Source organism: Daktulosphaira vitifoliae, unplaced genomic scaffold, assembly GCF_025091365.1.
Source record: "Daktulosphaira vitifoliae isolate Bord-2020 unplaced genomic scaffold, ASM2509136v1 Scaffold_2, whole genome shotgun sequence".
Classification (NCBI taxonomy): domain Eukaryota; kingdom Metazoa; phylum Arthropoda; class Insecta; order Hemiptera; family Phylloxeridae; genus Daktulosphaira; species Daktulosphaira vitifoliae.
This window is the reverse complement of record NW_026099573.1, coordinates 44,091,587-44,155,259: the sequence shown is the minus strand read 5'-3', so window position 1 is coordinate 44,155,259 and position 63,673 is coordinate 44,091,587. Positions and strand designations below refer to the sequence as shown.

The following is a 63,673-nucleotide window of genomic DNA, read 5'->3' as shown; positions in this document are numbered from 1 at the left end:
ACAGACACAAAAAAAAAAAAAAAAAAAAAAAAACACAAAAAAAAAAAAAAAATAATAAAAAAAAAAACACATCATAGTAAAATTAATACCTTCTCAGCTTCGCATCGAAGCTAAAAAAATTCATAATTACTTATAGCCTGCGAGTAATTGAGTGATTTATAATACACAGTAATTCTATAAAGAATGTTGTGCAAGTAAGGAAACGGGATTCTATTGTTCTAATTGTTTTAATCAATTTACCTGTTTCCTTACTTACTGAATACTCAGTTGTTTAAAATAGATACTAATCAGTGACGCTGAAGTCAAAAATATTTTGTAGGACAAACATTTTTTTTAATTTTAATATCGTTACCCACTCCTCAAGAATAGCAAGATTTTATTTTTTTTTCACATGTGAATATAATAATTCTTCCACAGTTAATAACGTCTTATGGTCGAATGGCGAATGCGTGTTCTCGTGATGCATATAGATTCCGGGATCAAACATAACACAAGAGATAGTGAGTTTTTTCCATTTTTTACCTAATTATTTTCCTAATTTTTTTCACGGTTATCTCTTTGAATTATTAATTTTATGTAATAATTGCTATTTTTTTTTACATTTTATGCATCTACAAAAATCTTTCAAAAATCTCTATCATTTAAAAATTTATATACTTTTACCGGGTTAATATTGAAATAAGTTATATTTATGTGCATAAAATATTATTTTATCACTAAAAAATCGATAATTTTTACCATCAAATGTGTTTTGAATGTAGATAAAACTATATCGTATTATAAACTATATATATTACGTAAAATTAATAATTCATAGAGAAAACCATGAAAAAAATTCACTAGGATCACGAATCATTGATTCGCGACGCCAACACGTTATTGTCAGTGGAAGAAAAATGACCCTATTTAAGTTTATTAAAAATTTTTAAAGTCAATTTTCTCGATTTAGGGAGGCATTGACAAAAAATTCAAAATACTTCTTATTTTGAATTTAATATAGATTAAATTTATATAAATTTTATGAAAATCGGTACCCCATCACTGGAGGTCACAGTCAATATATAAATTTGAGAAAGAATTTATGCACTTATTATTTTCTTTCACTTATTGAAAAATAATTATCACAAGTGAAAAAAAAATAAAATCTTGTTAGTAATTTATGACTTTCCAAATTAATTTGATAGTATGAACCATAGATTAACTACACATAGATAGGCCACGGCATTCAGACAATTGGCAACCGATTTTTTGTTAATTTATACCCGTAGAGATAGCGCTATATATCCTCTCGGAAATATTAAATATTTAATAATAACTGTCCAGTTTGCTGATATTCAAATAATAGTCACGATTATTGATGTACGGCTAACATCGTTAGCGCAAATTAAGATAAGAACCAGTTAATACTAAAAGGCGATTGCTTATTTGATTTAAATGAAACTTTTCGTTTTAAATACAAATTCGATAAAACATGTGTTTTTTATTTTGATAATATTGATTTAAATTTGACTATTATTTATTTTTTTAAATTTTCTCTTAGTGTTGAAAATCTTAACTTATTACATAATTTCTCGCTACCGATTTTTNTGTTGAAAATCTTAACTTATTACATAACAATTTCTCGCTACCGATTTGTCCACTGTCAAGATTTTTATATTATTTGGTGTTTAATTTCTTAACTTACCAGTAATCAAGTCTAATAAAGATATTTATTAATAATTACACATATTATAAGGTTTTCATGTATAAAATTAGTAATTTATTTTTTCAAATATACAATAAAATATTAAAAAAAAACAAATTTTAATAATATATAAATTGAAATATAAAATATAGTTTAAAATATAAAAATTTTAAAAACAAATATTTTAGAAAAAAATCTATCATTAAAGTAAAAAGGACCCATACTAATTATATAACTGGAATTATATCTCTAGCTATATACAGGTGTTCAGTATACATACATACATCATATATACACCCTGTATATATGATCTTATAGTAATTAAGAAAATGTTTTTATTGGAAGTTGTATAACATAAATCAAAGATAATTATGCAATCATACCGATTTTAAACACATCAGAAAAAGATGTTTCAATTTCTATAAATAATATTAAATTTTATTTTTTATCACAAGATTTCGTGCTCATAAATAATATGTAAATACTATCAATTGTAATTATGTTAATGCTAATAATAATAATAATAGATTAACTCTTTTAAATCAAAACCTTAAATTAAATCATTTAAACGGCAAAGAAAAGTCGTCTATTAATAATCTATACAATCAATTTAATGATATATTAATTTTATCCGATGATAAATTATCTTATACTAATCAAATTGTACATAAAATAATTACTCCTAATGCTCATCCAATTAATATAAAACAATTGATACCCTATGTGTCATAACGAGGAAGTTGATAAACAATTAAAAAATCTTTTAAAGCAAGGTAGCATTGAAAAGTCAAATAGTCCATGGAACTCGTCTAGAATTCTAAATTTTATAAAGGAATATATATATTATGTTTTGTCTGTTAATAAATATTTTTTTGATTTGTTTTATACTCTTTTTGTATTTTCATAAAAATTATAAATTAATTGTTCAAAAAAAGAGTTATATAAAAGATTAAATAATCTGAATTATTTTTACCATGTCAGAAATATTTATTAACGATATTTTTTAAAAAGGCACTAGTATAGAATTTACTCAATACCTACAAAAAAGAATGAACCAATAAGTTAATACTTATTTGAGTCATTATGATATCTTAACTATATGCTATGTTAAGTGGAAAAAATGATACATAATAAATGTATTCGTAAAAAATTATAAAGTTATGTTTATGAATAAAATGAAATTACACCTTTCAGAAAAGCTAGATACAAAAATAGTGCTTATTATTTAAAAAAAAAATGTATAAACATGCAAAATCATGTTTGAGTATCGTATTACTGGCTTGTTAAATTAATTAGATTAGAAACATAATTTTAAGTAAAAATTAAATTAAAAGCAAAGTATCAGATATCTTATTTTAACAAATTTTAAAATTTTATATTTTTCATAATTTCTGAATGTTTAGAATTTATAATACATGATTTCAAAATAGGTTATTTTATGTATTTATGTTATTATTTATATATTAATATATTTTATTATTGTGGACTATTAGATGTGATTATTATATATCTTGATATAGTAATACAAATACAAAATAAGTATAATATAAAAGCTTTGTGATATTGGGGCACAGCTCACATGATGATTTTTATCATAAAGATTTTTCAACTCATCCTAATTACAAAGTAATTTATCTGCCACTGCTTTCTGTTTAAAATAATTTATAAAAATATTTAGAGACCAACAGTTTAGTCTTGTACTGTAATACCACATTTTATATCAAAGTCCTGTTAAGGATTCTTAGTATAGTATTAAAATAAAAAATTAAATAAAATTTCAATGAAAAATAATTACAAAGAGTTAAAATCATAAATAACCTTACATTATGTCATAAAATGCAATTAACGTGCATAACAATAACAGTTTAATTATGTGCATCATACATTCATGTAATAATTATTAAAGATATAAAATACCACGTATATTTCAACCAATAGAAGCACTCAAAATTTACGCTATCTATCAGCATAATCGCCTGCGTCCAGTGCATCGTTACCCTGCGTCCATTCATGATAAAAATTGGACTGCCAAAATTGTGTACGGCGTGGTCTATCTATGTGTATTTAATCTATGGTATGAACAAATATGGCAGTATTTAATTGACTAGTTCAGTCCACTATCAAGAGTCAACTTATTTTGGTTATAACATGTTTTAACCCTTTCAGTCCTGACACCAGAAAAATGTATATACTCCATTTTGTTTTTCACAGGCTATTTAATTATGAAGCAAATAAGTAAAATTAAATTAAAATAAAATTTTTTTTTAAACCCTATTTCCCCCACTTTTTGACCGGAACTTATTTGTCTCGTTTACATTTTTATTTGAAATACTTATTGCAAGTGGGCCTTAGATGTCCCAAACGGACGGTTGATACGATAATAGTAACCATTCAATTTATATATGCAATTTTCTCAATTTTTAGCAAATTTCAGGACGGGCGGGACTCAGACGTCCAGAAACGGTTAAGAAACTGACTATTTTCACATAGGCTAATATTGTGGTAAAATTGTAGATAAGACTTATCTACAATTTTACATTGATTCGACTTACGCATGAGTTCCTGATTTGTATCTAAACGTGTTAGATCTACATAAACATAATTTTTAGGTAGAAATATTAACAACGTCCACACTTAATAACATAATATTTTCTTGAAGTCGTAAGTTATTATAGCGGTAACCAAATAGTTACCGCATTTTTATATTGATAAGAAATTGCTAGCTAGAAATTACTCACTTCACACTCATCACATGAGTTCCTGATTTGTATTTAGAGGTGCTAGGTCTACATAAACATAATTTTTTTAGGTAAAAATCTTAGATCTGAAAAAATTGGGTAGAATTTTGGTGGAATTAATCACAATGAACGATAGTAAATCCGATGATTCTGAAAATATATTTCAAGATTTGGATGTTGATAAGTTAGAAGTCAATGTAGTAGAAAGTCTATGTTTCGAATGCGGTAAAAATGTAAATTATCTTATTTGTTCTAAATTGTTAAATACTATTATGAATTAAGTCAAGCATTTGTTACAGGGAACTACACGACTTTTGCTGACACGTATACCATTCTACAAAGAATTAGTGATATCTTCATTTGAATGTCCTCATTGTGATTACAAAAATAACCAACTAGATCCAGCTATAGAAATAAAACCTCAAGGTGTGCATTTAAACTTAAATATTGAGCAAAAAGTTGATTTGGACAGGTATGTAATTACAACAGATTATACTTGTATACGCATACCAGAGTTGGATTTTGAAATACCTCCTCAATCACAAAGAGCACAAGTTACTACAGTAGAAGGTATAATAGATAAAATTGTAGAAAATTTAAGTCTTTCAAAGGAGCAGTTGATGGAAACACATGCTGAACTTTCCTCAAAAATAAATGTAGTAATTGATAGCATAAATAACATTAAAACACTTAATAAACCAACTTTAATGGTTAGTATAATTTTATGTCTCTCAAGTTATATTGAATATTTAATTAATGTTTTTATATTTTTACTTGAAGATTTTTGAAGATGCAACAGGTAACATATTTATTTCTAATCCAATTGCTCCTCAAGCTGATCCTAGAATGCATTCCAATTTCTTTATACGTAGTAAAGATCAAAATATCATGATAGGATTATCTACAGAAGATAGCCAAGAATCAATGATTAAACCTTTAGGTAGTTTCAATGATGCTTCTGTTGCGAACATAACTGATGAAATTGTACAATTTAATGTACCATGCCCAAATTGTAATAAAAGCTGTGATACAAATATGAAGGTGACTGGTATCCTTTTTTAAATAATATTATTGTTTTAAACGAAAAGTTGGCACATACAGAGTGGCCCACCACTCACTGACAACTTAAATAACTTTTGATCCAGTTAATATTTTTAGTTGATTTTTTTTTTAAATAATAGTTATACGTTAGGTCTATAGCTATATCTCAATAATTAATTTTTTTACATTTTATTAAAAATATTAATTATTTTTAAATTTTAAATAAAATGTAAAAAAAAAATCTAAGATAGCTATTTTGTAGAGTAGAATTTAAGAAAAATTTTAGTAAAAAAATATCTTATTAATATTCAGTAGTAAATATTCTGTAGCGTTTTGAAGTTTGTGAAAATTTGAATTTTTATGTACTATTTTACGGTATTAAACATTGAAATACGTATTGAGAAAAGGACAGAAGAAAACGCTATCTTTTCAATATACTTTTGAATGAGAGTGATAAGTAATAATTGCCTTATCTAATTTCTTATCATGGTATTTATGCCAAGTTTGTAATGTATACACACTATCATCATATGTATACACAGTAATCATGAAAAGATAGCGTTTTCTTCTGTCCTTTTCTCAATACGTATTTCAATGTTTAATACCGTAAAATAGTACATGAAAATTCAAATTTTCACAAACTTCAAAACGCTACAGAATATTTACTACTGAATATTAATAAGATATTTTTTTACTAAAATTTTTCTTAAATTCTACTCTACAAAATAGCTATCTTAGATTTTTTTTTTACATTTTATTTAAAATTTAAAAATAATTAATATTTTTAATAAAATGTAAAAAAATTAATTATTGAGATATAGCTATAGACCTAATGTATAACTATTATTTAAAAAAAAAATCAACTAAAAATATTAACTGGATCAAAAGTTATTTAAGTTGTCAGTAAGTGGTGGGCCACTCTGTATATGTAGATATAAAATATGATGAAAAAAATTACAATAGTTTTAATATAAATACATGCTCTATGTTAAAAATTTAATTTCTTATGAAAATTTGGCAAAAATAATTTGAATAATTAATTTATAATTTTAGTACCTTAAAACATTTAAAGAAATTGATAAAAGAGAAAAAAAATTTACAAACTTCGGGTTCTTAAACACTTAACCTTTTGCTAAAATAGTATTGTAAAGTTAAACTTTTGTAAGTAAACTTGACTGAAAAGTAGTATTATCATATTTTTAAAATTAATACAGAAACTGAGAAAAAATGTGTACAATTATCATTTTTATTCATAGAATTACATTTTAGAATAAATTAACTACAAGGGTTTTTCTTAACATAGGTTATTACTCTTTAAGTCATTACTTACAACTCTAAGAATTCTTTTCTGACTAAATTTTGCTTTATATCTTCTCTAATCTTAATTTTTCAGATGTATTTTACTTGATTTAAGTAATTGATTGAAAATAAAATAAATAGGAGATTTGAGAAAAGTGTGATAATTTAAACATTCAATTTTGTGGATATAGTTTATTTTCCCATATAGTAACTTTAGATATTCCCTACTTTAAACAAGTGGTTATAATGGCAACAACATGTGATGAATGTGGTTATAGAACTAATGAAGTTAAACCAGGTGGTGGAATCGAAGACCAAGGAACTTTAATTACAGTAAAAGTTTCAACTCCTGAAGATTTAAACAGAGATATATTAAAAGTGATTATTTTTTTAGTTAATAAATATATAAAAAAGCTAATTGTTATTTTTTAGTCTGAAACTTGTGAACTTCTTATTCCTGAATTGGAGTTTGAAGCTGGAGCCCTTTCACTGAGTGGTCGTTTTACTACAATTGAAGGCTTATTGACTTCATTACAAGAACAATTGAGTAATACTGCTTCAACTTTTTATAAGGGTGATAGTCAAACTGGAGAAGTAGCTACTAAAACTGAACATTTCTTAAATGAATTAGAAAAAGTTAAAAAATGCCAACGATCAATAGAAATTGTATTAAGAGATCCTGCTGGAAATAGTTATGTTCAAGTTAGTATTTTTAAGACTCATCATTTTTACATTTTACATAATTATTATTAGTAATTTTTTATTTTTTAGAGTTTAACTCCTCCAATGTTAGACTCGAAATTGACTATAAAAAAATTTGACCGAACTGAAGAACAGAATGAAGAGCTTGGACTTAATGATATGAAAGTAGATGGTTATGAAGATAAATCATAAAATTTACATAAAAATAAAAATTTATTATTAAATACTATTTGTTAAGATTTTGTTTGAATAAAAATTTTCAATGATTATTTTGTTATTTTTTAATACAAATTACTTATTTTTTATATTATATAAAGTGTTACCTAAGTTATGCATAATCTATTTTTAGTAACAATTTACCTATATCTATACATATTAAACATCTTATACACTCATGTGTTTTTATTAAATTTTTTAAACAACTTTATTTAATAAAACTAATTAAAAGACAAATCGCATGTGAAAATTAAATTTTTACATTACACAAATGATGTAATAAATGTCCTCGTTATCCTTTAAATTTTTAACAAAGAAAAATATATAAGAATTGACATAAATATTGCACTTTATTTTAATAGACAATTATAAATTTACATAGGTAATAAAAAAATATTTTATCTTAATTTGTGTAATTCATTGATTATGTTTAAATCTGAAAAATCTATAGTTAAATTCGGGATTTATAACAAAATCATGTTGGGTAATGTTTTATTATATTGTTTGTCAATTACAAGTAATACATTTTTTAACAATGTTATTACTAAGTTCCTAACTTTAATGCAATTCCATATTTTTAATGAGTAAAGTTATTTCATGGTAATAAAAATTATAGACTATTTCATAATTAGCTTAATTATTAGATAACGATATAATTAAGAAAATGACTACTCGAAAATCACTTTTGGACCATTATTCAAACCTCGATTAAGGGAAGGCTCTTGAGCTTAATGGATAATATCGAATTTACTAGTCTAGTCATAATTAGTGAAGGAGTTTATCTGTTTTTATTTTTTGATCTCAATCGGGCTCTCTCATTATTTCGAAAGTTATTCGGAGTATGGCCGGAAATATCTAGTTATAAAAATAGTAGAACTAACTCTTCACTTCCACTAATTACTTTAAATTGTTAATAACTTCTGAAATAGTTATCCAAAAGTTATTATCGACTAGTAATTTTCTCAATTAGATTATTATCAAATAAATAAGCTAATTAATTATATGTGTTGTTAGTTGAGAAATTTAAGTTGACACTCTTATAAGGTACAAGGGATGAACATAAAAAATACTTTATGGTTGATAAATTGAGAGAAACATTGAACTAAAAGATTCCAATAAAAAAATAATCAATATTATTCTTATTTTTCAATTAATTTTAAGTGGTTTTTAATCACTCTGTGTTTTAATAATTACCACTGTTGTTATAACAGTAGATCATAGATCCTATGCAGCAGTACACAAGCACGTTTTAATTTGAAATATCCATGATAAGCCATTTATCTTAATTAAAAATAAATAGAAAAAATTCAATTAAATTGTTTACATTTTATTATAATACAATAAACAATAAAATAAATATAGGCCACATTAATCACTGGGATGTGAACCAGTATTGGGCAATCGAGTTTCACATCGTTAATATAACTTATATTATTATTAAATATAATTTTGATTTTTGAATAAAATATACGATTTAATAACCTCACTTTTAAAATATTATAGTACAAGAATATTCATTGCTCTTAAGATATTGTTATTAGGGGAAGTCTGAGCAAAACGGATAGCTAAGTTAAGAACAAAAAAAGATTATGTAATATCAATGTCAGATATCTTATAATAAGTTACAACATTGTAAAGTTATTTAAAATTTAAAATTTTACTTTTGGAGTTAATTTTATATTAAACAATAATAGGTTATTAACTTGCTATAACTAAAAAAAAAAAATTATTACATAGTCCTTTTACTTAAATAATTTGTAATATGAATATTGTAACCAATTTAAATTGAAAAAAAATTTACTACAACCCTCATTTTTAGAAATGATAAAAAATATCAAATTTTAATAATAAATTTTATATTTTATTCATCTGATTGTGATAGCCTAACCATAAGTAAACTTTTAATATACTAAGTCTACCATATTTCTGTATTATAAAATTTAATATTGTAAATCAAAAAAAGACTTTCTCATTTGTTTAAGTAACATAATAAATATCTATGGTTATTAATTAATAATAATTATAATTTATTTTATTTTACTTATTAATTTTTTTCCTTGGTAAAGTTTTAATAAATAAGATTTTTATCATTCAAATTTTCATTGCCAAATTAAAAATTGAGTATAAATTACATATAATATAGGATTTAAGTTACTTTTTGATGTTTTTTTTGTTTCTAATTTAAAAAAAAACCCACCCAGCACAGGGGGGTCGCGGCACAGTGGTGAAGTAGCATAGTTGGATCAAGTATAATGATATCTGACAGTGATTAAAAGCACTATAAAAAAAAAACGCTTCGATGCAAATCTTTAGATAGTGTTTAATTTTAAAAAATTAGTGGATTATTCCAAAAGCTACATGATCTGCTATTTTCTTATTTATATTCTGATTAAGACAAAGTATGTCGAATGAACAAGGGATATAAATACTATTTCTCATAAAAAAATTGTGTTGATTCATACATTTTTTAAAAAGTTATAGCATTATAAAGTTAAAAATGTAAAAAATAAAATCGAGAATTTTCACACAAAAATAGTATTCGGTAGCCATCTTGTGACGTATTATTGAAAGAAATCGGTTCGGTGAGAGCTGTGAAAAAGTGGTAACAGACAAAAAAAAACACATCATAGTAAAACCAACACCTTCTCAGCTTCGCATTAAAGCTAATATTTGGAGTTGGGTCTATTATAGAGATTTATTAATAGAGATTAAAATTTAATGAGTGAGGGGACGCTTTTACCATTAATGTGCAACTCAATAAATGTTTAATAAAACAATTATTATGAATGTTAACATGTATGCATTCTTTTAGAAAAAAAGGATTTCGAATGTGAATACATTTGTTTTTTAGATAAATGTCCAAACCCTGATTTTAATTAAATTGAAGAAAGAAGTAATAGTATTTTATTCATATTATTTTATTTTATCAATGTAGTTATTTTTATTTAACGGAGTGATTTTTTTTTAGGTCATCAAATAAAGGCTATTGTTAAAATATTGGACCAGGAAATGGAAGTCATAGACTTTAGATGGCGATCATGAAGTATAGTTTAATGGTTTTCCGAATTAAAGCGCTCTCTGGTGCTCGTGACCCAACTGTTATTACCCTAGTTTACATAGCATAAAATGCAAAGGATTGGACAACAGATTTTTCATAATAGACTTGTTGTTATTTTTCACGAACAAATTATAATTTCCATCTAACTATAAATGGTATGAATCAATTAATTGCAGAAAAGTATTCTCTTTATTTTATTTTCTAAACTCATGGTATTAGCATAAACTACAATTAAGTCTTGGATTGTTTTATGAAGTTAATTTTATGTAGTAATATATATAATAAACTCGATATTGACGCAAAACATTTAAGTATTTCAAACAATTTTGTAATTGTTTACACATGTGTTCAAATACGAAGTTTAATGAAAAATATTCATATCGTGTATTGTACAAGAACAAAATGGATATTAATATGTCAGTTAGTTGGCAGGATTCATTGCCATAATAATATACACTAAAACAATACACACTCTAACACGCATGCATTAGTATTGTTAATCATAGTTAGATTGCTATTTAAAATTGTCATATTATGTATTATTGCTTTTTTAAAAAATATATGAATTAATAATTCCACAAAATTATACTGTCATTTTTCATTTACACTACTGTTGCTACTGAGATAATGATTTTTTTTGACATACCTACCTTAGTTTTATTATTATTATAAAAGGGTCACACCCAAATAAAGGCTAGTGAAAAGGTCATAGTTTGACAGCTCACTCCCTCCTTGTTCTTTACATCAAAAGAATAGAGAATAGTAACATAAATATTATTATACACCGCATATTGTACTGATATTCATAATTTTTTTCAAAGCCATAGACTATGCCCTTATTATTGTGTGTTAAAATTTCCTAATTCAACGCTGGGATTATTTTACCTAGTTGTTTATTCTTATAGTCAAATATCGAGACAATACGCAATTTTTTTAAAAATACTAATGGGAAATAGGGATAAAAATTAAAAAAAAAAAAAGAAAACTTCATTAGTAGTGGCATAGATAGGATTTTTTATCTCGACATATATGAGTAAATTTTTTTTTTTAAATCAAATCTGGTTTATACTATTAAGAACGGTAATAATAATCTAGATAAGATTTAGATGTGTTATCTTATAACTTTTTTTTTAAATTATAGTTACATTAATTGAAAATATACTTTAAACATAGAAAAAATTCATCAAAAACGTAATGTAACTCCTGTTCAAGGAAATGTCAAAATGTCCTGTCACCCTTCTTAAATACAATACAAATTTAAAGCAAATGTTAATTAAAAAAAAAAATACATAAAATTTATTCTTTCACTAAATTAATAAATTCAAATATCCAATTAGTTGTTCGTCTATTAGCATAATGTATTATTTACAGCAGCTGTATTCCAAGGTTTATATTAGGACACTGATTCCTGATTGGGGTAAGCGTGTCGTGTTGGCGAGTTGATGTTGTTCACTCGGCGAGCGGCGTGACGTGTCCCTATATTTTACAGTCGGTTTTATTATTCATTCATTTGCTGCTGCCACCAATGCGATAACGTCGGTTACGGGGTATTTTTCTGTGATTATATGTCAAGAGTTTTTTTATCACATACTGAATTCGTTTGGTTTATCAATTTTAATAACAAAAAATTAATTACAATTATTTAACATAACTTTTTAAAATTAATATTACATTATTTAGTGTTCATATGTGCCTAAGATATTTTATTTTAAATTCTCAATAAATTATAACACATTTATATAAAAGTGATTAATTTATTAGACAATTTTCGAAGACAGCCAACAATTTTCGTATGAGTTTTCATAAATCAATCTATTGATTCTTCAAATTAATCATATCTTTTCCTGATCAGTTGGATTAATTTTATGCTTTGAATATTGTTAATTGTTCAAGGATACATTTATTTTATTGAAATCTGCCAGTATTTTTACGAAACAACTACAAAGTTTTTTTGAACATTCGGAAAATTGAAAATGTCACAACGAAAAAAAATAATCAGAAGTTAAACCTTAGGTAATTTTATTTATAAAATAATTTGAATAATTGTATTTTTGCATGTAAACTTTATGTAACAGAGTATTAATATACATTATTATTAAATTTATTAATTGAATTTGAAAGAATAAGATTAAAGAAATGTGAACTAATGGATTTTGATTTATAAATGAGTAGCTTTTGTTTAAAATATACTGTAATGGCACACAAAGAGAGAAAATTGTATTTTTTTTTAAATTGGTTTTATGAATTGATTATTATAAAATTTAATGAGCCGATATTATAAAGGGATGGGGATGTTTTTCCTTCAAATTTTAAACTTCTATCAAGACAGTATATCTATCTAAAAAAATCTATTAATTCAATCAATATAATTATATTATAATTATAATATATGACTATGAAATGTGTTATTTATATCTCTTTAATAACTTCAAAAATAGCAGATATGCCATATATCAACATAGATTAGGACTTTATACTTTGCTCTCAAAGCTTAAAATATATTTTCCTTGACGTTATATTCAAATTTTGATAAAGGACTATATATCTTAACTGCAATTTAATCTTATGATTAAATCATAAAATATTTGTAATACCTAAAATATTATGTAGCTTAAAAAAAGCCAGATTATTTGTAATTCCAGCAAACTGTTATAAATTTTACATTAGTGCATTGGTTATTCCTCTAAAACACAGTTATTTATAATTTATGATAGTTAAAAATATCAAAAAAAGTTTTTATTAATAAGATTATATATTTTTAATTAAGAATAAGATTTTGCTTTCTTTTATACAATTAATTAAAATTCTCTGTAATGAATTTTATAAAACGCATCTATTCAAAGATTAAAAATAAAAGTCTGAAAGTTTTCTTTGTCTACATTTTTTGTTATTCTCATTATATTATTTAAAATTAATTATATGAAAAGAAGTTCTTATCCAATAATACTCCTTTCTCCCAATTTGCAATTAAAAATTTTATTTTATAAATTCACAAAATTTGATAAGAAAATTATTTTAGTACTATATCAAATAACTAATTTAAATTATTTATTATTGCAGAGTAAGTTACATGGTTAGTATGATTATAAAAGTAAGCTTTAAAGTTATTTCCATATCTGAAAATATTGATTGATTATTCTAGTTAAACGTAACTTTAATGTAATTTCATATTTATAGTTTATTTAAACTAGTTAGTGTTATAATAATATATTGATTAAATTACCTTAAATATGAGTATATGATAAGACAATTAGATTGGTAATTTAAAGATTAGGTTTATACATATATTCCTCTTAGAATAACCTTGGTTGAATCATTAATCATACTTAATGTTATAATTGAATTATATTCTTAAATTAACATTTAATTAATATACCATTTTTCTGTGTCTTGATATTAAATAAAAGAAAAGGATGAATGGAGGTAAATTTTATTTAAATTATATTATTATCACAAAACTCTTTAACTTTTAATTATTTAGGCTTTAATCATTTTAATATGTAAGGAAAAATCTTAATAAGTACTGTATAATTATATATAAACAATATTAATATTTACTTTTTTCATATATGGTTCATATTTTGTTATATAAGGTTTTTTAAATATATATTAAATTAAAGCTTATGATACATACTAAAAATTGAAAAAAAAAATTTGTCCCGACACCGACCTTTTATGTGCAAATGGCTATCAAAGTTGAATAAATTTATTAAGTATTTATTCATATATTATACTTATATATCATAAAACTTGTAATCAGAGGATATAAATAAGGAAATAGAAGTTCATTTTGCTTTTGGTTTAAAGCACCAAATTTTTAAAATTAAACATCTACAAATTTGGATTGAAGCGTTTCTTATGATAGTGATTTTAATCATTGTCAGATATCATCTATACTTGTCCCAACTATGCCATATCTATTCTGTGCTGCAGCTCTTGTGCTACCGTTTTTTTCTGGTTTTTATACATTAAAATACATTTTTTCTTTACTATTTGGCCTGCCATATAAACTAATTGTCTACCCCTGGTATAGAGTGTCTAATAATGCTGGTTAACATATTTTTATATGATACATGAAAATATCAGCCTTAACATTAGCCTTTATTGAGATATATAATTTAAAAATTATGTAAGTAGGGGGATTTTTTAAAAGGTGAGAGGGTGGCAAGTATTTTTTAGTTCCTAATATAATAAAACCTAAGATATTAATACTAGTATATTTCCATACCAATAGCTAGGTAGGTTGCCTGGCCAACCTTTTCTACTTTGCACATTCAGTAACACATTGTACTTCGCCTTGTAGGTATCAGGATTCGATTCCGTTGTGCTGAGGTTTTAACAAAAGATATTAAACATGACAAAAAAAATTTAATATGTTGTAAGAATTATATAGATTAAAGTTAAAGCATAATAATATAGAAAAATTAAAGTCAATTCAAATTATTTATAAAACTTTATTATTAGACAATTGTTAATAATATTTTTTTTTTTTCAAAAATCAAATGCTAATTTATCAAAAAATTTATTAAATTTATTTTACAGCATGGAAAACTTCACATCAAATATCAAGTCAAAATTCTATATATCAATCTGTCAATATGGAACCAGTTGTAGAAGAAGTGAGAGATATTACAATGCGAAAAATAACAAGATGGTGTTGTTCAACAATTATGATTTTTGGCGGAGTAGTTCCATATATTCCCCAGTATAGGGAAATATATATTAAACAAGATGCTGAAGGTTTCTCTATGTATGTTTGTTTAGCTCTTTTGGTTGCCAACACCCTTCGAATTCTCTTTTGGTAAATATTTGTTTTAATATTATGTTCTTTAATTTTAAACTAATTATTTAGTTATTACTCATCAATAACTTATTTAAAATAAATATGTTCTTAGGTTTGGTAAACGTTATGAACTTCCATTACTATTTCAAAGTATAGTAATGAATATTATGATGCTATTAATGATACATTTATGTGTGAAAGTTCGTAATAAAACTCAAATAATTAGAGGCCCAGATCGATATTTTACAGGTATGGTTTAATTATAATTAATGTTATCTGGTATTTTGCTAATAACCATAATTCAATGTAAGAATTATATTTTTTATTTATAGATTTTGATTGGCATTATTTTTGGCAATGGACAGATTTTCAATCATACTTAGATTTTTTAATTGCAATGAGCATTTGCTTGTCTATTGTAACATTTATATTTTTACATAATGTTGTATTTGTTGAAATAATTGGATTTTTGGCTTTATTAACTGAAGCTATGTTGGGTGTACCTCAGTTAGTAAAAAATTTAAGAAATAAGTCTACTGAAGGAATGAGGTAAATCATTTATCTATCTTTAATTTGTTATTGTTTAATAACTATAAAAAAAAATAGTATTTTAAAATGTGTAATTTAATAGTGTTAAATTATTCTTAAGTTGAAAAGGGGAGTATGATTTAATTAGAGAAATAAAATATTCATTTAGTTAGATATAAATAAATTTTCCAATTGCCAGGAAAAAAATGTACTATGAGGATTTATTTTTCTTAATTCTATATAGTAGTTGACTAGGTGACAAAATCAGCCTGAAAAAGTGATACTCCATGTGACTCTTATTACTATACAGAGTAATTTGTTTATTATGAACCACTTATCCATCGAAAAATAAGAATAATAATTATGATTTTTGTTTTGGTTTTTTTTAGTTACATTTTTTTCTCAACTTATCAATCATAAAGTATTTTTTATGTTCAAAGAATAAATACCATTGAAAAAAATATTGTTGCCTTCTGTATTATGAAAGTTAGTAATATTAAAAAAATAATGATCAGTTTTACATTTTTCTATTTCCCAAACTTAACATACTACAGAGGGTAGTCGCCCTCTCTCACATGTTAGGAAGTCAAAGACTTGATTCTTATAAAGTTCTTGATTAAGCGAATGATGGATGGGACAAGTATTATGGCCGGCTTGTATCAGACACCTCCAATGAAAAAATCACAAGAAAAATCTCGTTGGCACCCTGCGGATTGAACCCGGTACTTTGTGCCCCGAAACATACGTTTCTACCCACTAGACCAGACCACTTTTTTATTATTAAAAAAAATAATAAAGATGTATTCTCAAATATTTTGCTGAATATTTGTATGGGATTATCTGTTGATTCAGTAATTTTGAAATATGAGAGGTATTTCGTAACTTATAATTAACATGTACTGATTTTTTACTATTTACCTTGATCTTCCAACATTTCATCCATATAGAAATGTTATTGGTGGTTATTTTAATTTAATCAGTAGCTATCCGTTGTCTTTGTGAGTAGTAAGTATTTCAGTATCATCTGAAAGCATATTTGTGTTTAACACCAAACTGATGAGCCGGTATAAGTTTTTCACCTGTAAAAGATTTTAGATGCTTTAAAAAAAGCTTTTCCAAAAGTTTAGCATATTCGCATGGAGTGATATTGACTTATAAGATGGAGTTTGCTCTGGAAGATTTCCATGCTTTAACAACATTCAAGTATAATCCTGAACGAGTTCTGAATCAATATCGCTCTTGAAAAACACGTTTTAAGTGAAGTGTATATACTTCTGATTTGTCTGTATGACTACGCCCCCATATACCGCCTTCTTGCGAATTAGATATAAAAATTGTTTTCATTTTTCTTGTAGTTTTTCATAAAGAGTAATCACTAGTATCTGTTTTTAATTATCTTCTAAGTATGAATTAAACGTTAAATTTTTAACCTTTGTGATTTTGTCACGAAGTAATTTGCATAAACAATTCAATTTTTTTGTTAAATGACGCATTGCGTGTCAATTTTTTCTAGCTCTGCGTTTATGTAGAATAAGTTTTTTATCTCTGTCAGATAGGTTATATCATAAGATAATCTATTTGTCTTCTTGAATTTTTGATGTAGTTGAATTTGCCGCTTTAATAACATTTTTAGTTATTTAATATACTACTTTTTCAATGTCAGTTGCTGTTTTCAACCATATAGAAATAGCAATGAATTTCTAGCGTCATTCTAAAAAGATCCCAGTCGTCTATTTATTTGTGAGAAAAGCTTTCGTAATTTTAATATGACATTGAACTTATTGTTAACAACACAGGAATGATAGATATATCAGCGCTTCAGCTTGAACATAATTAGAAGATACCTTTAATTACGAAAAAGTCTAGAAGATCAGGAATTTAATTTGAGTCACTTGGCCCGTAAGTTGTTTTTTTAATAGAAATAAATTCAGCTTTATTATAATTAGCTACTTTTTATAGTTCATTTCCTTTAGGGATTTTTAGTCTTGATCACCAAAAAGTCTGTTTGGCGTTATAGTCACCGCCAACAATAAAATAGTTGTCCAATGTTTGAATGGAAAAACTTATTCAATTTTTTGAAGCCTGCGCCACTTTGAGGTGGACAATAAATTTCTGTAACATAGAAATTATTATTTTTATCAATGACCCCAATATTTGTTGATTGTATGTGCACTGTTGAATACTTTACTAACTTATAATGCTTAATAGATTATTTTATAATAACTGCTGTACCATCCTGTGTTCTACTATTCGGGTATAAAGTAATGTAAATGTTTTAATCTTTTATACTCATGAAAGTATACAGGAAAAATTTATTTCTCAAATAAGGGCTATGTCAATGCTCTCATTAATTAAGAACTTCTCAAATTCTTGTTTTTGCTATTTTAGCCCGTTGGCGTCCTAGCTATCATTCGCAATGTACAATTTATTTCTTCTTTTTGTTATTATTTTTAGACTTATAATGATCACTTTCTAGCTCACCAATTCTATTTTTCAGGTTTATTTAGAATTTTGTTATATTTTATTTTTATAGAAACTATACTCTATTTTTGCATATAAAACAATTAATGTTACAGTTTTCATCCGTTTCTTCTGAAAACGTTGTAACGCAGATGTGTTCTTATTTGTGCTCATTTATAGACTAAACAGCCTTTCCAATTTGCTGTGTGGGCTTCTCCACTATTGGCACATTTCGATCTTTAGCAATCTTCAGTTTTATGAAGATCTTTACCATATTTTATACAGATAGTTTTTATAACAATAGTTTTGAGTGTGTCTAAAAGACTGACTATTTTTACACTGAGGCACACTTTTTTTTTTTCGGAGTTCTATTTTTATTTTATGATAACATAAATTATTTATGTCGTACATATATTTATTATCATGTTGTACAAGGTCTAAAAAAAATAAGGGTAATTTTATTCTTTTTGTTTTCACTATTTTTATCATTAGGATTTAATTTTTTCCTTATTTAAATGTTAATTACAGTAAAGTCTTGCTAATCTGGTCATCGCTTATCCGGACAATATATATTTCGTACTTAAGTACTCCTTTATAATGTATCTATACATACACATAAATATTATTTATATCAATGTTGATTGTATAGCATAATTGTAGATACATATATGTAGGTACCTCTACGAAATATTCGGTAAGATATGATAGTTTCGATTACATATTGTGATATTGTTTCGTTTAGTGGTGATTGTGTACTCGTGTCGACCGTTACGTTTATTTTTTCCTCCGCTTATTTTAAAAACGGTGTAAAATGACAACTTAGGTTAAACGTAAGAGAGTGATAGTAGCCATGGAACAAAAACTCTTAGCTTTATTTCGTATTGATGCTGGTAAATTACTAACAACAATTTTACAAGAGTTAGGAGTAGGTAAACAAACCGTTTCTGATTGGAAGAAAAATCGAGTAGAAATTGAACATTTTTGTGCCAAAATGGTGAGCGTGGACAGTTTAGGTAACAGACGCACGTGAAGAAAACCAAACAACGAACTTTTAGACGAGGCTTTTTATATTTGGTTTTGTCAACAACGTGAACAGGACCTTCCGTTGTCGGGTGTAACGTTACAAGTTATCGCGATAAAATTTAATCAAAAATTGAAAGGAGATCTTACATTTACTGCTAGTGTAGGATGGTTGTCACGATGGAAAAATTGACATGGCATTCGTGAACTTGGTGTTATTGGTGAAATTTTATCAAGTGATAATGTTGCAAGTGAAGAATTCAAAAACAAATTTGTTAAGTTTGTTAGCGATCAAAACCTAACGCCTTGTCAAATATTTAATGCTGACGAAACTGGGTTAAACTACAAAATGCTCCCAAAAAAAAACATAAGCCTCAAATCTTGATTCTGTAGCCAGAGGACACAAAGTGAAAAAAGAACGAATAACTTTACTTCCTTGCTTTAACGCTTCTGGTGATTTAAAATTTCCACTTTTGGTGATCGGAAAATCAACTAAGCCTAGAGCTTTCAAAAACGTTAATATGAGTGCACTTCCAGCTCAATACACTTCACAAAAATCTGCTTGGATGAACGGAAACATTTTTAAAAATTGTTTTTTTTAGAAATTTGTGCCTACAACAAGGGAATTTTTGAAACAGAAAAAACTCCCAGAAAAAGCTGTATTGCTTACAGACAACGCTCCGTGTCACCCTAGTGAAAATGAATTACGAGATGGTGAAATTTTGGTGATATTTTTGTTGCCTAACGTGACGTCATTATATAACCAATGGATCAAGGTGTGATTGAAACGACAAAACGGCTTTACAAAAAAAAGTTGATCATGTTTCTTTTAGAGCAACAATTAGCGAACCCGTTAGTTAACTTTCTGGATCTTTTAAAAAATGTAACAATAAAAACTATTCTTTATTTAGTCGCAAAAGCGTGGGAAGAAATTAAGCCAGAAACACTTCAAAAAAGTTGGGAAAAAATGTGGCCTAATATTCCTCCAGAAAACTATGGACAAGATGAAACAACTTCTAATGAGGACATTGATTTCATTCAAGTTTTTAAAGAGTTGAAAGGTTGTGTCGACGTGGAAGAAAATGATATTTCTGAATGGATAAACAGTGACACCGATGTTAGTCATCAGGTTCTTAGTGAAGATGACATCGTAAATACATGTATTGAAAACACAAAAATTGACAGTTCAGAAAATGAAGATAATGGTATAGATCAATCAACAGGCACGATACATGGTGAAGCCAGTGCAATGCTGGAGCAGTTGATGACTTACTTCGAGAAACAAAGTGAAACATCTTCTGCTGTGCTACTGACTTTAAGGCGTCTAAGTCATCGCACAGTGAAATTACTTTATTCTTCATTAATACAAAAAAATATCACGGATTTTCTCAAGTGAGTCTTATTTTCTTCTAAAATTAAATTCTAAAAGTTTTCAATAAATTTGTATTGTCATATAACCATATAATAATAATAAAATTATGTAATGTAAAATTGTAAATAAAATTAATTTTGAATTTGTATAAAGACATAAGGTGTTTTTTGTAAATATATATATTAGTAGGTTAAAAAAACGTTCTTCCGTTTAATCCGGATTTTCGATAATCCGGCTAGAGTTCGGTCTCATTTAATCCGGATTGGCGAGATTCTACTGTACATAATTTTCATAATGATGTTTTTCTGCTAAGTCTTTTAATTTCGCACATTACAGCAATTAATTAATAAATAATAAAGTAATTAGAGCATATATATAATGCTCTAATTACAACACTACAATTTTTTTCTGTTTTAAACTGATATTTATGATACTCGATTTTTAGCTTCGTTGTAAAGCTGAGAAGGTATCAATTTTACAATAATGTTTTTTTTTTTGTGTCTGTTACCAATTTTTCTCAGCTCTCACCGAACCGATTTCTTTCAATGATACGTTAAAAGATCACAAATCGTATTTTGTTGAAGACATTACCCTCAAAATTTGAACATTTTTCCCTCGTTCTCCATAAATGGTGGAAATCCCCCTAAAAATTACGATTTTTAAAATCAGTAAATTTCGATATTTTTTTCGCTTGGTGTACGAAGTTTGAACCCTCAAATAGGAAAGAATTTTATTGCTATATAAAAAATTAAAAAAAAAAAATGAATTTTTATAATTAATAATAATCAATACGCTCAATTGAGTAGATCTTTTTAATAACTTTTTGATTAGGTTTTGGTTAAAGTAAATCATTAAAATTAAATAAATTCTGAATATTTCAATTGTAGAATCAGATTTGCATCGAAGCGTGTTTCTTATGATAGTAATTTTAATCACTGTCCATACTTTGCCGCGACCTCTCTGTGCTACTTTTTAATTTTTTTTCAAGTACTTTTAAAGTACGTTTGTACTGGTGCTCGTCACCTGTCATAATTTTAATATCGTCGTTAGAAATAGTTTTTAATTACTGCTTATGATCTATGACATCTTCGAGAGTTAAATTAGAAATTAGATCGTTGGTATTTTTTACATCACAGACAGTTATTTGAAAATTTTTGGGGCCACTTTGAATACATTTTATTTCTTTCATCTGTCTATTTTTTTGTGAACTAAATGAAGCATCTGTGCTACAGTCGATTTATCGTTAATAATATTTTCATAATTAATTATGTACGCTGCTTGCATGCTAATTTACTTGTTGAGTACTCAACTGTTCAATGGTTTAAAGCTCTATTACCATTTTTCTTAATGATTCCTTTACTCTTTGTAATTAAACCAAAATATTTTGATTGATTAAAATTTGGTTAGGCTGAATAATTATATTTTCAAACAAGTCCAACTGACGAAAAACAGCGGCACCAACAGTTTCAGGTAACTTGACCTAGTTAATTATTTTAATACCCTTAACACTTTTGTAGTAAGCAAAATCATTATTCGTTACACAATATGTTGACACAATACGCGAAAATTTAACACATTACAGCAGAATATACGTGTTGGTCGTTCGACAATTAAATTGAAACTACGTAATACACAATCATTAAATTTATGTAATTAATTTTATTCAATGAATGATTAAATGTGATAAAAAGTCATAAGTAGAAATACATGTCTAAATGGCCCAAAAAGGGGGTTTAAAAGAGTTTAGACAACAGAATAGATAATATCTTATCTTTTTTGTACTTAGACCATCAAATATTAAAATTATTTCCTCCTTATAATGAGGAAAATTTGTATTGTTGTTTTAAAAATATTTTTAGAAGGGGAAAATTTGTTAAATATTCCTCCCAAATTAATGTTCTATTTACTCTAACGCATATCTAATATGTATATACAAGCAAAATGTATCCTGGGCGATTTCATCTTTAATTGAACAGATAAAATTTTTTCTGTTATAAAACTTCTAACATCAACTTATTAGTCATATTAGATTATTTTTTAATTAAAAACATAGTAGTGTTGTAACCCTATTACAATAAGTTTCAAATTATGCACTAAAAATTTTAAAATTTAGATTAATCGTTGTCTGAATTTTTTATGTTTGTGTAAAATTAGTATACAAATGCAAGAAGTTCTCTGCCCTAATGCGGAATTTCTATTTTAAATCCAAATTGTTAAACAATTTAATAACGCAAACAGTTGATTAGATAAAAAAAAATTTAAGAACAAAATTGTCAAAAAAAATTTTTTCCACTATATCATCAAACTACAAATAAAGGTTCCTATTAATGAAAACTGAAGTTTAGATTTTTTAACACTGAAGGGTTGAAAAAAATCAGCACAGTAGGCATGTGGTATATTTGGGTATAGTATAGATAATATCTGACAGTGATTAAAATCACTATCATAAAAAACGCTTCGATGCAAATCTGTAGATAGTGTTTAATTTTAAGAAATTGGTTGATTATTTCAAGAGCTACATGATCTCCTATTTCCTTATTTATATCCTGATTATAAGTTTTATGATTTATAAGTGTAATATATTTATAATATATAAATATACAATTAATTAACTACATTATACATTGTCACTCTTAATTTGAATTTACATTTTGAAATTGAAGGGCTTGGTACGACAATGGTTAAATGATTTTTCTAATTTAAATATCTCTACAAATAATAGGAATATAGTACTCGTTTTTGTACTGAATTAGTTATCATGTTTATTTAAAATAAAAAAAAAAATTTCGAAAAAGTTGGACTTATCTGGTTGTTGCACTGAGCCCTTCAGTTCTTGTGAAATATAAAAATTTTAAATAACATTTCAATTTTTTTAAGTAATAGTTATTTTTTGTTAGTGTAACAATGGTATTACTTTGGACTACTGGAGATGCTTTCAAAACTTGTTATTTTGTCAGTCGTAAAGCTCCACTACAGTTTTGGATGTGTGGTACACTTCAAGTCATCATAGATATAACTATACTTAGTCAAGTAGTATGGTATAGAAATGACCTAATCTCAAAAAATCCTCGAATAGACTGATGATTTAATAAAATTAGAAATAATTGAGTTTACAAACTTGTTACTATCTTCATTATTTAGATATTATAGTATCGCAATAGACTTTTATTTTAAGTCGTTGTGGATGATTATCTAGTGATATTATATACATTTTTACCATTTGCATCTAGCTATTATTCTATAACAAGTTCATAATTATTAAAAATAATATTGAATCTTACACCCTTTTATATAATTCTATTTTATTTAGTTACTTTTATAGACTGTTAAAAAATAAGAAATTAGAATTAGTATTCCTTACAGTCTTATCAAATTAAATTTATTCAATTTCAAACTTAAAATTGCACAAAATTTTAATTAAAAATTATACATTTAATATATATTGTTAATTACTGCTATTGTAAAGTTAAAATGCATCTTTTATCTGCTTAACTATAAGTTATTTCTTTTTTATTCTCTAAAATATTATTTCAGCTAAAACTTTTATTATTTGTAGTGTAATAAACCTATATTACAGTGAACACTAGATTTATAATGCTGAATTGTGTATTTTTAAAAAATTATTTTATAATGCGAATTAGGGGCCATGACTCTTTGATATGATATATTAAATATTTAGTATTTACTTATAGAATTATTTTTAAAAAAGAATTGACTTAGCTAATGTACATATTTTTTTTTCATTATTATATCTTAATGAAACTGTTTTAATACACAGTTTGACAGAATTATTTGTTCCTGTGTATGTACCTCTGCACTAATTTCTTTATTATTATTATTATTATAATTAAACTTCTCCGCCGATCATTTTATAATATTCATTTTTCATACTAATTTATATATTATTTATACACTTCCATTTATTAGTCTTCCGAAATGTAAAATGTGTGTAATTATTTTAGTATAACATTGAGTATTTTATGTGAATTTTTTTTTTTAGTATATTAAAAAATTTATTTTCTTAAAATTATTAATTGTAATGTTTTATAGTTTCTATACAAGCAATTAATTTTATAATAATTATTATTTATGATGTGAGTGAAAAAGCTTATTTAAACACTGAATATTTGTCATAAGTATAAATGTTTGTGTTGAGTTTTAAAAACTTTATCCTTTTATCTAGTTTTCAGTTAATTGAAGTAACAAAGTCATTGAAAGATATTTGCTTAATTAAGAATAAGAACTTATATACAACATCTTGTAATTCATACATTTTTTTTTTAATAATTAGTATAATTTTTGACCATTACTACCTAATTATAAAAGTCTAATGCACATAATTAACATAACTTTTTTGCCGAAATATTTTTTTAATTATTTGAAATTTATTTCTTTATTAATATTATGAGACTGTCTTAAAATGTATTTTGAATCTCTATTTTTTATTTTAATATGCGGATCTTGGCGGAGAAAGTATATTAGCCCTTTTTAAATAATATTCTCAACTATTATTGTTTTAAACCAAAAATATACCAAATGTTTCTACAATTAGTAATAATGTAATTAAGTTGACAATTTAGAACCAACTAATTTTTTTTTATGTATGAGAAGTTATTGTAGAACATCTTTAAATAGTTATTTGTTAAACTTTTGTGATAGATTTTGAGTCATTAATTTTGTATGTACATATTAAATCATGTTTTTGTTTATATAAATAGTATACTAATGGTGCATCACTTTATTTATATAAAATGTTATAAAAAAATTTGTTACTCCATTATATCATTGGGATAAGTCTTGTATAATAATGCACATACTATTTTAATTAGTAAAATTCTTTATGCTATATGGCACAAATTCTATATATAAATGAAAAAAAAAATTATTTTATTTTATAATGGTCTAAAATTGTACCATAAATAATAAATTAATTTTTCCAAAAATACAACTCGTTTATATTATTTATTATTAAAATCTTTATAATTTTTAATCGTCAAATGGCTGTGTTATATAATTGTTAATAACAAGCAATCAAATGATATTTGGTCTCTCTAATTTAATATTTATTGTTTTACTTAATTTAAAAAATACCTATTATACTATATTATGTAACTTTCAAACGTTATTTCACATTTAAATTAATTTATATCAAAAAAATGTATATTTTAATTTGAATATTAAACATAAAAATCTATTAACCTGGAATACTTAAAACATCTGGACAATTAAAAATCATTAAAAAAAAAAAAGCATTTTATATTTTAACATATTAGTTTCAAAAATTATGTAATAACCAAAATATTGATATGTAAAATGAGGATATTGTTATATATTAATATTAGTTCAAACATTTTTTACCTGTTATAGTAATAATGATTTGTTTTTTTTTTTTTTTACATATAAATTATGCTAAACGAGTAGATATACCATAATATATTTGCTGTATTGTTAAAGCTAAAAAACATATCTTATTTATTACTAATATTTGCAGTTAGATATAATTATATTTACCTAATATATAGAATTTGACATTGTAAGTATATATAAAAACTAATCAATAGATTTGTGATAGCACCAATTTTTTAGTGAGATAATGTTTTTTAATGCTCCGTCCGCCATAAAGCCTGATATATTAATTATCACTGTACATCATTTAGAAAATGATACCTATATGTTATTCTATTTCTAAATAACTATTATATAATGAAATATTAGAGTGTAGGTGATATTATTTAATATACCATTATGTTATGGACTTAGAATTCACTTATAGTCAAATTCCAATTTGTTTGTTTTTATCATGCTATTTCATCAAAAAATGTTTAGCTTAATAATTTTTTGAAACACTGAAAACTCCTTAAGAATCCTAATCCGTTCAATTTTATTGGTGTAGTTCATGTTATTATCATAATATAATAAATAAAATTTTAAAAGTCTTTATTCTGTATACATGAAACTTTTTCTCCTAAAATTAGTGTTTTTTAGTTAAAATATGTAGGAGAATATATGTTATATGTAGGTAAATGTCTAATTAATTATCTAGAAAAATTTAGATGGATTATCTAAACAAAAATTTAACAGTACTCAATGAAATTATATTACTACACACCCATAATTTTCAGGAAGCTTAATCCTAGTAGAATACAAAACTTTTATGGTAATCAAAATTACCTTAAATAAATCTACTAATCTTCCTTTTTGTTATTTTATGTTAGATGAAAGTATACATCACCTATTAATTATTTAGAAATATTATAATTTTATAGTTATAAAAAAATTAATTTGTATTTGTATTCCATTTATGATATTTAAACATTTGCTTTTATATTCTTTCTTTCATTTTTCTTTAATATTTGTGTTTTTTTTTTATAATATATAATTTATACAACTATACTATTTATATTATAATATAAAATTAAAGAGATGGAACATATGTTCATAATATAAATTGTAAAATCATATTAATTTTTAATTATAAAAGAAAAAAGCCTCATAATCGTGCCATATACAAATAAATTAGAAACTAAAGTTTTATTTTATAAAAAAACATAAAATTTAACTCCATATTATTGAAATGAGTTTTATGCATTTAAAATATATTTAATGAAATTTTTGTATGATGTGTTAGTATTAAATTTGACATTTATCATTCTAATTTTATGTAAAAATTATATTTTTTAAAAGCAATTATTATATACTATGATTCACCATATTATAATAATTAAAAATTGCTAATTTTTTTTTTTTTCAATAAAGTTATTAGATATATGTAATATTATTGTGTATACTACTAAATCAAAAAACACTTAAAACAATCATTTTCTTTTAAATATTTTAATTTGGTAACTAAAAATTTGAGGCTTATTACTCAACAAGTCATATAATGTGATAAGTAACTAGGTGCAATATAATTATTTTACATTGTTTAATTGAACAATTGACATGTTTACTTACATAAGTATCTGTAGTTAAAATTCTGAAAATTTTCAAAATTAAAAATAATTTTTTCTGACTTAACAAAAATAGTTTATATAATTATGTTTAATGTATATATTTCCATAATTGAATTTTAATGGTTATTCAATTATATATATATAATAAATCTTGTGTTATATAGATAAACCATATAAATCAAAAATCATCAAACTCAAATAAAAATTGAGACATTTCAGCTTGTTCTACCATATAAGGTGTTAATGGAAAAATTTGGTATTTTGTTTCAAATTTGATGAATCTATATCTAAACAAACACTCCAACATCCAATCCCAATAAATTGTTACTACTTTGTTATTGATAATCCAACCTGAAATTCATTTTTTATTTATAAACAACCAAGTTAAAAATATAAAAGTTGGATTTAGTATAAGTTTTATACTAGGTTCAAGGGCCTAAAAAAATGTAATTAGCTAATCCACTTTAAAAGAACATATTTCTTAAGAATATTAAAAATAAAATTTAAACTATTATCTAGACAAAAATTTAAGAATTAAAACATCAAAAAATTGTTGTACTTTTCATTGAGTTTTATTTAAATTTTTAAAATATTTGTAATCAACTAATATATTATGAATATCTAAAAATCCTAAAAGATTAATTTTTTTGATATTTTTTTCTTAATAATTTTGTATTAAACCCATTTAATTTTCAAAACTACAGATTGAGCTAACTTGACCTACACAAATCTCTAGTAAAAATATTACCCATTATAGTTTCTTCACTAGGCAATCCAACACCTTTGCCTTCAATAAATACAATATCAGCTAATACAACTCTTATGCTGTATGTATCATTTATTTTATCTACACTATCAGTCAAAATAAATCCAGCCTTTTTAATCCAGTTCTAAAACAAAAAAAGTAATGTTTTTATCCTTATATTTAAAATTATCTAGTATTTGTATAAAAATGAATCTTACTAAAATATCTTTATAATCATCATTTGATTCAATAGAGTTATGAACAAAAATTATGCAGTCATTTGCCCATGTCATAGGAGAATCAATAATCCCTCTGCCAACACGCCATGATATCATTGGGGATGGTTCACCTGACATCTCAAGAGGCATATAATTAACCTGAAATACTTTAAAAAATGAACAGGTTTTCTAAAAATTAACTTTTTTTTTTTACCTCTGGCAATAATGTTTTAGTATTTACACAATCTTCAACCCATTTAAGGGTTACAATAGCACGATTAGATAATAAGGCATTCATACACTTTTTTGTACGAGGACTAGTACCATCATCATTTGTTTTCACAACTAAATGAGTAATATTATCATCCCATGAAGGATTAATAAAAATATTGAATATACTCATAAAATTTCTTAAAACATTTAATTCATTTTCAGTATCCAAATTACTATAAGATAAAACCATCAATTTATTTCTAGATTTCTTAGATGAATGAGATTTATGAGAACATGATGATTGTCTAAAAAAAAAATTATACAAATTTTAACTAAAATAAAAATAATATTGTTGTTAGTAACACTTTATAAAATCATATATAAAATTTTTTTGTTTGGTAAAATCTTTTTTTTAAATGTGAGTTTTGATTCTGCCTATTCACATATTTTATAGCTTAAATGTAGGTCCAACATTACCTGTATAGAGGAAATATGCCCCTATTACACATAAGGTTGCTATTGTAATAGTTAGAAAGTAAAAAAAGTTTATAAAAAATATTTTTCACTGCTCTATATTTTTAGTTTTAAAAGAGCTCAATTTACAATTGAAATTGAAAAATTATTACATTAATTTTAATTTAATATTGTTGTCATTTAACATATAATTAATTACCCGTTTTCAAATGCAAATATCTTACATTTCAGAAGATTTTTCTGGTGTTCCTTCAATTACATCTTCTTCTATAGAGTTTTTAGTATTTTCTTTGTCTCTTGACAAATTTGTTTCTACGCTATTAGAAATTTTTTTACTATTAATGCATGCAGAATTATTCATTTTAATATTTTTTGAAATTTTTAGTTTTGTCTTTTTTTTTTCTGGGGTTTTCATCTAAAAATAATTAACATATATTTTTAAATAATCTTCATATTAGACTAATTAGATCAACACGTATTACAGCTACTTCATTATTAAAATTTAAACATTTTGGTTTAAATTTTTCTGGAGAATCATCAAATAGTATTTTAGGTGAAAATGGTTGGATAGAAGGTTCTACTATAAATTGTTTTTCAGTTCTATTAGAATTTGGTTCAGCAATTGAAGTATTTTTAGTATCATCATTATTTAAATTGACAATCCTATCAGTAAAAAAATTACAATTAAATTACATTTAAAAATATAAGTCTTTATTTTCATAAAATAATTATTCTATTACGTAGGACTCTTGTAATATAAAATATAAAATCATCTAGTTAAAAGGACTGATAGAGAACAAGCTTTGAATCAGTATTTTTCGAGATATTAGCATTTCAAAATGAAGGCTTGAAGTGAGGCAGGAGTATTGATATTTTTATAATTAGAAATCTCTCAGTTACATTCCTCCTCGAACATAGGTACAAAGATTGTTATAAATCAGTAATATTCCTAAATTGATCATTTTTTAATATTATAACTAATAAATTTGTAGGTTTTAATAAAAAAGCTCAAATTGATATAGATTTAACCCTTCATTGAAAATACATAATACATGTTTACCAAAGTTACTTTAAATTTCATGTCCAACAAGTAATAACTATTGGAATTATTCTAGAATACAATATTTTCAACGTAAAATTTTTAATTTATGCAATAGAGAGATATGAAGAGGGGAAAGAACAAGATTTTTTTTTAATAAAGCATATAAAAACTTATAAATATTTGAAAAAAAAAATTGTCAACTATTTTGTATTTTTGAAGGTATTGCGTGAGGCCTGAGGCGGGCAACGATCTGGACAGTTTCGGCGTACCGAACGGTGTCCGGAGTGGCGGCGGGTATCCTGTTGTCACTGCTCGCCATGGAACGCGCTGCCGGGCATGAGCTCCGCCAAGAACGCGGCCGATCCCTCGAACCCGAGGGATCGGGTATCTTATTAAAGTAGGAGGAAGCGGAACGCCCGAGACAGAGGCAGCCACGCCGCCCGGCACAGGAGGACCTGAGGCCATAGGTTCTTGTTTTGTTTTTGAGTTATTTTGGCAGTCCTCCCTAACGGTTCCCACTCTGGGATCCGGTTAACAGGAGAGGGCCACACCACATTGCGAATCAGCTCTTGATTAAGTTCGGGCTGATTCACAACGTGGTGGTGTGAATTATTAAGATGACATGGGCCGCCCTGAAGTAATGTCTAACAGCAGTTCCAGGGCGGCTCACAATAAGCCGGTCGAGGAAAAAAAAAGGCATTGCGTGAGGCCTAGTCAATCACCATACATATGATATATATATATACAATGTATAAGATGATAATTGACATATATTTATCTAATAAAATAAAAGAATGATTTTAAGTGGACTTACAACTTTCAACCTATTAGTCATATTACAATATAATATAATAGAATTAATATTATTATTTTTTTAATAATAATATTTCATTATATAAAATTACAGAAAGTTATTGAGTATAAATTATAGATATACAATAAATAGCTATTTAACTTAAGAAAGACTATTACATGCATAAATTACAACTATTATAGCCTATTTAATTTACATTTTTATTTATTTATTTATTTAGTTTTTGGATATTACTTTTAGTATTTTCTGATTTAAAAAACATTTAGGATTAATAGAATTAAATAAAAGAAATTAAATCACATTAATAAGTTGTAAATATTTACCTGTTATTCTGTTCAATTTTAAATTCATTTTCATTATCTAATGTTCCTTTTCTAAAATATTATACTAATATAAAATATGCATGTTGGAAAATTAATATTGAATAACTTTTCAGTGAATTTGCTTACTCTAAGGCTAATACCTTCCATACAAATTCTTCCATTTGCGAATATGCTATTTTCATTTCCTGATTTGAAGTAACATGTTTTTCTACATCAAAAACTTTATTACATGCTGGACAATAAGAAGTATTATTTTTAATGTCAATACATTCTTGACAAATTAGATCATGACAAACACCAATAATTATCCAATCTTTGGCTGGTTTTTTACTATCAATCATAATAAATCAATAATTTATACAGCTGAATTAAAAACAAACACAGTATAGCAAGGACGTGGCCTAGTTGGCTCCAGTATAGATTTAATCTGACAGTGATTAAAATCACTATCATAAGAAATGCTTTGATGCAAATCGATAGATAGTGTTTTATTCTAAGAAATTAGTGGATAATTACAAAAGCAAAATGAACTCCTATTTTCTTATTTATAACATGATTAATAATTCTTAGATTCAAAAATATAATATATTATAATCAATTTTTTAATTATATATTATATCAATTTTATAATTGTTTCCAAATTATTATTGATTTTGATTTTTAATATGTTAAAAGTTATTACTTTTAATATACTTTTTTGTGTCCTTAAAAGTGAAAATTTATAATAAAAAAAAATTAATTTACTACATTAACTATTAGCTCAACTTGCAAGTTTGAAATTGCCTTCATTAAATAGAAAAAAATTGTACTCTTCATATTCAATATTATAATGTGTACATATTTGGATCACTCTGTATATTAAAAAACATAATTATTGGCTCTGCTCTTGAAAAATTGACTATTTTTATTAAAAATAAATTTAGAGGATCATAATTAAGGTGTCCTAGCTTAGCTAGGTTTTTTTTTTTTAAAGTTTTATAATCATTTTCAAAAATGCTGAAATTTTCATAGTAAAATGTTTTTACTCTATTATAATTGAATGAAAGATGTTAAAAAAAATAATTACACTTTTCAAAACAATTGTTTTAAATTTAAAATTACTTAAACAAATTATTAATGATGATGATAACATGACATTTTTTTCTATCCTCTTAAAAGAACTCTTTTAAATTTCTTTTAAGCTGTTTTTTGGGAAAGTTTATAATAAAAAAAATTAATTAAACCATAACTTTTAGCTCTACTTGCAAGTTTGAAATTGCCATCATTAAATAGAAAAAAATTGTATTGTTAGGATTAATATGCAGTCAGGAAATTTTATGATTACTATTCACAATAAATTGATCAGAAAAGCTCTATTTTGTTTTTGCATTTTTACTGTAATAAATCACTTAAATATAAATCATAGTAATTATTTATAATTAACTTTTGGTGTTTAAAAAGGTTCTACAATTGAGACATACAGAACTGAATTAATTTTAATGATTTACTTTAACTAAAAAAACTAATAAAAAAAAAAATTGTTAATAATATTCACTCAATTGAGCGTATTATAAAATTTGATTATAATTGTAAAAATCGATTGTTGAATTCAGTTGATACTAAAAATCATTTTTTTTTTTAGATTTATGATTTATACATTAACATGTTACAAAAAAATTTGAAATGTTATACACTGGTAGTAGCACAGACAAATAAAGTTAAAAATTAATAAATTACAAAGTAAAATAATTTACTTTTGCAGTTGATACTTTTATCATATCAAATTGAATTTGACAATAAATACTTTAAAAATATTATAAATTAATGATTATAATTGTTTGTATAGATAAAGCTGTTTAAGCTACTTTTTATTTGATACAGGGATTTTTTTCCAATTTTTGAGGGTAATATCTTCAACTAAATTGCAATCATTTAACATGTCGTTGAAAAAAGTAAGTTAATTGACGGTTGGAAAAATAAATCTCAGCCACAAAGAAACCACATAGTAAAATAACATTAACATGAATAAGAAATTTCTTCTCGCGGGAAGAGACTACAGTGATCGTGTCCTTGATATTTATTGAAGTTATTGAATCTAAATGAGATAAAAATCAAATTATTTGAACATTTTTTTCTAACTAAAAAAAAATGCAAAATATTAATTGTTATAGGCAGATTCGAACCTCATACCCTAAGTGTGAAAGACACAAGTGTTACCTAGTCGGAAACTATTCGTTACTTTACTTTTGATAAAATTGGTAATTTATGCTAACTCAAATTTTAAAGTTATTTTTTCGACTTTAAATAAACAAAAAAATTTAAATAAGTTTAACTTTTTATGTCCTATGAATTTTATACTATGTCAATTAATTTATATAATAATCATGAAAGTCAGTGTATTCCCCTTGTAAGATATTTTAAAATATAATAAAATACAAAACCTAGAATTTTAACAAAAAATGAGCATATTTCTGAATACAGTAGCTATTTTCATAAAAAAAAAATCTATATTACGAATTTTTTTTTTTCATAGTAAATTATATAATATAAGCTTTAATTTAAGATTAAATAAGTGTCAATATTTCTGGAACATTTTTAAAAATTAAATTGAAAAATCTTAACTTGTGGGCAAAAGTTGTTTTTTTGAATTTCCCCTGTGGCCTGGTTGTCAGATTTAAAAAAAAAATTATTTTAATTTGTTCATTTATTAAAAAGTTATGGCAGTTTTAAGTATTAAAATATTTTATGTTAAACAGTGATTTTTACATAAAAATTACATTTTTTTATTAAATTCGACGATCATTTTTCCATAGTAGAAAAGGTGTCGGGACAAATTTTTTTTTTGAGCTTGAAAATGAAAGAGGTATATATAATGTATTTAGAAAAAAAAATGTGTTGATATATACATTTTTCGAAATTTTATAGCAATATGAAAACGAAAATTTTAACTCAAAAATAGCATTTTTTAACTACGGCAGCTGTTTGCACATAGAAGATAAAATGTCGGGACAAATTTTTTTTTTTTAATTCATCGTACGTAACATAAGCTTTAATTTGACATATGTTTAAAAGACGCATTATTTCCGGAACATTTTCAAAACTTAAGTTGAAAAAGTTGAATTTTGTAAAAAAGTTATTATTTTGAATTACTTCTTGTGGGCAGGTAAAGAGTCAATTTTTCAAAAATATTATTTCAAATAAAAGGGAATTACTTAAGGTTTTTATATTAAAAAAAATTATGTTGATTTATTAATAATTAATAATAATACAATTATTGTATTATTATTTATTAATAATTAATAATAATACAATTATTGTATTATTAAAATAAATAGCTCTAGTGAGAAGTGAGAAAAAATGGCAACAGACACAAAAAAACACATCATGGTAAAATTAATACCTTCTCAGCATAAATTACTTGTGTATAGTGTGATAATTGAAAAATTTTAAATGAAAAAAGTTGAAAAGTTTTTTCTATAAAATAAAAACTTAGATTAATAGGACTATAAAGATGAATCTTTATAAAGATTTTTTAGTTTTCTTGTTGACATTAACATTTGGTACAAGCAAATTTACTATTTATATTTGAAAAAAATTAATTAATTTTTTTCAAATTAAGGTTTAATTAATTTAAATAAACACAATATAAAATTTATTAAAAAATATCCAAATATCATTTATTAAATGAACACATTGTAAGACTAAATTGTGTAAGCTAAATCAAGTTATATTAATTGAAGAGTAAAAAATTACCATTTTCCACATATTTGATCAGGAACCAGTAACTTGTGTTTTAACGACAGTAAATTAAATAACACATCATTTTGTTTTGAAGCCTTGTCTACTAAACTAGATTTTTCTTTAAACATTTTTAGAGATTAAAACCAATTAATTGAAAATTTATTGTATAATAATTAATATTAATGGAAAAAAATATTTTAACTGAATTTCTTTTATATAAATAATTTTATTGAAATTTTAAATCGCATTATAATTTTACATAATAAGTATGATTCTCAATTTATCCCCTTTATCGAATACTAAGATATATTATGTTTATATTGAAAGGCGCCAAAATAGCTAATCAGTTTGACATTATCTAAAATTATTTTTATTTTTGTATAAGAGTAATTAAATTATTTGTGTGGCAACACTGCTGTATACAACATAAATTTGTTCATTGCGTTCTAAGTTGAAGACTCAGCCTTCCATAATACAATATAACAATACTGATAACGAGATTACTTTGTTATTCAAGCTTAACGGTTTTTCTTATTAAAAAGTTAACACAGACTATATGTAAATGTAGTTTAGTAAGCTATTCAACTGTCTTTCAAAATGGCTAAATTTGTCGTACGTATTCGTAATAATAAATTTATAATCAAATGTGGCTTTGTAATTTTGTTTTTTTAACCCTGCACGTTTTATTTTGTTATTGGTTAACAAATTACAATGAAAACTTAAACATATCATTTTTTGTTAATAAATAATTATATTAATGAATTTATAATTGTGCCATTTACACTTATTATAATATGTCTTAAATGAACAATAATTTTACAGGTTGAATTTTCACCTCCCGTCAAGACAAATTCTCAAATTAATGACTGTAAAGATGTCGAAAATTATCGAATGATTTTAGCACCATTTCAAAAACAAACCCAAGTAGAATTTTCTAACATTAAACTTAAAGAAACAGCAGTCAGGTGTCTGACAGTAGTTAATCCACTTGATAAATCAGGACAGGTATTAATTGTATTATTTTGTTTTATTTATTTATTCAAATGGCATTTGACCAAATAAAATTACATTTATAAATTAATTAACCTAGTTTGATTAATAAAAATTATTTAAACATTTTAACATAAAAACATAAAGGTTATAAATACATTATTAATATTAACAATTCTTATCTAAATTATTTAACTATACTTGAAACTAATCAATAAAAGAATAAAATTGATCAATATTTAAGTTATTAATATTATACATAGATCTAATTACAGATGAATAATGACAATAATAAGAATGCTAGAATAGCATATAGAAAGTATTAAAAAGTTTAGTTCTAATATTAGATACTATAAAGTTTATTTTACTAATTAACTCAAGGCAGTATATAAATTCTTTTATCAATTCAAAATGGAAAATAATGTTATTTTATTTTCTTTATATACTTATAAAATCAAGCTTCAAGTTGTTTAATATAGATGACATAATGAATGAGGCTAATACAATATGCTATATTTTATGTAAATAAATCTTAAAAATGATTTTTTAAAATTTGAGATTCACCCTCTGTATAAAATAGCCAAACTATAAAATTATAATAAACTATAGATTGCACAAAAAAACAATATAATGTTTTAAGAATAAATGATTTCTTAAAATCTTTTCAATGTTGATTAATAAAACCTAACAGAAGATGCTTTATTTTATATGTAAATATAATACTCTGAAAATGAAAGAATAAAATTAAACAAACTCCTAAATTTAAAGTAACTCATAACTAATAAATGATGTTAAATCTTTTTTTTATTCAAAAGTATTTACCTATTTAAAAAATTTTTAAATTTATTTAATTATTGAAATAGTTACAAATAGTGAATTTTTAAAAATTAAAAAAAAATAATTTGTAGGTTTAAAAGTTATTGTATTGATGCTATTTTAATGTTAGTTATGATTAAATACATTATTGTAATTAATGAATATTTTTAATTATTTAATTTATCACTTTCAGTTTGTGTTACCTCCTTCTAGTGATGGAATATACTTTGATATATTTGAATTTTCATTAGGCCCTAATCAGTGCCGTGATATTATGATTACTTGGAATCCATCACAATATGGAAATATACGCAAGTCGATCAAAATCGAGCAGAAAGACTGTAACAAGAAATATGAGTTTGTTATATTAGGAAATTGTATTTATCCTCCAGGCAAAACATCCAAGGTTCATTGGAATTTAATTTATTTGAATATACAGCCTTTAATTAAAAAAATAATTATTGATTTTGTTTGTATTGACTGTCGTTTATTATTTTATTATTTTAGACTGTTGCTTCCAATTATTTAAAACCAAAATTATCAAACATTTCAAAAAAAATTGTAAATTATGGGCAAGCAAATAATTCTGTTATTAAAAACAAAATCATCAAGGAAAATTCAAATCAAATACCTGAAGTAAAATCTAATTTTCATACAAATAATACATATGAAGAAGATTCACTACAATCACAGATTAGAAGACAAACATTTTTAGTGGGTGAAAAAGAAAATTATCCAGTTTCCAAAAAAAATATATTAGGACGTGATACAATCTTAACGAGCCCTGAACATAGTATTAAACGTCCAGATCCACAACGCCAAGATCATTGTTTTAATAGTCATTTTAACATTCAGAATAAAAGCTCAAGTCCAATGAGTGATGATTCATTAGACAAACCTTTAAAAATTGTATCTACACGATCCCCATTTAGTGATTTGTGTTTTACCCCATTAAAAAATACTAAAAATATAATGTCTCCATTTACTACTTCAAAATGTACTCAAAATGATAATGATATACAACAATTAAGTTTTGATATTCAAGATGGAGCATCAGCATCTACATCATTAAATTCTTCATTTGGTTTTAAGCCAATAGAAACTTCAACTGTTGCTAAAATATATTCACCAGAAGAAAGAAAGCCAACCAGAGTATCTGTAAATCTTTTAAATGTTTATGATAAAACCGCTGAAGATGAAGAACCTGCAAGTACTACTTACATAAAAGATAAAATTACCCAAGAATTAAATTTAACTCCACCTTTTTCTAGTATAACAAAAATTAACACAGGTTCAACATCTTATAATATGAGTTACCGTTCAAGTAATTATTTATTATATTAAAAAGACTATCAAGAATATTTATTTAGAATCAATATTATTTACATCTGATTTTCATTTTCATTAAAAAAAAGTAAACTAATTCTCATGTTGTGAAATAATATTTAATTTTTAATTTACAATATTGATTTATATAAATTTCTTTTTGTCAAATTTTTTCTTCTTGTTTAAGTTTACATTGTTTTTTTCTTATAGTGGTAACATGCAGTGGTGTTAAACCCAAAAGACCATCATTTGCTATTAAGAATTCTCCCTACTATAAATGTAGTCCTAAGTCAACTGCAATTACTAAAACTAAACTAAAACAATATAGTAAGTAAATATCATATACTTATAATGTTCTGGTTCACTGCATATGGGTGTGATTTTTATCATTCAATTTCTGACTATCCTTTATTTATATTTAAATCTTATTACATCAAATATTTATATTATTTGCATTTGTCTAATATCTCAGGTAATAGTCCAATTAGAGCATCTCGAATGAAAATACCAAATCTTGACAAGTGTGATCAGTATTTAAAATGTCTGGCAAATCCAGAATTAGTGTATCATAATAATGCCGAAGATCCATTTTTAAAAATGTGAGTTAATTAATTAATTTATCACTAAAAACTTAAATAAAACATAAGAGTTTAGTATTTATAGTAAATAGAAAATATCGAGGTACAAAAATTCTACAAAAATAATTCTTAAAATGGATTAAATGAAATTTATTATCTAAAACGAAAATTGTGAAATTTATACAATGTAAATTGATACTTAAATCACAAAAATTAATTTATCACTTGCCTTTTTGGATTAATTGATTTTGATAATTAAATATAAGTTGATTTATTTATTTATTTGTTAAAAATTAACTCAATAGAACAAAATTTAGCCAGTAGTTTTCATCTGATGATATTATTTATGCGCATGATGGATGCCAGACATATTTTTTTATTTAATGCTTATCCAAACCACTGTTATTAGGCTTGCTTAAAAAAATACACTTAATAAATTATAAAAGAAGCAAAATCTATATATATCTCAATTTAACGCATAGATCTTATTCTTTCACATATTTATATGTTAATGAGTTAGTTGTTATAAATATATGAAAATGTATTGGAAATGTTAACACAAAATTAGTTTTGATAAACAGATATTCAAACCAAATTTATTAATATATTCCAGGAAAAATGTTAGTTCTTGAATAAAATAATATATTTTTTAAATCTTGTGAAAGAATTGTTTTCCTATTCAATGTAATATCTAAAATGAGCTTTTCAAATGTAGTTTCATTATTTTCAATAGGTCTTTTTAATTAATTGATTTGAACAGTTTTATCATTTTCCATAAGAGAATAATCTTTCCACATTTATTTGTATTGTGTCTAAAAAGTTTTAAAATAAATATTTTCTGTTAAACTAAATACAGTAAATAAATACACAGTTAAAATTGTTTGTGATTTTATGGAATGATGTTCAGTTAAGTAATATATTAAAGTAATAGAAAAAAACATGTATAGAATAACATTGATAGACTGACTGCATACAATCATTATTGGATGATTATTAGTGATGGGCATTTTCGAATATTTAAAACTATCGAATAATTATTCGAATAGTTTTTATACAACCGAATAGTTTATTTTTAGCATAAACTATTTGAATGGGCTACCGAATGGTTTTAAAAAATATTTGATTAGTTCTACCTAAAATTTTTATTAAGTATACTTAATTATAATAAGAAGATAATTAACGAATACTTATAAATAAATTATTATACAATTAATAATAGTAAAAATTAGTAATGGGCATTTTCAAATATTTTAAACTATCGTATAACTATTCAAATTGTGTTTATACAACCGAATAGTTTATTTTTAGCATAAACTATTCGAATATATTGTGTAACTATCGAATATTTTTACTATTCGATATTTCCCATCACTAATGATTATCCACCTTTATCTCTAGAAAAAACTCGCATTACCATTTATCTAAATGTCATTTATCGATTCTAACATTTATTAAACAATAATATAATCGTTCACTCAATTATAAGACCTATTATCTCTTTATTTAATCTGTATTAGAAATTTACAAGTGATGATAAAACCAAAAATAACATTTTGTTGAAGTATTTCTTAATTCTAGGAATAATAGAATTTTTTAGATGATTTGGAATACTGTTCTGAATATTAAAAAAAAATTTATTTGAAATAGTATTTGGAATACTAAAAAAATAATCAAAATACAATAATTGGAATAGTGTATTCAGAATATTACCCAAGACTGATTATTGTACTATTATGCTAATAATATTATAATAAACAATTTAAAAATGTTATATATAATTTAGGTCCCAATATTATGAAACTGAATGGCTGAATCGTCAAGAATCTGATATGATTCGTTGGCTTAATGCTCTTTTAACACCAACAGAAAATTTAGTAGATGAAGATCATTCTGGTGATTTAGAGCAAGCTGCTATGGCTTGGGTAGAAGCATCTAAAGATTCTCATAAAAATAAACCTATGCAATTGGCAACGCAAAAAGATTTATTTGTTGCACAAATTTATAGACAATCTCCTCAACAATGGAGTGCTTTACGAAAAGCTACATCAAATCTTTGTACTTCTCAAAGAATAGCAACTGTATTATCAAAATTAACAATTTCAATTGAGAAAGATCTAATTACAGTGAGAGATGATCGTCAAATTCATTTAGATTTGAGTATGCCTAGTTAAATAAGAATATAGTAAAAATATAAATTAGTATAAATCATAAGTTTATTTTTTGAACATAATTTTTATTATCCTAAATTAAAATTTAACAATATTTTAGTTCTAAGATTCTATACTTTACAGGTTTAAAAAAAAAGATAATTGATTTACTCAAATGTTATAACCCTTTATGGTTTCGTATTGGTTTGGAAGCTATATATGGACAAATTGTACCTGTTAAAGTAGGTTCAACTGATTTAGATGGAGTAGGATGGTTTATTCGGAAAAATTTATTTAATAATGATTATGTGAAGAAAAAATTTACCAAAACCACTGTTCTTCAAGTTAATCTTCCATCATTCAATGTAAGTATTATTTTTATGAAATTTATTTAAAAACCTACTGATTTAAATTTATTTTTAAATTCCAGATTGCCATGAAAAAGTTTATTTTGCGTAAAATACTCATGCTCATATATTTTTTGGATTGTGCGAAAGAACAACATTTAATACGGCATAACCCATGTTTATTTAAACTGGATTCACCTTACAAAGTACTAATAATTTAAATACATATTTATAATATACTTAAATACCTATAAATATTTATTTAGAGCAGTTATGATTTTCTTATGGCATTCTGTGCTGATCTGGTAACAGCTCACGGTGATATAGTTCGTCGTCTACGTAACATTGGTTATATTTTAACTCATAAACAAACACATTTAGATGAGGTTAATTATGCTGTTAAATCTTTGAATGATTTACGAGATGGTACTAGAATTACCAAAGTAGTGGAAATTTTATTTAAAGGTGATCCATTATCACAAAAATTACGTTTACCAGCTATTTCAAAACTACAAAAAATTCATAATGTAAATTTAGCGATACAAAGAATTTTACAACACATAACAATTGAAGGTAATATAAGTACTCGAGATATTGTTAATGGCCATAGAGAAAAAATTCTGTCTCTTTTTTGGCAAATAATTTATAAATATCTAACTCCAAAATATAATAAAGCTGCTGAAAAAATCCAAAATTGGTGGCGTAACAGTAGTTTAAAATTGGTCATTTTAAAAAGAATAAGAGCAAAACGAATTGCTAAACGTCACATGGCTGCTATCATAATACAGTCACATGCTCGTGGATTTATAACAAGAAAAAAGTGGTCAATTCTTAGGCCTCAATTAGTAAGTAATAGAGAAAAATTACATATGGCTTCTACTACTATAAAACGTTATTTACAAAAAAAATTAAAATTTCTAACTGAAGAAAGAAAAAATTTCATTATTTTAAGAAGAACTACTATATTTATACAAAGTAAATTTAGAGCTTACATTGCTATGAAAAAAGCTAAAGAATTTTACTTAAAAACAAAACTCTCTGTAATTATCATTCAAAAAGTTTTTCGTGGTTTTCTTATAAGAAAAAATTGGCTTATGATTAAATATAATCTAAATCAGGAAAAACAAAAAAGAACTAACGCTATTAATGTAATAAAACGAGTTTTAAGAAAGAACTTACCATTTACTGATGAAAGAATTAATTATCAGAAATTGACACATTTTACAATATGTATTCAGAGACGTTTTAGAAATAATTTCATGATGAAAAAACAAAGAAAACAATATTTAATTCTTAAACACACTGCAATTGTTGTACAACAAAGATATAGAGCTAACTGTGCTATGAAACAACAAATAAATCAATATTTAACTCTTAAACACGCTGCAATTGTTGTACAACAAAGATATAGAGCTAACTGTGCTATGAAACAACAAAGAAAAATATATTTACTGTTACTAGTAAACATAGTTCAAATTCAAAGTTATGCAAGAGGTTATATATTTAGAAAACAATGGCCAGTTATAAAAGAAAAATTAGAAATCAATAGACAACATTTAGCTAAATGTAGTAACATTATCAAAAAAGCGTTAAGGAAAAATCTTCCTCTTACAAATGAATATAAATATTTCACAAAATTAAAAAAATTTACAATTGTGATACAAAAACAATATAGGATGAAAAAACAATTAAAGGAATACACATTGTTAAAAAGTTCTGTTGTTATTATTCAGAAAAAGTTTAGAGCCAATCAGGCTATGAAACTGCAAAAGCAAATATATATTAAAACTAAAACTATGACAATAAAATTACAATCATTAATACGTGGATATTTAGTGCGTAAAAATTGGCCTGAAACTAAGTGTAATCTACTGGTTGAAAAAACAAAGCTAGTGAATGCTAGTAATAAAATTAAAAAATTTCTTCGGAGATCCTTACCATCTACTAAAGAGAGAATACACTATCAGAAATTGACACATTTTACAATATGCATTCAGAGACGTTTTAGGACTAATTTCATGATGAAAAAACAAAGAAATCAATATTTAACTCTTAAACACGCTGCAATTGTTGTACAACAAAGATATAGAGCTAACTGTGCTATGAAACAACAAAGAAAAATATATTTACTGTTACTAGTAAACATAGTTCAAATTCAAAGTTATGCAAGAGGTTATATATTTAGAAAACAATGGCCAGTTATAAAAGAAAAATTAGAAATCAATAGACAACATTTAGCTAAATGTAGTAACATTATCAAAAAAGCGTTAAGGAAAAATCTTCCTCTTACAAATGAATATAAATATTTCACAAAATTAAAAAAATTTACAATTGTGATACAAAAACAATATAGGATGAAAAAACAATTAAAGGAATACACATTGTTAAAAAGTTCTGTTGTTATTATTCAGAAAAAGTTTAGAGCCAATCAGGCTATGAAACTGCAAAAGCAAATATATATTAAAACTAAAACTATGACAATAAAATTACAATCATTAATACGTGGATATTTAGTGCGTAAAAATTGGCCTGAAACTAAGTGTAATCTACTGGTTGAAAAAACAAAGCTAGTGAATGCTAGTAATAAAATTAAAAAATTTCTTCGGAGATCCTTACCATCTACTAAAGATAGAATAAAGTACTTGGAACTAAGAAAAAGTGTTATGAAAATTCAATCTTTATACCGTGCTAATGTTCTAATGAAACAACATGAAAGAGAATATTTGTTACTCAAAGATAGTGTTGTTACTGTCCAAAGGCATTTTAGAGCTCAAAAAGCAATGAAAATTCAAAAATCTAACTATTCTTCCATGATAAAATCTATTATTGTCCTACAGTCGCTTACTAGAGGATACTTAGTTCGAAAACAATGGCCAGAAATAAAGATTACTTTAGAATCTTATCAGAACAATGTTATTGAGGAACAAGAGGTACGTTGTAATATTAAAAATTCTGGTTTTTAACCTAGTTTCATGAAAGTAGCTCGCATGATCTTATATTAACTTCTTTGTGGGATAGTTACACTTCTTTTTAATTTCTATCATTTAATAAGTAAATAGCTTTATAATATATAAAATTGAAAAAAAATAGTGGCAAAATTATTTTTTATGACATGTAGTGTAAAAAGTGGTTAGCAGCCCATGCATTTCTTGTTAAAACGGAAATTGAAATGCGAGCTACTATCAAATTGCAAAATTGGACTAGAAATGTGTTAATCCGTAAGTGCTTCCAGAAAAAGAATGTTGCTGCTGTTAAAATTCAGGCGGCTATTCGTGGATTTTTGGTTAGAAAGAACTTTCCACAACTCATTAACAAACTACAAATTGAAAAACTATCCTATGCCGCCACCATTATTCAGGTACACAAATAAATAAATAATAATTTAAAAATAGTACTGAAGATTCTTTTTAAATAATAGTGAGTAACTCAATAATTTTTTTTTTATAATTTTAGTCAGCTTGGAGAGGTTATTGTATACGTAAAAAATACAATTGTAGAAGAGAAACAATTCGTTTTCCTAAACGAGGAGCTTTAACACTAGGTAGACGACATCATGATGTGGAAGATGTTCTGAGAAAACAAAAACGGAATGAATATTCATATAAAGAGCTAGCTGCTGTTTTCTGGACTCTTGGTAACAAAATACGACTTAATGATTATAGTATAGAATTATTGAACTTAAACTTCATAAATTTTTTTAGAATTGTGTACATCACTTTCAAAAGAGCTGTGTATTAAAACAGCTGAAGGTACAATTGTTGATTATATTTTTCATTTTCTACAATATTCCAATCAATCTCAACCTAGCATAGAAGCTAGAGAACCTGCTATACGCGTACTTACTAATTTATTGCGTTACCATGAAACTTCTTGGCATATTTGGAGGGTAATTTTTTTATTAATTTTTAAATAATATAATTTATTAATTTATTTCTTCTACAGAAAACAATTAGAGCTGACATGATAAAAGAATTAATTAAAATGATGAAGACAAGCTGTGGAAAAATCGGTGCTAGTAAATTGTATTGTTCAATTGCTACTTGGCTTTGGATTGCCATGCAAGATCCAGAAAAGAAAAAAGTAATTTTAGTATAATTTTCAATAAATAGTATTTTTCTAAATAAAGATATTTAAAATTATTTAATTAAAATAATTATATATTTTTATCTATTCAAGTGTTAAATTGAATTATATGAATAATTGACTATCAATACGATTTAGTTCATTCATGAAAACCTTCTCTTACCTTTTTTCATTCAGAATAAACTTTAATGATTTTTACAGGGATAATAACTTTTTGTGCAATTATTATTGTTTAACAAAATTTTAAGTGATTAAGTTACAAAATGCCAGCAAGATTAAAAAAAATTTTTTTTATTTCAGATTATTCAAAATATTTCTATTACTGCGATAGACTTTAAATTTATGATAGGCGTATTAAATAGAAAATATAAGACTCGAAAACTTGATAAGAAATTTATGGTGTTACCATCATTAAAGCCGACATGGAATATTGGTTCTATATGTCAAAAATGTTTTGAATCTGACCTTTATGCTACAACTCAAATTTGCAAACTATTAAATGTAAAGTGATTTTTAATATTTTTCTATTATCCTATATATTTTATTTCTTTACGTTTTATTATTTTATAAAAAAAGTTTTACTAGTTATAACTGTTTAAAATTTGTTGTGTGTAATTATAAATATTGATTTAAATATAAATCATTAGTAACTATTTTAGTTATTTTACAACTTTTATTAGTTTTTATAGTTATATAATTTCTACTCATTACACAATTTAATTTTAATATTCATATATTTACAAAATAAATAAGAAGTATTTTAGATTATGATTATAATTATCAATAATTTTTTACTACGTTTTTTATTATTTATTAGCAACATAGTTGACATACACTTGGAATACTTACGAAGTCATTTAATTTTTTTAATACTAATAATAATTAATACTTTCTTCATAAAAAATCTTTATGTTGTAATTAGTTTATTTCAATTAAAAATTTATCATAAAAATATTTTTATGAATGAAGTTATTTATATATATATAATTTAAATATTCAAGATTTTAAACAGCTTCATTTATTATATTTTATATTTTGTAGCTGGCTATTATTTTAATCATGTAATTAGTGAATAAAAATTTGTTAATGTATATATTTTAAATCAGTAAACCAGTTATAGATAATATAATAACTTTTAGGTATATTGTTGAACATAGTGATTTAGTTATTATAAATACATACCATATTACCATTAAAAATGATTTATATACTCACTAATTTAAAGCCCAGTTTATGGATTTTCAAAAATAGTCTTTACAAAAATCTAATTTATAATCGAAATTATAAAGAAGGTAAGATTTGTATAAATACATTAAAAGTTTCTTTTCCAAGTACTGTTGAAGAAGCTATCAATAAACAAGTGAATGAAGAATACAAATCAGCTATGGTGTATCGGTCAATGGTAAATATATTTAGCTTTGTCATTATTTTAACTTTATATTCTGTACACATTCAATAAATCAGTATCATACACAAAACCATAATTTCAGTTTTTATAAGAAAGACAAATATGTATATATATATATATTTTTTTAATTTTCAAAACCTATATTGATCTGAATTTTTTAATCCAATCAATTCATCCCATCCGTATGATAATGAAATTATTCTTACGAGATTATTCCTACTGATTTCATGATGACACAATGTCTCTGATTATATTAAATTCATTAAAAATGTATTAATTTAATATAGATTAATAATTGTAATCCGGTTGTACTTAAAATAGGGATTGAATTAGTTTAATCTTCTTTTAAAGTTAATTGATTAATTAATGTGGATGAAACTGAATAAACCCAAACTCTGGATTTCATACTCCCAATCCAGATAACGGGTTGAACAGAATTATGCTCTGAATTACTATTATTATGAATTAGAGTAATAAATAGAGAATTTAATTGAAAACATTTATTATTCAAATTTAACTTAAAAGATAAGCTATTATTTAATTCTCATGACAAAAATAAAGGGGGTTGTAGTATCATATCAAGATGGTTTTGATGATTTGTAGAAACCATTGCTGGATCAATGTTTGATGTTAATAAGATGGTAACATCAGCATAAGTTCCTAGGATTTAGGCGTATCATGGGCGAAGACAGAATACAAGAAAGTAGATATATCGCTACATTGTGGGACACCAACTTCAATATTGTAATTTAGGGAGTAGTCGTTGTTTTCTCTAACAGCAAATGTACGGTTTGTTAAGTGGGACTTGTAATTAGGAATTTTTTTAGTTTGAAAAGACCTATTTTACGTTAGTCTTTAATAAAAGCCTGAGCTACATCAAGTTGAACAGCAACATAGTACTGTTCTTTTTTCTAGGCTAATTGAAATATAATCAGTGAAGTTGATGGAAAAAAATGTTTGGATCTGAAGTCGAACTCATGGATTGGAATGATGTTGTGTTTCGTTGTTAAAGAAGTTTTTTTTTTAACAGAACTTTTTCAAACATTTTTAAGTAGGTAGAAGACTGTAGAGCGATAAAAAGAGACATACTCAGCGTGTTTGTGAGGGTTGAGTATGAGGACAATGATAGATTTTTAGGAAAATATGATAGTGTGAGTAGACTTTAAAAATAAAAGATAATGTGGTCTGATATTTTTAGAGGATATGATTGACTTTGTTGCATTAGCTTTTTTCTAGCTTTCTATGATTATGAGTCTTGAGTTGATAATTTTGACAAATAAGAATCAAAATATTAATTTTTGTAGTTTTGGAGAATTTTCTGCTTAGTTTATTTTTAAGAAAATTTAATTTGGCATTATCAGCTGGATATCTAAAGCGTTTACATTGGGATCTAATCGATCGATCTAATTTTTCTTGAAGTGGTTGTTTTAAGTGTACTGGTAATTAATTTTTAATAGGCGAAGAGGCAGACGCTTTTGTTGCTTTAATAACAGCTTGTTGATTTAAAGTGGTAAATGATGACTTGATCACTTTGTCAGCTTCATCTACATATTTTTAATATATCCGTAGGTTTAAGTCCAATTGACACTATCATTAAGTTTGAGTTGAGCCAATACCAAGTTCAAGTAGAACAAAAGTGTGATATGATGTATGCGTGTAGATTGTCTACACAAATGATTACCGAGTTAGATATTTTGATTATAAAAATATCGAAAGTCTGTTTTGATGTGCAAGCCAATATCTAGGACTTTGCAAAGGTTGCACCTAGTGTTTATTTTTAGTTAAAACGTTTTTAAGAACTCTACCTCTACTATTTACTGTACAGTTACTTCAGTTAGGATGTTTAGCATTAAAGGCATCCTCAGTAATAAATTAAATACCAAGAATGGTAAAATAGTGTTCAAATATGTCGTTAGATATTATATTTACAGGAGAACAATATACAAAGATTACTAACGGACAATTTTTCCCAGTTTTTAATAAGATAAAAGAAACTTAATGAAAAGCGATGAAAACGGAAGTAATGAGCTATGAAATATTGGTTTTAAGTAAATAAAGCTGTCCAACGTGTGCTGTGCCATCAAGATGGCAAGTGTAAGTTCTATAACTACAAAAATTAGTTTGAGTGTGTGTGGTGTAAAATTGGACTCGGATATGAGTGCAAGTTAGTCAATAGTCTAAAACTAACACCGAACTGATTTCTTTCAACGATACGTCAAAAGATCACAAATCGTATCTAGTCGAAGACATTACCCTTGAAAAAAAATCGCTCGTTTCCCGTAAATAGGGGATATTTCCAAAAAAATTACAAATTTTCAAATCGCTAAATTTTGTCATTTTTTTTTTACTCTTTTCTTAAAACTACCATAACTTTTTTTAAAATTAACAAATTAATATAATTTTTTTATATAGACAAACAACTTAATTTTTTTTTTATTGAACCTTAGATATTTTCCTTTCATTCGATATCATTTTTTTGAAAATTTTTAATACAAAAGATATATATATAATAAATGATCAATAAAACAAAAGCTTTACCGAAACGTCATTATATCGAATAAAATCGGTATTGAAGCAAACACCGAATACCGTTATGTGGATTTTAAATAACGCCAGCCCTAATTTAAGAGGTTTCGGTAAAATTATTGCAATTTCTATAAATAACTAATGACTTATTATGAAAACTGATTAATATCCTAACTCGTGACGAACTAATAGGAAGCACGTTCTTCTGTGATCCCTCATAGGGTTATCAAATTTTTTCTAGAAGGGAGAGGGGCTGTAATCTCTGTAGCAATTGTATGATATGCGTTTCATAATTTTTCATGCCTTTTTTTTAGATATTTTAATCAAAATTGAATACCTATATAAAGATTATCGAAAATGATGAAATGCTATTTGAATCACTAATTAAAAAGAAAAACGCATTTATCAAATTAATAATTAATAATTCGCATTAATAATTACTTTTAATTTGTAATTATTCAGTATTATTTCATTATAAAATTATAGATTTCTTGTAAATAAGATAACAAAAAACAGTAGCGCAGTGGGGTCGCGGCACAATATGGACGTGGGATAGTAGGGACAAGTGTCGTAACACAGAACAAAACAAACGAAAAAAGGAGTAGAGAGGTAAGGTGTGATGTGTACGAAGATAATGTTGATGTTGATGATACAGTATTTAGTAAATATAAATACTATTTACCGTGCTCAGCTGACACTCCGGATTAGCTGTGGGTGTCGAAAGGCCGTTGTTAAAGGAAGGGAATAAGGGTAACACCTAATTAGACACAAATACTAGACGTACCAAGTAAGAAAGAAAGTACGAAATTCAAGACACAAGTATTCTGAAATGTCGAGGACGAGAATAAGTAGTCGAAAAAAAGAAAAACAAAACTAACTCCTATTACTTTAATTATTTCCTGATTAGTAGTTTTTAGATTTGAAAATATAATTTATGAATAAATATTTATTATAGAAATTAAATATAGTATTAAATTAATATTTAATAATTTAATATGTAATTTTTATGGAGAAATAATAAAAAATAATAAAGTAGTATATTTCGTTACTTCTATGACAAACATGTATAAAAATTAAAGGATCTCATGCAATACTTTATAAAAAATAATATTTTTACTTTTAAATAAATACATTGGTCTACAAGGAACTTTCATCGGAATCAAAAATATACTTTTCTAAATCAACTTTTCGTACTGTTTTCTAATTGACTTTTTCTATTAACTTATTTCCAAGTTTTGATATTACTAATTATTAAAAAAAACCGAAAATTATAGTACAAAAATATCATGTTTTTCAATACGGTAGCCATTTTTACCATAAAGACAGACAATCTATAGTTTGAAAGTTTTTTTTTCATACTAAAGTATATGACATAAGTTTTAATTTAAGATTTGTGTAAAAGTGTCAATATTTCCGCAACATTTTCAAAAATTAAGTTGAAAAAGTACTTGTTTCTATACGCATGTTTAAAGTTTTGAAAAATTATAAAGTAGTTATTACTTTTATGGCAAACGTGTATAAAAATTAAAGGGCTTGACACAGAACTTTTTAGATAGAAATTTGTTATTAATTATGAATAAATGGTTTGCAAAAAATTTTCATTAGAGTAAAAAATATACTTTTATTATTCAATTTTTCGTGATAATTACAAATTAGCAATTATATGTTTTCCATCACCATTAATTTCTGATATTATTACTAATTACTATAAGGAAGATAGTTATGCATATTTCAATTATATCATCTATTTAAACACCAAGAGTTACATAGAAATTATTAATATTTATTAAATATTATGAAATGATTTATTACAATAAAAAAATAATTAAAAACACAAAAAAATTGTTTTTAAATTATTACAAATTTTTATTTTTAATATTTTAAATATAATCAGTGCAAAATATTAATTTAACTTATTTTTTGATATTTTAAAAAAATTTTTTTAAAGTTGATAATTAAATAAATAAAGTTGAATTTGTTATCATAACTTTAGCTCAACTTCAAGTTTGAAATTTACATTATTAAATAGAAAATTTTATGAGAATTAAAAAAATTGTATCGTTAAGATTAATATGAACTTAGGAAATTGTATAATTACTATTCACTGTAAATTTATCAGAAAAGCTCAATATTTTTTCAAATTTTTATTGTAATAGATCATTTAAATATAAATCATAGTAATAATTTCTAAGTAATTTTTGGCAATTAAAAATATTCTACAATTGAAATATTCAGAACATAATTAATTTTAATGATTTACTTTAACTAAAAAAACCAATTAATATGTTGCTAAAAAAATGTACTCAACTAAGTGTATTAGATCATTTGATGTATCGTTAAAAAAATTTGTCAAATGAGAGCTGAGAAAATAAACGAGTCATAAAAAAAAAAAATCACATAGTAAAAAATCTTTAATATGAATAAGAAATTTCTTCTCGCGGAGAGAGACTAGTGATCGTATCCTTGATATTTATTGAAGTTATTGAATTTAAATGAGATAAAAATCAAATAATTTAAAATTATTTTTCTATGTCAAACATTTTTGTAACGTATTTTAAACTAAAATAAAAAAGAAAACCGATAATTTTAACACAAAATTAGCATACAGAAGCCATTTTCACCATGAAGACTAAATGAAGTTCGAAATTTTATTTTTCATAATAAAGTATATTATATAAGTTTTAATTTAATATATATATATATAATAGTGTCAGTATTTCCGGAACACTTTTAAAAGTTAAGTTGAAAAAGTAAATTTTTTGTGAAATAGTTGTCATTTTAAATCCCCCGCTGTGGGCAGGTTAAGGGACAGATTTATAAAAAAAATATAAAATATATGATAGGTATATCATCAAAAAATTTATATTGATTTGGCCATTTTTAAAAAAGTTATGGCAATTTTAAGTAAAAAAAATTTCGAAAATTTCGAAAATTAGCGATTTTTAAATTTGTAATTTTTATGGAGATTTCCCCCATTAACAGAAAACGAGGGAAACTTTTTCAATTTTTGAGGGTAATGTCTTCGACTATGTACAATTTGTGATCTTTTGACGTATCGTCGAAAGAAATCGGTTCGATGAGAACTGAGAAAAAGTGGTATCAGACCTTCTCAGCTTCGCATCGAAGCTAAAATAAGTCAATTTCTTTAAAATGATGAAAATTTAATTCAATGAAACGTTATGGGTTTTAACATAATCGAAATGTAAGGTATTACAGATAATATAACTAAAGCTATGGTAGCTCCAAAGGATAAATTTTAATATCCTTTATGTGGTAGTACTATAAATAATATAATTTAAAGGATTATTATATTAAATTAGTTATCTATTTCTATTTCTCGTATGACTTATTTTATTTATTAGGCAAATTATTTCAACAGATATGATATAGCTTTAACAGGATTTTATAAACGGTTTATGAGACATTACAGTGAAGAAATCAATCATGCCGACGGTTTGATACACTTCATTCAACAAAGAGGAGGGCAAGTGGTACTTTATGACATAGAAAAACCACCAAATAAATGGTCAGACGTAGAAAATATTGTAAAAACAGCATTTGAACTAGAAAAAGATAATTATAATGTAATTATGAATTTTAATTTGTTGATTTTGAAATGTAGAGGGGATTTGTGACATTTTTAAATTTCGAAATGACGAGCTCACAACTGAGGTTATTAGTGCAACGTTTATGAAAAATTGTCTTAAAATTTTTATTTATATATTTAAAATATTCTATAGAACATTTTGTAATAATCAATACATTTACTATTGAAGTTTTTTTAAATTGTAGACGAACCTGACAGCAATTTAAAAAATTCAATATTTTACTCTTTTGTCAAATATACTATGATATATTTCAGTAATAATATTCGTGAAAACAAAATTTTAAATTAAACATTCAAGTATACTTCCAAAAATTTGTAAACATTGGTATACTTGAAACAATTTTTAAAATATACAGAGTGTTCAGTAAGTCAGGAAACGGGTTTCTATTGTTCTCATTGTTTGTAACAATGAGAACAATAGATACCCGTTTCCTAACTTACTGAACACCCTGTATAACAAAAGTATCATTAACTATCTTTGCATTCTAAGCACTCATTTTAACGTTTGTAAAAATAATCATAATTAGTGTATCACCCTTAGGCACTATTTAAAATTAACAATCTAGCTAATGAACATTGTGATGTTTCAACAAGTGAATTTATAGAATCAGTTTATCTAACAGAACAGCTTAAAGACCAAAAAGACTTGGCTGATTTACTCACGAAAGTGAAATATGCATTAGAATCAAAAACTATACATTTGCTCGACTACAATATCGAACAAGCAGAAACCGAACAGTCAAAATATAATTCTAAGATGAAAACTTAATAATTCACAGTATATAGAGTGTTCAGTAAGTAAGGAAACAGGCCAGTTGTTACAAACAATGAGAACAATTAAATTCCGTTTCCTTACTTACTAAAAACTATATACTATTGATTTAAATTATTAACAACAGTTTCTGAACATATTTACATAGACATGTTAAAAAAAATTTTATTTTACAAGTATAAATATGTGTTTTATTTTTATCTAAATATTTTATAGTACTTATAAGTATTTAAACAATTTTCTATATTTACCTGTTTTAAAGTGGTTTTTTAAATACTAAATGACAAGTAAATTTGATTATTAAAAAAATCAAGTTAAGAAAAAATATAAGGTAGGTGACTTATACTTGGAAGAGGCTAAGTAGAATGACTAAGCAACCCTTAGTACAAGAAAACATGATTCCTTTGTATTCAAAGTATTATTTAATTCTTTGGCAAATAAAGTAGCTTCCTTTAAAATTATAAAAGACTATGAGAATAAAGCTCATAGACAACTTTTTCAATTTCAAAAAAATCATTAATATAACTTCAAAAAAAACCAAAATGAAACATTCTTTGGAATAAATGCATTTTACCAACTCTTCCAGATTTTTCGAACAATTTTTTTTAACGTGTATTTTTCATTGCTTTTTCAAAAGTGTTAGACATTTTTTTCGGAAATTATTGGTTCAAAAGTTACAGCTTTTTAAAGTAAATACGTCGGTTAACTATAAATACTTTAAAAATAGGGTTTTTTATTATTGTTTTTTTCATATTAATGATGTAAAATCATGATGACACAAGTTTTGTCATAGTTATGTCACATAACTATGACGTATACCCCTCCTCCAAAAATAATTTTAAAAATATGGTTTTTTACTAAAATTACTTATTAAGAAATTTTTCAAAATAATAATACGATTAAGATTAGACGGACTACAGAATGACTATTATAACATTCAAACAGGAAATAAAGAAACCTAAGAAAATGTTTTAAAAATAATTTTAAACACTAAATGACACAAGTAAATTTGATTATTAAATAATCAAGTTAAGAAAAATTGAATCTATTCTGTGATAATATTATCTGTATTTGAACTATTTAGATTTCTAGTGATAAGATCGTTCAGGTCAACATGTGTTATAACCTACAAAAATTATTCAATATAAAAATGTAAACAATTAAACGTGAGTATTTTTTTTTAATTTAAAATTTTTCACGATATTTAATTAAAATTAAGCTTAATTAAACATAATGGTTCGTAAAAAAATTGACAATCGAATCAGAACACTGATTGAAAATGGCGTAATAAGTGGCCATCGTACTATGTTTGTAATTGTTGGAGATAAAGGCAGAGATCAGGTAATTCATAATATTCAAATTCAAGCGATGTTACAATTTTTTATTATTATGAAATAATCAAATTTAACATAATGTCATAGCATAATGTTAGATATAACTCTGACTTAAAAATTTTAAAGGTCACCATAGGATATTGGCTTTATAATTTTTTAACATAGCTGTGAATAACCATGATTATGCCACTAATCATTGACAATATTTAATCTTTGACGAAATATTTAAATTATTTATTATTTTGCCCAATTTTTCATATACTAACAAGTTTTTGATAAGAAAATAAACACACAAATCAAAATAGGTTTATTAACATTACCAAATTTGAAGAAGAAGAATAATTTACACTTTTAAAAATTAGTATTGATTAATATCTGACAGTTTTTAAAATCATTAATGAAAAACACTTCAATACGTAATAAATATTAAAAATTGATCATATTTACCAAAAATTATATGATTTTTTACTTTAATGCCTGATAACTCAGGACAAGTCACCAGAACAATTTTATTTATTTTATCATATATCACAATAAGTAAGCTTTAAATTAAAATAATATAGAATAATCTGTTACTCTGCAAGAAACTACTAAGTTTTCTGTGTACAAAATGATAAATAAAAATGTCAACATTGACTTTTTTGTAAGAATTGTAATAATTTGGGAAATTTTTCTTAATTACAATGATCGAGGGGAGTTTTTATAAAGTATGGCACTTATAGCATCAAATAGATACGTTTTGTGATCTTTTGACATATTGTCAATCAAAATCAATCTAGTAGGATCAGATTATTTATTTAGACAGGTAAAAAGAATAGTTAAACCAATATTTTCTCAGCTATGTATTGAAGCAGAAAATATATTTAAAATTAAAACTATAAAGAATATTATTAATTTAAAACTAAAAAATATTAAAAAATTTTTTTAATTTTAAATTAATAATATTTTTAACATAGTTATATTTTTAATTAATATTAGCCATATCAATTTGTGGGTAAATTCATCAGTGATCAATTTTTGTTATAATAATATATCTTGAGTGCAAACCAGAATATTTTTATTAATTTAAAATAATATTATTATCAACTAGATTTGATAAAAAAAAAGGTAATTTACTTATTTATATTATACTTCTAGAAAAAATGCTGTGTAGACCACAGATGTTTGTATTTAATTTTTAAGAACTGAGTTGCTTAATGAGTATAATTAGTCTTCTGCAATTATAACTGTAATATTTATCAATACAATACAGTTTTTTTTTCTATTTTCTTTTATTCTAGGTTGTTATATTGCATCATATGTTGTCTAAAGCAGCTGTTAAAGCTAGACCTAATGTATTATGGTGCTATAAAAAAGAATTGGGCTTTAGTAGGTAAATCAATAGTTAAATTATTTTTATATACCAATCAATTCTTTCAATTCTTTTCAATTCTTTTTTTAGTCACCGCAAAAAACGTATGAAGACTATACAACACAAAGTTAAAGCTGGAAAATTAAATGTAAATCAAGATGATCCTTTTGAATTATTTGTAGCATCTACAAATATTAGATATTGTTATTATTCTGAAACCCATAAAATATTAGGAAATACATATGGAATGTGTGTTCTACAAGTAAGAGATAATTATTTTATCAATTTTTTTATTAACTATATTTCATTATAAATAATGTTAATGTAACTGGACGTTTTTAGGATTTTGAAGCTTTAACACCAAATTTGTTAGCACGAACCATTGAAACAGTTGAAGGAGGTGGCTTAATAGTTTTCTTATTGAGATCTCTTAAATCTCTAAAACAACTCTACACATTAACTATGGATGTTCATGAAAGATTTCGTACAGAAGCACATCAAGATGTTGTTGCTAGGTTTAATGAAAGGTAAATACATTCCGTTACTTAAAATAAATTAAATTTTATTGAACTCATACAAATATTTATATTTTTCAATAGATTTTTGTTGTCCTTGGTATCATCTGAAAGATGTTTAGTAGTTGATGATCAGTTAACAGTACTTCCAATTTCTTCTAAAGTTCTTGATTTAGTTCCAGCAGAAAAAATTACGGAACCAACCTGTAATGATCAAGAATTAGCTTCTCTTAAAGAAAATATGAAAGACACTCAACCTGTAGGATGCTTAGTAAATTGCTGTAAAACTGTTGATCAGGTTAAAGCTTTTACAATTGCATACTCGTTTAAAGCTTTGATTGATAAGATTTTTAATATTATTAATTTTCAAGGCTAAAGCATTGTTAACTTTTATTGAAGCAATATCTGAGAAAACACTTAGATCAACTGTATCTCTGACTGCTTCTCGAGGTAGAGGAAAATCAGCTGCATTGGGAATAGCTGTTGCTGCTGCTGTTGCGTTTGGTTATTCCAATATATTTGTTACATCCCCTTCACCTGAAAATTTAAAAACTTTTTTTGAGTTTGTTTTTACAGGTAAAGTTATAATCTATTTTTCTCCTTAATTATAACAGCAGTTCTTTTGAGTCCTTGATTATTTTTAATGTTATGTTATCTTCTAACTTCTCCTTGGGCCATGTAATATGGAGTAAACATTAAAGTGATGTCTACTTATTCATGTAGACTCTTATGTATGTCAAAAAATATGAGATGAAAATGTGTTGTTAATTTAATTTTTTTTTAATTATGACAACAACTTAAGCGTCTTTAATTATTTTAATTTTTAGGTTTTGATGCCCTTGGTTATCAAGAGCATTTAGATTATGGAATCGTTAGATCAACTAACCCAGAAGATAATAAAGCGTTAGTTAGAGTTAATGTATTTAGAGACCATCGGCAAACTATTCAGGTATACATAGGTTTTATAATTTACATTGCTTTCGTACAGTTGACATTTTGTATATATTTTTTAATGATTTTGGTACTCATAGTACTTAGTTCCTACAGATTCTAACAAATTAAGTCAAGCCGAGCTAGTAGTAATCGATGAAGCTGCAGCCATACCACTTCCGTTGGTAAAATCAATGCTTGGCCCATATTTAGTATTTTTAGCATCTACAATTAACGGGTAAGTACAATCATTTTTGAATTCCTAAATGTTTAATACGCGTTGATTTTTAGTTATGAAGGAACCGGAAGATCATTATCTTTGAAACTTTTACAACAACTGAGGTCACAAGCTACTCCTATTGGCAATAATACTACTAGTGATAAAACTGGTCAAAATGCTATTACTGGGCGATTTTTAAAAGAAGTAGGGAATTTATAACAAACCAATACTGAAAGCACTAATGTTTAACAATATATTTTTAGGTAACTCTTGAAGAATCTATACGTTACAAACCGGGCGATGACATTGAAAAATGGATCACAAATGTCTTATGTCTCGATGCAACAAATACTGCTCCATTACTTTCTGGTTGCCCACCACCCGACACTTGTGAATTATACTACATAAATAGAGATACCTTATTTTGTTACCATAAAGCTTCTGAAGCTTTCTTACAACGTATTGTATCATTATACGTTGCCTCCCACTACAAAGTAAATACTTATCTGTGAACAAAAAAAATAAAATTGGTTTCAATTTTTTCAGTAACATTTATTTATCTGATTCAATTTATATAGAATAGTCCTAATGATCTCCAAATGATGTCTGATGCTCCTGCACATCATTTATTTTGTCTTCTTGGACCTGTCAATCCTGATATGAAAAATTTACCCGAAGTTCTTTGTGTTATACAAGTATGAGTTAATATCAATAAGTATTCTATTATAGTTCTTGAGTAATGAAATAATAATATTGTAAAACTTTGTTTGTAGGTATGTCTTGAAGGCGAAGTATCACAAACATCAGCAACAGAAGCATTAAAACGTGGTAAAAGAGCTGCTGGTGATTTAATACCCTGGACTATATCTGGATGTTTTCAAGATGAACAATTCCCTTCTTTAGCTGGAGCTCGTATTGTTCGTATTGCAACTCATCCTGATTATCAAAGTGTAAGCTCCTATTAAATATTATTACTGATCATTTTTCAATATATTTTTTAAGTGAGCTATTCAAAGGCTAATTGAATACATTTTACAGATGGGTTATGGCTCAAGAGCTTTAACTTTATTGAAAATGTATTATGAGTTTTTAATACCGAGTATAGATGAAAAGCATCTTCCTAAAGAAAACATAGAGTCTATTCAAGAAGAAGAAGTAGATTTACTTGAAGAAAGAATAGGTAAGTATTTTATTTTAATTTATGTTGTCTAAAATGGGTTTTGTGCTAATATCTTATTTGATCGATTTCAATACTAGAACCACGAAACAATTTGCCACCTTTACTGTTGAAATTAAGTGAAAGACCTCCAGAACATCTTGATTACATTGGAGTATCATTTGGCATAACTGGTCCTCTGCTAAAATTTTGGAAAAAAGCTGGATTTATTCCCTTGTACATAAGGTATTATTTTTTTTTTATATATATAAAATTTGTACATATTTATTTTAAATCCCTTTCTCCAGGCAAACAAACAATGAATTAACTGGAGAACATTCGTGTATTATGATTTCTACACTTAATTCTTCTGATTCGCTGAAAAATCAAAATTGGCTTCTTCAGTTTTGGAAAGATTTTAGGCGACGTTTCATATCACTTCTTGGCTATCAATTTCGGAAATTCTCCCCACAACTAGCTCTTGGTATTTTACACAACACTAATATAGAATTACCTTCAAAAAATCGTAAGTATCAATGAAATTATAAAGATTTAATCCAAAACATTTTGGTACCAAATATGAAGATAACATTGCTGTTATTAATTTATGTTAAATTAGAAATGTTGAACAAATTAGAACTCGATGTTCATTTGACAGCATATGATATTTTACGATTAGAAAAGTATTGTAATAACATGGCAGATTATCATTTAATAATGGATCTGTTACCATCTCTATCAAAATTATATTTCCAAAACAAATTTGGCGACACACATTTTTCTGCTGTTCAAAAAGTATATTTAATAGTACATTTTTAATGATATTCTTTTGATTTAAACATATAGTATTTTTTAATTATAAATAAATTATTTTTTCAGGCATTATTGCTAGGCTTAGGCCTTCAATATAAAACTATAGAAGAGTTAGCAATTCAATTCGATCTAGTACCCGCACAATTATTAGGATTGTATAACCGTATGATGCGGCGTCTGTTGCAAATTATAAATGGAATTATGGAACAAAATGTTAACAGCGAAATGCCTATATTGCAACCAATAGCTGATAATGAATTAAGGCCTCTTGCCAAACCGTTAGATGAGGAATTGGAACAAGCTGCCAAGGTAAAAAGAAAAGGTTTAAATTGATTTTTTTTTTTTTTATAAAGTAACATTTTTTTAGGTTTTGAAAAAAAAACAACGTGCAGAGTTAGAAAAATTAAAACAAGAAAACCTTAGTAGATATGCTATTAAAGGAACAGAAGATGAATGGGGAAAGGCATTGGGAAAAACTGGTAAAACTAAAAGTATCATTAGTATTAAAAGGTAAATAATAATTTGTGTATATTTAATTATTTTTTAACTAAAATATTATCCTAGCGGAGAAAAAAGAATAGCAGATCAACCAACTAATGATGCTGAAGATGAAATGGAACCCAAAAGAAAAAAAACTAAGAAGAAGTTTAGGAAAAATTAGTTTTTAACAAATTATTTTTATGTGAACAGACAAATTATTTAAATAAAATTTTTTTTATGCATAAAAAAATTTTATTTTATTTAAAATAAAAGGAGTAGTTTCATCTTGTTCTTTAATTAGTGGTGCCAATCATCTACATTAAATATCACATATGTCATAGAAATAATAGGTGGGTGGAGAGTATTAGGGTATTGTAATTAATACTAAATAATTTGTAGGGTTTTTTAGAGCTTTTGTTACAAAAAATTTTAAACATACTATAGTTGTGTTACTAGCATTTTAATACATAAAGTAGGTATTTAGCATGGTACATACAATTGGGTACAATTTGTACTGATGTATATTTATAATGCATATTCTGATATTCACTTTATGTAATAGAATACATGTAACTCATTCCTAAAGTTGTTTTTGACCCATCAACATGTTTTGTAAAACCAAAAAAATAATTAAAAAAGTGACTATTTTGAAATTAAAAAAAAAAAACCCAACACAGTGGTAACGTGGCATAGTTGAATCAAGTATAATGATATCTGACAGTGATTAAAATCACTATAAAAAAAACGCTTCGATGCAAATCTTTAGATAGTGTTTAATTTTAAAAAATTGGTGGATTATTACAAAGGCTACATGATCTGCTATTTCCTTATTAATATCTTGATTAAAATAAAGTATGTCGAATGAAAGAGGAATATAAATATGAAAAAAGTTATGGCAGTTTTAAGTAAAAAAAATTTCAAAAATTTTAAAAATTAGCGATTTTTAAATTTGAAATTTTTTTGGAGGTTTTTCCCATTTACGGAGAACGAGGAAAATTTTATCAATTTTTGAGTGTAATGCCTTCAATTTGTGATCTTTTGACGTATCGTTGAAGGAAATAGGTTCTGAGAGAGCAGAGAAAAAGTAGTAACAGACACAATAAAAAAAAAAAATACATCATAGTAAAACCAATACCTTCTCAGCTTCACATCGTAGCTAAAAAATTATATTTATTTGGTTATTTTTAAAAAAGTTGTGGCAGTTTTAAGTAAAAAAAATTTAAAAATTGTTAATTTTCGGAAGTTTTTCAATTTTTTTTATTAAAACTGCCATAATTTTTTTAAAAATAACCTAATCAATATAACTTTTTTTTTATAGATACCTTAGGTATCCTTACCTATTGTTTGATATATTTTTGTGAACATTTGACCCTTTACCAGCCCACAGGAAGGGATTTAAAATGATAACTGTTTCACAAAAATTTTACTTTTTCAAATTAACTTTTAAAAGTGTTCAGGATAGTCTGACACTTTTATACATATCTTATATTAAAGCTAATGTAATGTACTTTATAATAAAAAAAAAAAATTTCGTATTTTATTTTGTCTTTACGTTAAAAATGGCTACCAAATGCTATTTTTGTGTGAAAATTCTTGATCTTGTATTTTATATTTTTAACTTTATTATGCTATAACTTTTTGAAAATATATGGATCAATACAATTGTTTTATGATAAATACTATTTATATACTTCTTTTATTCGACATACTTTTTTTTTAAATAACTCCATTTCTCTATATGTATATGTATATTTATTTATTTATTCATATATTACACTTGTAAATCATATAATCTGTAATCAGGATATAACTAAGGAAATAGATCATGTAGCTTTTGTAATAATCCACCAATTTTTTAAAATTAAACACTATCTAAAGATTTGCATCGAAGCGTTTTTTTTTATAGTGATTTTAATCACTGTCAGATATCTTTATTAAACTATATAGTATTTATATGGTAAATTATTGTTTAGATATTTTTTTACTTGACCGAACTATGCCAAACCAAACCCAACCAAATGTTATTGACTAGTAGTAGAACACACACATAGATTTAAGAGATTAATAAATAATATTTTATTTAATAAAGGGGAAATTTTTTTCAATTTTTGAGGATAATATCTAACTACATACTAGTTGTGATCATTAGACGTATGATTGAATAAAAATTAGTCAAGTGGGAGTTGAGAAAAATGAATGACAAAAAAATATTCCTAGTTTCACATCAAAGTTAAAAAAATTAACACAAAATAAAATGTGATAAAGTTTTGGACTACCTTGTATATATACTATTTTTAGGATAAAATGAGTAATAAACATTTTTATCATAATGCATATTATTAAAAAGCAATTCAAAATGACAATATATTTTTAAAAATTAAGAGTTTACACTTCTAATAACCTAAAAACCAGTCCATAAATTGGTTGATTAATAAGTTTAATTAAATCAATCAGTCATCAATAAACAAAAATACAAAATTAAAAAATATTACAATAAAAATTTATTGTATTAAAAGTTACAATTCAAAGCAAAAACACAGCATATCTAAAAAAAAATAAAAACATGACTTAATAAGTATTAATTATGAATAAATACTTATATTATTAATTGAAATGCCAAAAAGCAATATAAATTAATGGTAGAATACAATATCAATAATCAAACAAAATGTTTGGTTACATATTCTTACAAAAAAAAAAAAAAAAAATATATATATATATATATATATATATGGAAGTATAAATAGTATTACCATAGTTACTTAATGTGACATAAAGCCGTAGAAAGAATAAATTATGTAATACAAGTATATATAATATAATGTGTCATAAAAAAAAAGTGTGAAAATACATGTGCTAAATAAAATTATG

The 63,673-nt window shown here is 24.9% G+C and overlaps 7 protein-coding genes across 15 annotated transcripts in view; 5 read left to right on the top strand and 2 right to left on the bottom strand.

The window, feature by feature from the left end:
- Nucleotides 1–4,210: 4,210 nt before the first annotated feature.
- LOC126899513 (zinc finger protein ZPR1) lies at nt 4,211–7,733 on the top strand. Of its 2 annotated transcripts, XM_050674495.1 has the most exons (7): nt 4,211–4,345; nt 4,494–4,655; nt 4,722–5,132; nt 5,203–5,470; nt 6,980–7,140; nt 7,195–7,464; nt 7,534–7,733. In XM_050674495.1, the coding sequence occupies exons 2-7, from the start codon at nt 4,548–4,550 to the stop codon at nt 7,654–7,656; spliced, it is 1,341 nt and encodes a 446-aa protein (XP_050530452.1). In that variant the 5' UTR covers nt 4,211–4,345; nt 4,494–4,547; the 3' UTR covers nt 7,657–7,733. The 2 variants fall into 2 exon arrangements, with proteins under 2 accessions (XP_050530452.1, XP_050530451.1); XM_050674494.1 differs by lacking the exon at nt 4,211–4,345 and having other exon boundaries at nt 4,410–4,655.
- A 4,503-nt stretch (nt 7,734–12,236) lies between these two features.
- On the top strand, nt 12,237–27,615 carry LOC126899515 (solute carrier family 66 member 2). 5 transcript variants are annotated; one of them, XM_050674501.1, is made up of 6 exons: nt 12,237–12,751; nt 13,799–13,811; nt 15,281–15,539; nt 15,634–15,770; nt 15,854–16,070; nt 23,799–27,432. In XM_050674501.1, the coding sequence occupies exons 3-6, from the start codon at nt 15,337–15,339 to the stop codon at nt 23,980–23,982; spliced, it is 741 nt and encodes a 246-aa protein (XP_050530458.1). In that variant the 5' UTR covers nt 12,237–12,751; nt 13,799–13,811; nt 15,281–15,336; the 3' UTR covers nt 23,983–27,432. The 5 variants fall into 5 exon arrangements, with proteins under 5 accessions (XP_050530458.1, XP_050530457.1, XP_050530456.1 ...); XM_050674500.1 differs by having other exon boundaries at nt 13,799–13,829; nt 23,799–27,431; XM_050674499.1 differs by lacking the exon at nt 13,799–13,811 and having other exon boundaries at nt 23,799–24,874.
- A 154-nt stretch (nt 27,616–27,769) lies between these two features.
- On the bottom strand, nt 27,770–35,684 carry LOC126899512 (uncharacterized). Its single transcript, XM_050674492.1, has 9 exons — nt 35,416–35,684; nt 31,810–32,013; nt 31,684–31,734; nt 29,987–30,167; nt 29,729–29,919; nt 29,032–29,335; nt 28,818–28,976; nt 28,603–28,744; nt 27,770–28,205 (listed from the first exon to the last, which is right to left on the bottom strand). Exons 1-9 carry the CDS (start codon nt 35,529–35,531, stop codon nt 28,033–28,035), a joined length of 1,521 nt encoding a protein of 506 aa, XP_050530449.1. The 5' UTR covers nt 35,532–35,684; the 3' UTR covers nt 27,770–28,032.
- A 188-nt stretch (nt 35,685–35,872) lies between these two features.
- LOC126900098 (protein abnormal spindle) lies at nt 35,873–46,324 on the top strand. Of its 3 annotated transcripts, none has more exons than XM_050675556.1 (15): nt 35,873–36,015; nt 36,226–36,408; nt 37,403–37,615; nt 37,717–38,533; nt 38,746–38,862; nt 39,008–39,134; nt 40,897–41,270; nt 41,405–41,625; nt 41,691–41,813; nt 41,874–44,537; nt 44,840–44,965; nt 45,061–45,241; nt 45,309–45,493; nt 45,550–45,687; nt 45,991–46,324. In XM_050675556.1, exons 1-15 carry the CDS (start codon nt 36,001–36,003, stop codon nt 46,198–46,200), a joined length of 5,694 nt encoding a protein of 1,897 aa, XP_050531513.1. In that variant the 5' UTR covers nt 35,873–36,000; the 3' UTR covers nt 46,201–46,324. The 3 variants fall into 3 exon arrangements, with proteins under 3 accessions (XP_050531513.1, XP_050531512.1, XP_050531514.1); XM_050675555.1 differs by having other exon boundaries at nt 44,726–44,965; XM_050675557.1 differs by lacking the exon at nt 35,873–36,015 and having other exon boundaries at nt 36,275–36,408; nt 37,461–37,615; nt 44,726–44,965.
- Nucleotides 46,325–52,956: 6,632 nt separating this feature from the next.
- Nucleotides 52,957–54,139, top strand: LOC126900100 (ferritin, middle subunit-like). Its single transcript, XM_050675561.1, has 2 exons — nt 52,957–53,208; nt 53,773–54,139. The coding sequence occupies exons 1-2, from the start codon at nt 53,041–53,043 to the stop codon at nt 53,998–54,000; spliced, it is 396 nt and encodes a 131-aa protein (XP_050531518.1). The 5' UTR covers nt 52,957–53,040; the 3' UTR covers nt 54,001–54,139.
- A 994-nt stretch (nt 54,140–55,133) lies between these two features.
- On the top strand, nt 55,134–61,099 carry LOC126900099 (RNA cytidine acetyltransferase). 2 transcript variants are annotated; one of them, XM_050675560.1, is made up of 19 exons: nt 55,134–55,344; nt 56,618–56,709; nt 56,779–56,950; nt 57,031–57,215; nt 57,288–57,501; nt 57,575–57,779; nt 58,031–58,152; nt 58,235–58,371; nt 58,425–58,557; nt 58,617–58,847; nt 58,932–59,048; nt 59,127–59,303; nt 59,392–59,533; nt 59,611–59,755; nt 59,818–60,035; nt 60,129–60,304; nt 60,389–60,631; nt 60,690–60,801; nt 60,887–61,099. In XM_050675560.1, the coding sequence occupies exons 1-19, from the start codon at nt 55,237–55,239 to the stop codon at nt 60,901–60,903; spliced, it is 2,946 nt and encodes a 981-aa protein (XP_050531517.1). In that variant the 5' UTR covers nt 55,134–55,236; the 3' UTR covers nt 60,904–61,099. The 2 variants fall into 2 exon arrangements, with proteins under 2 accessions (XP_050531517.1, XP_050531515.1); XM_050675558.1 differs by having other exon boundaries at nt 60,690–60,832.
- A 2,430-nt stretch (nt 61,100–63,529) lies between these two features.
- Nucleotides 63,530–63,673, bottom strand: part of LOC126899229 (IQ motif and SEC7 domain-containing protein 1) — a 12,743-nt gene continuing 12,599 nt past the window's right edge. Inside the window, exon 11 of the mRNA XM_050673841.1 lies at nt 63,530–63,673. This exon is cut by the window's right edge and continues 426 nt beyond it. The gene's annotated coding sequence lies outside the window, so the exon portion shown is untranslated.

Coding starts and splice junctions, on each gene's coding strand:
- LOC126899513 (XM_050674495.1), top strand. CDS start 4,548: ATGAACGATAGTAAATCCGATGATTCTGAAAATATATTTCAAGATTTG. Junction 4,656..4,721: donor GTTTCGAATGCGGTAAAAAT/GTAAATTATCTT, acceptor CATTTGTTACAG/GGAACTACACGACTTTTGCT. Junction 7,465..7,533: donor CTGGAAATAGTTATGTTCAA/GTTAGTATTTTT, acceptor TTTATTTTTTAG/AGTTTAACTCCTCCAATGTT.
- LOC126899515 (XM_050674497.1), top strand. CDS start 20,296: ATGGATCAAGGTGTGATTGAAACGACAAAACGGCTTTACAAAAAAAAG. Junction 20,922..23,798: donor AATATCACGGATTTTCTCAA/GTGAGTCTTATT, acceptor ATTTTTTGTTAG/TGTAACAATGGTATTACTTT.
- LOC126899512 (XM_050674492.1), bottom strand. CDS start 35,531: ATGTTTAAAGAAAAATCTAGTTTAGTAGACAAGGCTTCAAAACAAAAT. Junction 32,014..35,415: donor GATCAAATATGTGGAAAATG/GTAATTTTTTAC, acceptor TATGATTGATAG/TAAAAAACCAGCCAAAGATT. Junction 30,168..31,683: donor AAAATTGAACAGAATAACAG/GTAAATATTTAC, acceptor TTTTACTGATAG/GATTGTCAATTTAAATAATG.
- LOC126900098 (XM_050675555.1), top strand. Junction 37,616..37,716: donor CTCCAGGCAAAACATCCAAG/GTTCATTGGAAT, acceptor TTATTATTTTAG/ACTGTTGCTTCCAATTATTT. Junction 44,966..45,060: donor ATGCCGCCACCATTATTCAG/GTACACAAATAA, acceptor TTATAATTTTAG/TCAGCTTGGAGAGGTTATTG.
- LOC126900100 (XM_050675561.1), top strand. CDS start 53,041: ATGAGACATTACAGTGAAGAAATCAATCATGCCGACGGTTTGATACAC. Junction 53,209..53,772: donor TAGAAAAAGATAATTATAAT/GTAATTATGAAT, acceptor TATCACCCTTAG/GCACTATTTAAAATTAACAA.
- LOC126900099 (XM_050675558.1), top strand. CDS start 55,237: ATGGTTCGTAAAAAAATTGACAATCGAATCAGAACACTGATTGAAAAT. Junction 57,502..57,574: donor GCTGTAAAACTGTTGATCAG/GTTAAAGCTTTT, acceptor TTAATTTTCAAG/GCTAAAGCATTGTTAACTTT. Junction 60,833..60,886: donor AGTATCATTAGTATTAAAAG/GTAAATAATAAT, acceptor ATATTATCCTAG/CGGAGAAAAAAGAATAGCAG.